Below are 72,089 nucleotides of genomic sequence, written 5' to 3'. Positions count from 1 at the left end.
TCACCAGACAGTGGGTCCATGGAGCTTCTCATGCTGCCATGTCAATAATACTCTGTTAATACTTGTTTTTACATCCCTTATTTTATCCTGATATTGGTTATTTTGGTCTTCTCTTTGTAGCTTTGTCAATCTTGTTAGAGGTTTACCAATTTTATTGATTATTTTCAAGAAATAATCTTTTTGTTTCATTGTTTTTTGTCTTTCATTCATTCTCTGTCTTCATTTTCATGATTTCTCTTACTTTCTTTAGTATTTTTTTCTCTTTTCTGCTTGTTTTATTTTTCTTTTTTCCTACTTTCTTTGAGTAGAAAATTAGATGATTAATTTTAACTCTCAACTATCATAATGTAAGCATTCAGTGCTATAAATTTTTCACTGAGACTTTTTTAACTAGACCACACAAATTTTGATATGTTGTGTTTTCATTTTCACTTTTTTCTGTGTATTTTTTGGAGGTTTTCTCTTTGTCAAATGGTTTAGACATGAATTTTTAAATAGTCCAGTGTTTGCATAGTTTCCTGTGGTGTTTATATTACTGAGTTGTTGTTAGATTCTATTATTATCATAGAACATACTCTTTAAAATTTCAGTTCTTTTAAATTTGATAAGTTTTTTTTTATGACTGTGATTATGGTCTATCTTGGAGAATGATACATGAGTTCTTAAGAAGAAGGTGTGTTCTGCTTTTGTAGGAAAGAGTGTTCTGTAAATTTAAATCACATTCTTTTGGTTGATGGTGCTGTTCAGTTCTTCTATATCCTTGCTGATTTTCTGTCTAGTAGTTCTATGAATTGCTAAGAGTGGGGTGTGGAGGTCTCCAGCTATAATTTTGGATTCATGTATTTCTTTCAGATGTTCTCTTTGATGTGTTTTGAAGCTCTGTTATCTGGACCATTCACATTTAGGAATGCTATATCTCCTTGGTGAGTTCATCCTTTTATGATTATGTAATGTCACTTATATCCTGGTATTTTTTTCTAAAATATAATTTTTTCAATCTTAATATAACAACACCTGCTATTTTTTAATTTAAAAAGCTGGCTATTTTAAATTACTGTTTACATTATGTATTTTCCATATCTTCACTTTAAACTTATTTGTGTTATTATAAAGTGAGTTCCAATTAAATGGCATGATATTAGTTTGGTCATGATGTTTATCCATTCTGTCAAACTGTCCTTTAATTTATAGGCTTTTATATTGATACTTACAGTTAAAATAATTATTGAAAAGTTAGGGCTTAAGCTTGTCTTTTATTTTGTGTTTACTCCTTGTTCCCTCTGTTTCTCATTTATGTTTTCTTGTATCCATGTGAGTTTTTATCCATTTTTAAGATTCAGTTTTAATTTATTTGTAATGTATTTTACTGATTGATTTACTGTTCTGGATCATTTTCTTAGTGGTTGCATTAGGTATTATCTTATACATATGTAATTTATCACAGCCTAGATGATGATCTTATATGACTTCAAGAGATGTGTAGATATCTTACTTACATTTTGGTTCCATTATTCCCCCACTTTAAAAATATAATCCCTTTAAGGATTTCTTCTTTTTACATTGGGCCCTATATTAAATAGGGTTATAACTTTTGCTTCAACTATCAAATATGATTAAAGAAACTCATGAGGTGAAGAATTTTTTTTGTTTGTTTACTCTATTTTTTCCCATTCAGCTGTGCTTTTTTTCCCCTTTCTAAGCCCTCCCCACCCCCAATCTTCTGTTAACCTTTTCTTTATGTTTAGAGTTTTCTTTAAAAATCTTTAAGTCTAGGTCAGCTAACAACAAAATTCTCTTAGTGTTTCTTCATCTGGGAAGGTTTTTATTTCCTTTTCAATCCTGAATGATAGGGTTATTTCATATAAAATTTAGGTTTGGCATAGTTTTTTTCCACATAACTTGTGTTCTGTCATTTTCTTCCTTCAGGTATTCAAATGGGAATCTGCTGTCATTCAAATTGGTGTTCAATTATAGATAATGTATTGTTTTTCTATGACTGTTTTTAAGATTTTAACTATCTTTAGTTTTCATATATGTAATTATGACAGAGATTGTTGCCAGTTTTGGGGAAGGTTTATCCTATTTGTGGATCATTTAGTGGCTTTTATATACAAATTATTTCTGTTGTCAAATATGGAAAATTTTCAGTAATTTTTGTTAAAACATTTTCAGTCCCGCACCCCTTCTCCTCTATTTATGAGGAGAAGAGGTGATATGAATGTTAGATGATTTTCTATTTTAAGGATAGCATTTTCACCCTATTTTCACTCTTTTGATAAGATTGAGTAAATGCTATTGATCTAACTACAAATTCATTGATTACATTTTCCATCATTTCCAATCTACTCTTCAGTTCATCCAGTGGATTTTTATTATTTTGGTTATTGTATTTTTCAGTTTTCTATTTGCACTTGCCTCTTTCATATAATTGCATTATCTGAGATTTTCCATCAGCGAATGAACTCTATAACTTATTCAATGTTATATCTTCAGCAATGAGGATAGTAAGGTAGGTTTAATTATGTACAACATAAAAAATACATATTCTTAATAAAATTTTTATACCTATTAAGCTATTCCTTTACAATGAAGTTAAAATCTGTTGAGAATGTGCATATTACAGGTCAATCCAAAGAAACCTTTAACTGGAACCTCAAACACAGTCTAAACTTGCTATAAATGTAGCATTATATTCCCAGTGCTGCCATCATTATCCTTTGGACATTGATAGGGATGACTCCGGATTAACTATAATGTACCCTGTGTTTTAGGAATAAGTGACTTCACACACCAATGTTCATAGCAGCATAATTCATTACTGCCAAAAGTTAGAATCATCCCAAATTCCCACTAACTGATGAATGGATAAACAAAATGTGGTCCATACATATGAAGGACTATTACTCAGTTGTAAGAAGGAATACAGTACTAACACACAGGATAACATGGATGAACTCTGAGGACCTTATGTGGAATGAAGCAAGCCAGGCATTGAAGGACAAATATTGCATGGCCTCATTGATATAAATTAAGCAAACTGAGCAGACTCACAGAGCTAGAGTCCAGAAGATATGTTTATAGGAAATACTTTTAAAAGGAAGAAGTTTGTGAGCCAACACCCATATGAGCAAAATCCATGACAACGTGGAAGTGTGTAATTGTGCAATATTGTGACAATATTGGGTTGGGTGGTACAGGTTTGACAGAGGGTAGGATGGGAAGGGTGGGGTGGATGGTCCATGGAATGGGGGCAGGGTTGGGGGAGCAGGTGGACGCTGGGGATTGGCAGGTACATGGTTGCAATTACAATATTGGGAATGCTTATTTAGCAATATGACAAGAAAGGGTTACTGCTTTAGGGTGCTGGATGGAGAGCATTCGGGACCAGGGTGAACCTTGGGCAGGCTTCTAGAGAGCATGTCAGTGATCATTTTGGTATAGTGTGTTTCATCAATGGGTAGAGACCCACATAATGAGCAGGAAGTTATTGAACTCCCATTCTAGTGCGAATGCTATGTTCTCGAAAAGTGGGATGGGAGTCATTTGAGAGCATCAGTGGTGCTGAATAGAAGAGGAAAGACCAGTGTTTCAAGCTCTCAGTGAAGATGCAAGTAACTATGAATCTTGTCCTTCAAGGAATGAAGCCTGGCGGTCACTGTGAACCTGGAGGGAAGGGGGAAGGAAAAACAAAACAGATGGAACAGAGGGCATTTTGGGGATGATGGAAGTGTTCTGTATGATCTTGCAATGATGGATGCAGGCCATGTTAAATTTTACCAAATTTCATAAAAGTATATGGACGAAAATGTAAACCATATCGTGAAACATTGACGATGGTTAGTAGCTATGTTTCAATATTTGTGCATCAGTTGTAACAAAAATACCATCCACACATAAAATGTTACTGATAGGCAAAAGGGGAAAAGAGGGAGGATGTTGGGTAAATCGGAATCCCCTGTATTCTGTACATGACTCAGTGTGATCTAAAACTTCTTTGAAGAAAAAAAAGAAGGAAAAAAAGACACTGGGGGAATAAATGGGAGAAAATGTCATCATACATATAGGACAACAGTCTTACAGGATGAAAGGCAAAATGACAAAAAAAAATTATTTCTTTAAATATTATTTCATTATTTTTAATATCTTAATTTTTTAAAAAGATTTTATTTATTTATTTATTGCTTTCCCTCCCCCCCCCCACCCCGATTGTCTGTTCTCGTGTCTATTTGCTGCGTTTTCTTTGTCCACTTCTGTTGTTGTCAGCGGCATGGGAGTTTCTTTTTGTTGCATCATCTTGTTGTGTCAGGTCTCCGTGTGTGTGGCGCCATTCCTGCGCAGGCTGCACTTTCGTGCTGGGTGGCTCTCCTTACTGGATGCACTCCTTGCACGTGGGGCTCCCCTATACGGGGGACACCCCTGCGTGGCACAGTGCTCCTTGCATGCAAGCACATCAGCGCTGAGCATGGGCCAGCTCCACATGGATCAAGGAGGCCCAGGGTTTGAACCGCGGACCTCCCATGTGGTAGATGGATGCCCTAACCACTGGGTCAAGTCTGCCGCCTCTTAATTTTTTTTTAATTATTTTATTTTTACTTTTTAGTAATTTTTTCTGTATTTTACTTCTTATGTATAAAACTATCATTATTCTATTACTTACTTACTAATTGTATGTGACTATTTTATTGACTTCATTTTTTTAAAAATTAAGATTTAGTTCACAGAAAATGTGACTGTTTTACCCCAAATAAATACACTTTATAAAAGAAATACCCTTTATAAAAGAAAAAAAAAAAACCCTAAAAAGCAAAAAACAAAAACAAACAAGCAAATAAACAAAAAAAAGGAATAAGTGACTTTGATGATGTAGCTATAGACTATACCCAGGATGAATGGGCCCTGATTAGAAGAAACAAGAGAAAGCTGTTCAGAGATGTGATGCTGGAAAACATCAGTTATCTGGTTTCTGTGAGTGACTCTGTCAATATTGACTTTTTTTTAAACAACCAAAAAAAGTAATTTTTATTCACCTTACAGAATTATTATAACATTCACAAGTAGTTGGAAGAAACCTATATTTTGTAAATGATATTTGATTAGCTAGTATTAATTTTTCTGTAAGCATTTACAGGAGAAGTGGGAAAGTAGCTGCAAGTCACCAAAAGTATAATAAGAGACCTAACATTGGTGATTTAAAAAAAAAATTTTTCAGACACATTTACTCTAAATTTTTGGAAATAATGGGAAAATCAGATCTGGTTCTTTCTAATGAAAATCAGACAGACAACCCATATTACATTTATGGGTCATGGAATTGGAACATTTTTTGGGTCATGGAATCCTTCAAGAATCCAATGAAAACTATGGCTTGTCATACGTTAAAGCCCCAAATGAATTAAATCTATTTCTAATTGCTTTATTCTGTTCAATCTGTTTATCTATTTCTATACCAATACCACACTGTCTTTATTAAATGATTTCATACTAAGTTTTAATATGTAGTAAACAAGACTACCTTCACCATTTTTCAAAATCTTAATTCAGTGGTTGAAATATTTAACACACATTGCAGGCAGACCTGGGTAATCAAGTCAGAAAAAAAACAAAAATAGATCCCTACCCTCATGTCATACACAAACTATGGATTGAATTTCTAAATTTTAATAATAAGTTGATAGACTTATCAGTCTGTTTTTAAATTTAAGAAGTCTTAAGCAAGGCAGGAAACTCAGAAGGCGAAAGGAAAAGATAGGCACTTTCAACTATATAAAATCCTAAATATTTGTTTTGCAATATCTATTTTAAAGAAAGTGAAAAGACAATGATAGACTAGGAAAATACTTGCCACACATGACATGTGATACATAATATGAGTAATATAGAAATTGCCAAGAAAGATGCAACTTGGTAGAAAAATAGGTAAAGGAAACATGCACAGAAAACATGGAAAAGACCAATAATTATATGATATTTTAAAATCTCAATGGCAATAAGGATAATACCAATTCAAATAGTGAGATACAATTTTTCACCCATCAGACTAGCAAAATTTAAAACGCATAATGTTGTTAACAGTGATAAATAGATCATATTTTAAGTGATTAGCATATGGATTAGCTCATTTAATATTCACAAAAATCCTAGGTACTTTTTTTCTATTTTCCCCCAACCCTCCCTATTATTATTATCTTTATATCATTTATATATGGCAAAAGTTGTGAACTTACAAAGCATACATGCATAATATCATGCAGGAGTATATCCCATACATCAACCCTCCATCAACACCTTGCATTGTCATGAGATGTTTGTTAAAAATTATGAAAGAATATTGTCAAAATCTTACTACTAATCAGTCCTTATCTTACATTTGTGTTTTTCCCCCAACTCACCCTATTATTACTTTTTAACTATATTTTTTTATGACAGAAGTTGTAAACTTATAAAACAATCATGCACATGTGCAGAATTCCCAAACAACACACTTCTATCAACACCACACTGTGGTGGAACATTTGTTACAGATAAGATAATATCAACTGATTGCCACCATGTCCATAGTATACATTTGGCTCATATTTTCCATACTGCCCCATTATATCAACACAATACATGTTTGCTATAGATGCAAGAATATTATATTATTATTGCTAAACACATTCCATAGGTCATTACAGTTTATTTCTCCCATGCATTCCCAACACCCTGCTTTTGCTCTAGCTCACAAAAGACACACTTGCATCTGTACCATCAACCACAATTCTCATCCACCTCTTGGTTTACTGTGCTATTCATTTCCTAGCTAATTCACTAGCATTCTGTCAATTGGCACTTACATACCTAGACTACCGTTTTCAGCTACATCCCCATTTATGAACTAGCTATTACTCACTATTTGTTACCATCCATTCTATACATTTCCACATTTTTACAGTAAAGCTAATTATCTATATACTTTAATCATTAGTCCATCTCAGCCCTTCTCTTATTTCCATTAATAATCCACCACCTACCACCAGGTCTTAAAGATATTTTCCTACAATTTCTTCTAGAAGTTTTATAGCTTTTGCTTTTATTTTCAAGTCTTTAATCCATTTTGAGTTAATTTTTGGATAAGGTGTGAGATAGAGGTCCTCTTTCTTTCTTTTGGCTATGGATATCCTGATTGTTCGGCACCATTTTCCTGAATGGAGTGTTCTACCCAAGCTGTACGGGTTTGACAGACTAGTCAAAAATCACTTGACCGTACATGCAAGGGTCTGTTTCTGAGCCATCAATTTGGTTCTATTTGTCTATGTGTTTGTCTTTATGCCAGTACCATGCTGTTTTTACCACTATAGCTTGGTAGTATAATGTAAAGTCCAGAGATGAGGATTTGCTTTTCCTTTTATGATGTCTCTGGTTATTCAGGACCCATTACCCTTCCAAATAAATTTGATAATTGTGTTTTCAATTTTTTTAAATGCTGGTGGAACTTTTATCAGGGTTGCATTGAATCTATCAATTTGAGTAGAATTGACATCTTAATAATATTTAGTCTTCCAATCCATGAGCATGGAATGTTTTTCCAGTTATTTAGGACTTTTTAAACTTCTTTTAACATTGGGTTGCATGTTTCTGAATACGAGTGCTTTACATTGTTGGTTAAGTTTATTCCTGTTTGAGTTTTATATGTCATATTTTAATTTTGCCACTCATTTGACACTTTTAGTTACTTATTATTGATATAATCTTCATTTCTAGACTTTCTTCCAGGCCTCTCTCTCCAGCCTTTTCTTTTCAGGCTCTAGCACACCCTTTAGTATTTCCTGAAAATCTGCTCTCTTGCTTAGAAATTCTTTCTGTTTCTGTTTATCTGTAAATAATCTAATCTTGCCCTCATTTTTGAAAGACAGTCTCGCTGGATAAAAAATTCTTGACTGGAAGTTTTTCTCTCATAGTATCATAAATAAATCAGACCACTGTCTTCTCACCTCCATGGTTTCTGGTGAGAAATCAGCACTTAATCTTATTGGGTATCCCTTATATGCTATGCATTGCTTTTCTCTTGCTGTTCTCAGAATTCTCTTCTTGTCTTTCGCATTTGACGTTCTGTTTAGTATGTGTCTCAGAGTTGGTCTATTCAGATTTTTTCAGATGGTAGTTTGTTGTGCTTCTTGGACATGCATACTTTCTAACACTATTTCTTTAAATATTCCTTCCGCCCCTTTTCCCTTTTCTTCTCCTTCTGGGGCATCCATGACACATATGTTTGCACATCTATGGTTGTTGTTTAGTTCCCTGAGACCACGTTAATTTTTTTTCCATTCTTTTCTTCATCTGTTCTTTTGTATGTTTACTTTCAGAGGCCATTTCTTCAAGCTCACCAATCCTTTCTTCTGCCTCCTCAAATCTGCTATTATAAGATTCCAATGTTTTTTTAATTTCATTTATTGCATCTTTCATTTCCATAAGATCTGCTATTCTTCTATGCATGCGTTCAAATTCTTCTTTGTGCTCATCCAGTGTCTTCTTAATATGCTTAATCTCTTTAGCCATCTCATTGAATTTATTAAGGAGATTTGTTTGAACATCTAATTAGTTGTCTCAAGTCCTTTATATCATCTGGAGGCTTATATTGTTCCTTTAGCTGGGCCATAGCTTCCTGTTTCTTGGTGTGGATTATAATTTTTGGTTGGTGTCTTGGCATCTGGATTACTAGAGTATTTACTCTGGGTGCAGTTTTTCTCTTTTGTTTAGGGCATCCTGTCCTTTCTCCCTTGCTGATTGTGCAGTAGGAGCCAAGGATGTAACTGGTGCTATAAACTATGGAGGCTCAAACTGTCCTCATTGCCCCAGGGACCAATGAAGCTTCTCCCAACTTTCTCCTTTCCCAGAGGTAGGGACAGAGTCACAGTTGTGTGGAATAATCCAACTTGTGCAGGCCTAGACTGTGGTTGCCCAGAGAGAATGATGAAGCTTCATGCCCCTCTCTCCCTTGCCTGGAGCAGAGATGGAGCTGCAGGTGTAGACAGCAATCTATGCAGTGCAGGTCCAAGATGACCATAGTTGCCCATGTAGACTTCAGATTATTCATTTTGTGGCAGCCAAAGGTACCCAATGTTACCTGGATAGGCTGTTGCAGAGGTAGCCAGCCTCCTCCCTGCCAGAGGTGGGGCAGAAGCCTAGGCTAGGGCTGATTTGGGTGAATGAACCAGTTCCTACTGTCACTGTGATATTTAGTCAGTCAGTCTTCCCTTCAGACTGGGGATGCAGTGAAATTGCGTCCACTGGCCTCTTTCCTTTCCAACTTGGACAGATTCACACTCCAGCTGTTCCTTGGGTTACTCCTTAGCCATCTGAGTCTACCAATCAGTAGCTGAAATTGGCAGCCAACTGTCTCCTCCTCCCCTGTTTTTGGGAAATGGAGCTTCTAATTCCAATCACAGAACAGCTCCTGGGGTGGCTTGTGCCACCAGAGAAGGACAATCACCAGCCTCTGCGGCTTGGATGACAATTTCCTGGAGAAGTTGGTGCCCAACCATCTCTTCCTTCCCCATTTTAGGGAAGTGGCACTTTCAATTCCAGCTGTGGAACAGCTCCCGGGGTGACTTGTGCCTCCAGTGAAGGATGGGCACCAGCCTCCATGGCGTGGAGCACTCTACTTATGAGTCTTCTCTGCAAACGGGCAGTCTTCTTGGACATGGATATCCATTCCTTCAAGGATGTTGCAGGATGCCTTTCTGGTCTCCTGAAGCCCCCAAACATATGCCACAGCTAGCTCAGATAACTCTGGATGTTTACTAAGAGCCCTGTAGCAGGAGCTGACTCTAGGAGCTCCTTACTCTGCCACCATCTTGCTGATTGTCTTCTCAATATTGACATTATATATATGAATTAACATCCAGAATAGATTCCCACTATTCCACTTCAGATTTTGCTGTGATTCTATCATGGCATTTATATCTACATGAGGGAAATTTCTTTCTTATTTATTTAAAAGCATGTAGTTTATCACCTCACTTGAATGTAGTAATCCTGACCACAGTATCAAGGCTTTCTTTCTACTCAGTCTTCAGTAACCAGAGCTGTGCTGGGAAGACAATGAATATTTTTAAGTGAATAAATGAATGCCTTAGACTAAGTTACTCTTGCTAAGGTTTGAGAACACAATGGTAGAAATAACAGACATACCTTTGTCCACATATCATCTTACTTGTCCTGGTTGAGTTTTTGTTTATTGGACTCCTTAGAAAAAAATAAATTTCTGTATGGTCAAAAACTGAAAATTCTTCATAATGTCTTTGAACTTTGACATGAACATCATTAATCAGAGGACCTTATTTTCTTTGGCATAGTGACTGGTACTATTCCTTCATTGGTGAATTGCCATCAATGTTTTCTAAGTTCAAGGTACTTCTCCCTAGATTGATTTTCTTTGTTCACCTTTTCCTTTTTTTAATTTGAGAAGTTGTGAGTTTAGAAAACAACCATGCATAGTATATAGGATTCCCATCACTTTCTTAATCCATGACTTTGGGTGTGAACCCTTTGTATATAGGAACTTTTCAAATGCCATATTTAATTACAGTGTGGTCTACTGAATAAAATGGTTTGGGATCTCTCCTAACCTCAAAACCATCAGTTTCCCATTATGTAAGCCAACCCAGCCAGGAAACCAGGACAGGCAGTCTCTTGCCAGTAAGAAATTGGTTATTTCACCACATTAAATAGAATTAATCCTTATTGACTAGGGACATTTTCTCCCTCTTAGTGGAGTATTAATATTGCTTTTAATGGGTTTGATTTCATTTTGAGACTTAATGTCTGCCAATGGAAACACATTTTTAAAATTTTATTGGAAATAAATGAGAAAGTCTATTTTTAAATGCAAGTATAATATTCTGTATGTATATCACTTTGAGGAAAATGAAATAAATGGCTGAGTTATAACTCTTTGCTATGAAATTAAGGATACTTTCCCTGAAATTAATAGCACCTGAATGTAATTCACACTTTTGAATGATGAGCAGCAATTTTAGTTAAAATAAAATTCCTTCCCAAGATTCTGGGAAACAATATCAGTATAAGAGAGTTGTGGTTCCATTCACCCTCAGAATCTTTGAACAGCTATCAAAACTGGGAAAGCCATCTTTCTCAGAATACCAGAAAACAGTTAAAGGATTACCATCACTGGGCAAGTGTAAATCAGAAAACTTAGCTTTAAAAAGTGGGAGAAACTTCTGTGAGACTTTCTGGGCCCTCACCTCCTGCCATGCATGTTCCTAAAGTGGGTCATTGACCCTGTTCCAGAAAGAGCAAAGTACTAATATGTGCACACTATAATATAGTGCCAGTCTATCAAATTGAAGCCTAAAAGTCTGAACCAGAAAATACACCTTGGGCTCATACTTCCAGAACTTATCCTGCAGTTTGAGGAATCTTGCAAACACCTAAAGCAGTGTAAGAAACTTTAATTTAAAGTGTCCTGAAGCAGAGAATTAACTGCTTAAAGTCATAAAATAGAGCACCCTGAGGTGGGGAGGGAGGAGGGAGGAGAAAGTCTATTTAATAGGGAGTAAAGGGGGCATTTGAATTCCTATGAACAGTGGAATTCCTAAGGCCACAAGGAAGAACAAACCTATGACAAGACACAGGCTCAAGAATAATGGAGAGGGCCCTGTATTTCACATTTCTCTCTGGCTGATTTTCTTGACTGGAGGGCTAAATTCTGAAGGAGAATGCAAGCCAAAGCAGAGCAAATTTGCAAAGACTAGAAAAGTTTATTTATTTATTTATTTATTTATTTATTTATTTATTTATTTATTTCATTGGGTTGTTTGTAGTTGTAAGCTCCTGGCAATATTGGAAATCTCTGTCATTACTTTCTGGATAAAAGGTTAAGGAAGAGAAAGTCCAGGAAGTAAATCTCATAGATAAAACCTTAAAATGCTAAAATTTACAATGTTCAACAACAGATTTCAAGACAAAGAAACAGTAAATGATGGTCCATCCAAAAGAACAAGATGAAAATATAGAAACCATCAAAGAAGAAAGCAGAACATGCACATATAAAAATAAGAATTAAAAAAAAAAATGATACTCAACATGTTCAAGGTGAGATTGAATTTTTAAAAAGAAACCAAACAAATAGTGGCATATAAACTACAATAATATAAATGACTAATTCCTTAGAGGGTATCAACAGCAGATTGGGGTTGGCAGAAGAAAGAATTAGTGAACTCAAAGAAAAGATAAATGGAATGAGGCAGGATGAAGAAGAGGAAGAAAAAAGAATACAAAAATAAATGCAGTCTAAGACATGTTGGATACCATCAAAAGGACCAATATATGCATACAGAAGAATTAGAAATAAAAGAAATGAAGAAAGTGCCAGGAGGAATACTCAAAGAAAGAATGCCAAAAAACTTCTAAAATTTAATGAAGGACATGTGTTTGCACATTCACTACCCAACAAATGAGAAAAAAGGTAACCTTGAAGAAAACTATGCCCAGAGATAATAGTCCAACTATTAAATGTCAAAGACTAGGAAAGAGTTCTGAAAGCTGCAGGAGAAAAGCAGCATGTTATGTACAATGAACTCCCAAAAGAATATGTATATGTGCAGATTTCTCAGCAGAAACCATGGAGGCAAGAAGGCAGTGGGATGACATATATATAAAAGTCTGAAAGAAAACAATTATCAATAAAGAATTTTATATCAGGCAAAACTCTTTGAAAAATGAGGGAGAGGTGAAGACATTCCCAGACAAACAAAAGCTGAAGGAATTCATTAACACTAGACCAGCCCTACAAGAATTACTGAATGAAATTATTTAGACACTAGAGAGTGGATTCAAATGGCATAAAGAAATAAAAAATTCCAATAAACATCACTGTATGTGTGATCATAAATGCCAAAACTCTAGTGTTCATCAGTACGTAACTCCACCTTTTTATTTTTACATGTTTAAGTGTTGTATTAGTCAGCCAAAGGGGTGCTGATGCAAATTACCAGAAATTGGTTGGTCTTTATAAAGGGTATTTATTTGGGGTAGGAGCTTACAGATACCAGGCTGTAAAGCATAAGTTACTTCCCTCACCAAAGTCTATTTGGAGCAAGATGGCTGTCAATGTCTGCAAGGGTTCAGGCTTCCTGGGTTCCTACATTCCTGGGCTTGCTATTCTCAGGGTTCAAGTTTCCTTTCTTCCTGGGGCTGACTTCTCTTTCCTCTGTGAGCTTAATTCCCAGGGCTCCAGCTTAAGGCTTCAGCATCAAACTCCGACCTCAGAAACCCTCAACTCTGTTCTTTGCAGTGCCTTTTATCTGAGAGTCCCCATCCTATGAAGAGTAGGACTCAATGCCCTAATCATAACTCAATCAGGACCAGGTACAGATCAGATTACAAACATAATCCAATATCTACTTTTGGAATTCATAACCATATCAAACTGCTACAAACATAAATGCATAAAAATAATGATGAATGCATGGTTTTAGAAATATAAGGAATAAAGATATAATTTGCCACAATGACAATGAAAAGGTGGAGAGTATGGAGGGATACAGGAATTGTTTATACTATTTAAGTTAATTTGGTATCAAGTCAAATGTAATTGTTATACATCTAAAGTTAACTTTAAGCCTCATAGTAACCAAATGGAAAATATATTGAAAATATACAAAGAAGAAAGAGTGAGTTTACTTAAAAGAGTACAACAGAAAATATGAAATAACTCTGAAAGTAAACACTATTGGAAAACTGTAGGGACAGAAGGGTAGAACTTACAAGCACCAAATAGTGAAAGAGTAGAAGAAAGTCCTGTATTATCAATGGTTACTTTGAATGTAATGAATTAAACCACCCAGTGAAAAGGTAGAGATTGTCAGAATGGATTTTTTTAAAATGACCAAACTATATGTTGTCTCTGAGGGAGTCACCTTAAATTCAAAGATGAAAGTAGGTTAAAAGTGAAAGATGGAAAAAATATATCATGCAAATTTTAAGTAAAAGAGATCTGTGCTAGCTGTACTAATATCTGATAAAATAGGCTCTAAGTAAAAAACTGTTGCAAGGAATAAAGAAGGCCCTTGATAAAGGGGTCAATTAAATAAGAAGACATAACAATTATAAATATGTATGTGCCTAACATCAGAACCCCAATACATATGAAGCAAAAATTGACAGAGTTGAAGGGATAAATTGATGATTTTACATTAAACGTAGATTTCAATAAACCACTTTTAATAATGGATAGAAAAACTAGAAAGATATCAATAAGGAAATACAAGACTTGAACAATACTATAATCTAATTAATCTAACAGACATACATAGAACATTTTACTTAAGAACAGCAGAATACGCATTCTTCTCTAGAGAACATAGATCATTCTGAAGGATAGACCATATTTTAGGTTAAAAAACAAGTTTATCATTAAACTATAAAATATTAAAATCATACAATGTATCTTCTCAGAATAACATGGAATAAAGCTAGAAATCTATAACAAAGGAAGAAATGGAAAATTCACAAATATATGGAAATTAAGCAATGACTCTTAAAAAACCAATTGGACAAAGAAGAAATCACACAGAGAATTAGGAAATGTCTTGAGGGAAAGGAAAACAAAAACTCAACATAATAAAACTTATGGATGAAGTAAAGGCATTGGTGAGAGGGAAATTTATAACTCTAAATGTTAATATTTTAAAAAGGAGAAAGAGCTCAAATCAGAGACATAATGTCAACTGGAGGATTTAGAAAACAAAGCGCAAACTAAACTCAAAACAAGAAGGAAGGATAAAAAAAAAGATCATGGTATAGATAAATAAAGCACAGAATAAAATAACAATAGAGAGAATTAAACAAAACCAAAAGTTGTTTATTTGAAAAGAGCAGTAAAAGACAAAATTTAAGCTAGCCTGATAAAGAATAAAAAAAAAAAAGAACACAAATATTATTAACAAAAATCAGATATAAAAAGGTAGATATTACTACTGATTCCACAGGTATAAAAAGAATTCTAAAAAGATACTATGAACACCTTTACATCCATAAATTAAATAGCAAAGATGAAGTGGACAGATTTCTAGAAACACAAGCTAGCTGCACTGTATCAAGAAGAAATAGATCTCAACAAAACAATAACAAGTAAGGGGATTGTATTAGTAATCAAAAATCTCTCAATAAAACAAAACCCAGGACCAGATGAATTCACTGGTTCATTTTACAGAACAACTCAAGATGAATTAACACTATATTTCTCAAACTCTTTCAAAAACTTGAAGAGAAGGAAACACTCCCTAACTCATTCTATAAGGACAACATCACCCTAATACAGAAACCTGTTAAAGGTATCACTGAAAAAGAATGGTCCATACCAATATCCTTGTAGCAGTTTGATATGGTGATGAATTCCAAAAACTGATACTGGATTATATTTCTAATCTGGTCTGATTAAGTTATGATTAAGGCTTTGAATGGGCCATGTCATTAGGATATTGAGTTCCCACCCTTGGATGGTGGAGACTGACAGATAAAAGGTATGGCAAAGGAGAGACTTGAGGTTTCTTAAGATTGGAGATTTGATGTTGGAGTTTGATGCTGAAGTCTTAAACTGGAGCCCTGGGAAGTAAGCACACAGAAGAAAAAGAAGCGAGCTCTAGGAGGAAAGGAACCTTGAACCCAGAGAGAACAAGACCCTGGACGGGAGGAACCCAGGAAGCCTGAACCCTCACAATAATTGGCAACCTTCTTGTTCCAACACGTGAAAATAAACTTTGATGAAGGAAGTAATTTATACTTTATGGCCTTGTAACTGTAAGCTGCTACCCCAAATAAACATCCTTTATAAAAGCCAGCAGGCTTCTGGTATTTTGCATCAGCACCCCTTTGGCTGATGAATACAGAATTTGGTACAGGAGTGGAGTAGTGCTTTTGCAATTACTGAAATGCCGGAATGGTTTTATAAATGGGTAAGGGGTATTTTTTGGAGGAATTGTGAGATGCTTGATGGAAAATGCCTAGATCACTTTGAAGAGACTGTTGATAGCAATATGGATGCTAAAGAGACTTTTTATGATGCCTCAGAAGTAAACAATGTAACTATTATTGGAAACTGGAGGAAAGGCGATCCATGTTATAAAGCTGCAGAGAACTTTGCAAGATTAACTCCTGGTGTTTTATGGAAGGCAGAATTTGAAAATGGCAAGCTTGGGCATTTAGCTGAAGAAATTTTCAAAATAAAGCTGGAAAATGTGGCTTGACTTCTGCTTGCAGTTTATAACAAAATGCTAGATGAGCAAGATATAAGGAGGACTAAACTGTCAGGCACAAAAAAACCCCAGAAACTAATTCTGGAAATTCCAGGCCTCCGGAAATCAAACTCCCAGATGAAAGTGCCCCCTTGGAGGACTTAACTAAACTTGGAACTTGTAAATCAGTATTGAAGATGCAGTTATCCCAGAAAGACTTGCAGAAAGTCTTACTGTCTGATGCCTTGGACCCCTCTTTCTTGCATGCTAAACCAACAAGGTTTCTGAAAGAACTGTATGAACAAAACCACTGTCAGCTCGGGCTAAAAGGGACATGGAAAGGAGAGATTGAGGAGAAACCACTTTATGAAGAAAACCATGGAAGCTGTGATCTGGAATTAAGACATCACCTTGGGCCAAGAGAGGAACCCCACCCATGTGTAGAGAGAGGATGAGTTTGCACCAGCAGTTGAAGAGGGTGAATGTTCCCACTTGATGTTTTGGGAGAGTTTTGCCATCCCAGGGTGCAGAGAGGGTGGGGCACATTCCCCAGTGATTATGGTGGTTAAGGTCAGCACCCCACAGGTCCGAGAGGGGTGAACCTGTCCAGCATAGGTTAGGGAAAGCCAAGTGGTCAACTCATTGCTCTGAAAGATTTGAGCCTGTATTCCAAAGGTTAGTGAAGGCCTGGTGGTCAACTCATTGCTCTAGGAGGGTTAAGCCTGTATGCCAAATTTTAAGGAGAATGTTGTCTTTACATGACTGTACTAGGGGGGTTAAGACTCTAACCCCAAAATTGGGTAAGTTGTGGCAATCACCCCAATGCTCTCAGAGAGTGAGGTCTAGAGCGTGGATGACACCGAAATGCTTGATGGGTGTGGAACCAAGAAAATGGCCATTGTGCAAGCAGGTGGAAAGGATGGGTCCCCATATGGCCCCAAGGAAAAGAAACCATCTCCTTAAGAATGGCTCTCAGACTGAAATAAAAAGAAGATGCCCTGCAGGTTTACTGAACTGTAGAGGACCCATAACTCACGTTTCCCTCCCAATTTCTCCTTATTGTAACAAAAATGTTTATCCTTTGTCTGTCCACTTGTGTATTGGAAACAGATAAATTGTTTTGAAAGTTTCAGAGGTCTATAGCAGTCATGACTTTGCCCAAGACAAACCGTATTTCTTTAAATTAATTGTGATATTATTTAGTACTTGCATTGTTACTGATTTAAGGTTTTTTCAAATATTGTGATGTCTTTTTAGAATTCAGAGGGTGAAGTGTAGCAGTTTGATATAGTTATGACTTCCAAAAATAGATATTGGATTATGTTTGTAATCTGGTCTGTACCTGGGCATGAATAAGTTATGATTAAGGTTTTGATTGGGCCACATCATTAGGCATGGCAAAGGACAGAGTTGAGGTTTTTTGATGTTGGAGTTTGATGCTGAAGTCTTAAGCTAGAGCCTTGGGAAGTAAGTTCACAGAGGAAAAAGAAGCAAGTCCCAGGAAAAAAAAGGAATCTTGAACCCAGAGAGAAACAAGACCCTGGAAGGGAGGAACCCAGGAAGCCTGAACCCTCACAGCTGTTGGCAGCCTTCTTGCTCCAACATGTGAAAACAGACTTTGGTGAGGGAAGTATCTTGTGCTTTATGGCCTGGTAGCTGTAAATTGCTACCCCAGATAAATACCCTTTATAAAAGTCAGCAGGCTTCTGGTGTTTTGCACCAGCACCTCTTTGGCTGACTAATACAATCCCTAATGGAAAAAATGCAAAAATCTTCATCAAAATACTAGCGAAATGAATCCAATAGCTCATTAAAATAATTATAAAAGATGTTTAAGTGGGATCTCCAATACATGAAAGGTTGTTTCAACAGAAGAAAATCAATTAATGTAATGCACCACATTAGCAAAATAAAAGGCAAAAACATATAATCATCTCAATTGATGCAGAAATGTCATTTGACAAAATGCAACATTCCTTTTTGATAAAACACTTCAAACACTAGGAATAGAAGGAAATTTCCTCAACATGATCAAGGGCATATATTGAAAGTCCATAGTTAACTCCCTGCTTAATGGGGAAAGACTGAACATTTTCCATCTAAAATCAGGAACAAGAGAAATATGCCACTAACCACTGTTATTCAACATTATACTAGAAGTTTTAGCCAGAGCAATTAGGCAAGAAAAGGAAATAAAATGTGTCCAAATTGGACAGGAAGAAATAAAACTGTCTCCATTGGCAAATGGCATGATCTTATATACAGAAAAATCTAAAACAAGCAACAAAGCTACTGAAGCTAATAAGTAAAGTCAGCAAAGTAATGGAGCATAAGAAGAAGACAACAGTAAAAAATATCAGTAGCATTTCCAAACTATCAGAGGAATTCAAGCAAAAATTCTAATTACGGTAGTAGCTAAAAGAATCAAATATCTACAAATAAATTTAACGAAGGATATAAAGGCCTTGTACCCAGGACACTGCAAAATATTGCTAAAACAAGTCAATGAAGACCTAAATAAATTGAAGGTTATTTTTTGTCATGGATTGGAAGACTAAATTTTGATATGATATCTCTTCTACCCAAAATGATTTACAGAGTCAACAAAGTCCCAATCAAAATCTGAACAGCCTTTTTTGTAGAAATGGAAAAACCAATGATCAGATTTATATGAGAGGGGAAGGAACCCCAAAGAGCCATAGCCATCTTGTAAAAAAATGAAGTTGGAGAATACTCTTCCTGCCTTTAAAGTTTATTGCAAAGCTACAGTAGTCAAAACTGTAGCATGGAACTTGTACAAATACAGATATGTAGAACAATGGAACTGAGTTCAGAAATAACCCTTACATCTATGGCCAACTGATTTTCAATAAGAGTGCCAATTCCACTAAATTGGGAAAGAACAGTCTCTTCAGCAAATGGTTCTGGAAAAACTGGACATCCATATTGTATTAGTCAGCCAAAGGGGTGGTGATACAAAGTCTCAGAAATCTGTTGGCTTTTAAAAAGGGTATTTATTTGGGGTAGAAGCTTACAGTCACAAGGTCATAAAGAGCAAGTTACCTCCCTCCCCATTGTCTGTTGTCACACCTTTGAGCTCTGTGGCACAGAGCTACTGGTCTCTGTGAGGGTTTAGCCATCCTCTTCCTCTTAAAGCTCCATGGTCCCAATTTCTTTTCACCTCAGCTGTAGGCTGGCATAAGATTCATCTCTCTTTCCAGGGGCTTGCGTTTTTCCAGGCTCAACTGCTCTGCTCACTCCACAAGGCCAGCTGTAAACTATCAGGTGAATGGCTCATCTTTCTCCCTGTGGATCCAGTGTCAAAACTCAGCTCTCTTCTCTGCAATGTCATTTTCTGTGTGAGTGCCTGCCCACCAAGTGGGTGGAGACTCAGCATCCTACTGATGTAACCAGATCAAAGCCCTAATCTTAATTTAATAAAGTAAAAGTGAAACCTCTGAATTTAATGCAATCAAAGGGTATTATGCCCACAGGAACACACCAGTTTACAAACATAATCAAATATATATATTTTTGGTATTCATAAATAATATCAAATTGCTACACATATCAAAAAACTGAAGGTAGAACCTTATGCCAAACATAAATTTACTCAAAATGGATCAAAGACATAAATATAATAACCTAGCCTATAAACTCCTAAAAGAAAACACAAGGAAGTATCTTCAGGAAATTGTGTTAAGCAATGGTATCTTAGACTTTAAACCACAAGCACAAATAACAAAAGAAAATATAGCTAAATGGGACCTCACCAAAATTTAAACAACAACAAAAAATCCTTTTCTTCCTCAAAGAACTTAATCATAAAAATAAAATGAAAACATACAAATTTGAGAAAATATTTAGGTATCACATATTGGATAAGAGTTTAATATGTAGTATGTATAAAGAAAACTTATAATTCAGCAACAAGAAAAACAACACAATTTAAAAATGGGCAAAGTTTTTAATAGACATTTCTTTAAAGAAGATATACAAATGGACTCAAAGCACAGGAAAAGATGCTCCACATTATTGACCATTGACCACTAAGGACGTTTAAATCAAAATCAAGAATCTAGCAGAATTTCACGCTCACTAGAATGGCTACTATTTTTTAAAAAATGGAAAATAACAAATGTTGGAGATGATGTGGAAAAATGCAAATGTTTGTTCATTGTTGGTGGGTATGTAAAATGGTGCAGCAGCTGTAGAAGGCAGTTTTGTGGTTCCCCAGTAAAGAATTATCATAAGACCTAGCAATCCCACTCCTAATATACCAAAAGAATTGAAAGCAAGGGCTTTAAGAGATACTTTCACACCAATATTCATTGAGGCATTATTCACAATTGCCAAAAGATGGAAGCAACCCAAGTGTTGAACAACCAATAAATGGATAAACAAAATATGGTATATAAATGAGATGTAATATTATTCAGCTCCAAAAAGGAATGAATTCCTGATACAAGCAGCAATATGGATGAATCTTGAAGGCATCATGTTGAGTGAAATAAACCAGACACAAAATGACACAAAAGGACAAAATGACTAGTTGTGTTTTCTAACTGATATGAAGTAAATAGAATAAACAAAACCATAGGGTCATAAACTAGAAAACATATTAGCAGGGCTAGGATTAGGGTAGGAAATGAGTTAATGCTTAATTGGTACAGAGTTTCTGTTTTGGTGATTGAAAAATTTTGTTAATGGTTTATGATGATCATAGCATACCATTGTGAATATGTTACCAGATTTTGTCTAGGTTCTTGGTTCTGCTGCAGAAATGAATTTCAAGAGCACATCAGGTGAGTTAGGCCAGTAATTTATTCAGGTAGAGAGGGAAGAGAAATGGGAGAAAATAACAGATCATGGGTCCCAGGTGGAGAGGATGGGGCTGAAAAGTGATAAAATGGGCTGATTTACAGACTACAATTCTCCATTATAGATGATAAATTCCCAGGTTTTACTTGAATGGCCATCATGGCAGAGGAAATATGGTGAAAGCAGGGCGCAGAGGGCAGGAACAGGGGTCCTGAGGTGAGAGCACGAATTCAAGCCTTGCCTACTTTTAGAACTGTTAATTATCCCACCCCTTTCCTAATGGCAGGGGAGGAGTTACAGCTGTTTGCTGTTTTGATTGATTATCCTTCATCAATCCCCTGTGAGGATCCAATGATAAAGTCCTTGGAGAATATCCAGGGCTTCTCCTGGCTTCTGGAAGAAGTCTTGTTCCCAATGGCAGAATCTTGGAGAGGGTCTTCTAGCAGCCATCTTGTAGTTATTGACGTCCATGTGGACTTCTTGCCAGGTTCCAGATCAGTCTATTGACTATCTTACTAGCCTGTTTCAAATGTAATTAACACCATTGAATTATATATTTCAATTTTGTAATATATTGAAAGGTGAAGTTTTAGGCTGTATACATGAAATGAGAATAAAAAATTGTTTGAAAACCCTCCATATACTGTACAACACAAAGAGTGAATCCTAATGTAATCTAGAGGCTATAACTAAAAGTATAATTATAATGATAATGTTTCATCGATTTTGACAAAGTTACCACACCAATGAAAAGTGTTAATAAAAAGAAAAACTGTGTTTGTGAACGACTATAGATAGGAACCCTACATTTTCTGCATGATAGTTTTGTAAACTATACAACTTCCCTAATAAAAATATTAAAAATAAAATGAAATAAATTTCAATATTTTCCCCAGTAAATCGGCTCTATGTTCCATGTATATTGCAACTGGAAAATCTGATTCTAAATCAAGGATAATGGGGAATGTATGAAACCTTAGCATTTTAGAAGTTTCTTTGCATAATCAAAACTTGAGGCAGTGAAGCTAATCTGAAATCCTATTGATGGATCTGCTGTCCAACAACTTACTCTTTTGCCTAAAGGAGCAGAGGAATCATAGGTATTTAGCATACGCTGCAAGGATGATAAACACCTAAGTATTGAATAAAACCCCCAGAGAGCCATCAGTTTATTTAAAGAGTACTTGTAAATGCAAGAAAGATCTTTCTCCCTGAGGAAGTTCTTAATATATGACCCCTGTAAAACCACTGGATTTGTTAACAAGCTTCTGTATCAATTTACAAGGCTACAAGCTTTTCTTAGGACACTGCTTGACTAAAATGTTTATTCAGTAACCACTAATTTTGAGTCTCCTCTAATACTTTTTATCACATATATACATGTGATCATCTTTTTTAAAACAGTTTAAATAAAAGTTTGCATTACTCTCACAGAATGATTTTTCTTATTCTAAAATTTTTAGGATTTGGGGGATGTCACGAACGCAGAATTTCATTACAAAGCCTATAATTCTGTCTGTGTTTGTATGAGTGACAAATTTATTCATTTGGCTGAGCAAGGGAGAGGCTTTGAATGAGATTGTGTTAGCACTTTTAGACTTCAAGCTTTATAATTATGATTGCTAGCACCTAGATTATTTCTAAGGATCTCCTAAAGCTTCATTAATGAATACTCCTCTTACAGTATTAACTAGAGCAGTTAAGGTAATATATCAGAATTCTCTGTTGAGTTTCCTAAAAATGAGTGGTTCCAATCCCATTCCAGTGAATCAGATTTAATTGGAGCAAAAGTTGGTTCTTTTTCTACTGATACATTTTAGGACCATTTCCTGAGACACCCAGGTTTCAAAGAGAGACAGAGTTTGTTTGTACAACAAAGGAGAACATTTGCCCAAAACTGCCCGGCTTGAATTGTGGTAATCCTGATAATTAATAATATCCAGATTTAGTAGTTTATGCTAATAAGTCATTGGAGTGGGAATGACTCAGGTTCTTTCATTAATAAACATTAAGGCTGAACAGGATAGTGGGAGTCTATAGAACAAGGTGAGTCTTAAGTTTACACTCATTATCAGAGATAGGGCATCTGAGATAGGGTCAGTTACAAGGTTTTTCATATGGAAATTAAACAGAAGGATAGAGCAATAGGATGCTTACAATAGTAAGCATGAACAAGGATAAGCCTAGTTTTAAGTAACAGGAACAAGGGTAAAATCAGTCTACAATTACCATCACAATAGTAAGCATACATAAGGGTGAGGCCAAGTCTAGAGTAAAGATAAACAGGAATGAGATCAGTTTCTGCAATTTCAAATATTAACCTTTGGCTATATTATAATATAAAGGCATCTATATAATGATTTAGTAATAATAATTATTTATTCATTCTTAATCCTGGGTTACAGAATCTCTAGAATGGTAAGGAAAAATATGATTCTAACCACATTCCAAGTTTGGGAGTTCCTGAATTAAGCCCCCTTTCAAATCTGTTAGGAAATATGAGGTTGCATTATTTAGAATTCTTTAACAGTAAACTTAATTGGCTTTAAATTAAACAAATGTAATAACTGAAATAACTGAATATATCAGATATAGAAGAGGATTAATTTATGGAGAACTATCCACTAATCACCATGATTTTCCATATTTCTTTTCACTCTGCTTTTGCCTGCAAGAGTTCTTAGCTTTTAATACTGAAGCACATTATCCAACATTTGTGCTTATTTTGACTAAGGGAATGGATGGCCCAATTTTACTCTTTCTAGCTTCATCCTTTGCGCTACACCTCGTAGTTCTTGTCATTAAGACTATTTCTGCAAATTTTGAGTATGGGTTAGGCCATGTGACTTGCTTGGACCAATAAGATCTTAGCAGTGTTGACAGAAAGAGAAGTTTGAAAAAGCACCTTTGTCTTTCATTTCCTTTTGGCCTTCTCAGTGATTGCTCAAAGAACAGCCTAGTCTTAGAATTTGGCTGGGGGGGGGGGAGGGGGACGGGACGGGGCGGGGGCGGGGGGGGGGGGGGGGGGGGGGGGGGGGGACGGACTGGGGGTAATATGTGAAAGAAGCTGAGGTGAGCCCAGTGATTTCAACTAAGATTATTCTGAACTAGCAAACAACTAGGTGGCCCTCAAACATGCAAAAGAGCACAGCCAAGAGCAGGTCACCCTTCCATGTTCTATAGTTAGGATAGATGCACGGGAAACTCAGCTGAGACCAGATGACCTAGCCAGCTGACTCATAACCTGGGGAGTTTTGATAAATGATTATTGTTTTGAGCCAATGAGGTTTAAAGTAGCTTATAAAGCATTATTGTGTCAACACTATTATAGGAAGGTCAGCAACATTAAACTGAGACCTGCACAATCTTTATTGGAACTCTGTATCTGTGCCTGGGGCAAGGTCATGTGCTAATTGACAAAGGCCAGTAACTTTAAATAAACACTATGATAATGAGGAAATGATTATCCTGATTGGCTGGAGCCAGCCAGAGACTCTCCTTGGCACTGGGGTACTACACAATGGGAGAGGGTGGAATGGGTGTTGAAAAGGCTCTGTGGGCTCAAAGGCAGAAAACTTAAAATCTAGTTGCAATCCTCTTGAACATATATGAAAAGAAATAATAGAATAATAGCATTAGAAACTTGATTGTGATAAAATTGCTTTATGTAGACTCTAAATATAATAGAAGTTCAAAAGTAAAGACAGCAAACAAGGATTGGAGAAGTTAAGACAGGATCACAGGGCAGGTATGGAACTTTAAATGATGGACCTGCCTTGATAAAGATAGATTCCCGGTGAGCTTCGTAGAATAAACAGTGAACACTCATTAAGCACAATTAAGGTGATATTGTTGCTGCATTTGAGATTGATATGCACTGAAAAAGAAAACCCTGAAAAATGTAGAGTTTGCTAAATGCTTTTTTATTAATAGTCACTATATTAAAGTTACAAATTCAGAGGTTTAGTTTTGTTTTTTACAAAGCATTAGATTTAATTTACAAACTTGTAATCCTATTTATAAATCTAGTAAATTTTAACTATGACTTTTACAGGGCATTTAACAGCTTAGTTAATTAAATCCCCTTAAATATTTTAACTAGCACTTACGCATGTAAAATATTTGATTTTCTTCTATATGCAATTCAATGATCTGAATAACAAACAAAGCTCCCCAAGAACAGGGCCAGTTCTTATAAAACTAATAAATGAGAGCTATGAATACAGTAAGTCTTAAATTTTCTCAAACATTACAGTAATATTTCCAAAGCCTGGTAGAATTATCTTATTTCTTTTAGCATAAAATTATAAGCTTAAATCAGTTTTTCAATTATGCATTTTAAACCAGAATCAAAAGGCTTGTTTGGTAGATCAGTGATTATCAAAACACTGGGAGCATTGAAAGGTGTGAGCAGGTGTTTTGGTTGTCACAATATGTGGGGCTATTACAGGCATCTAGTGGGTGGAAACCAGGGATGCTAAACCTCTTACAATATATGGAAATTAAAAGCTTGCCCATTGAGTATGTCAGAAAATTTAGTAATTTGGTTTCTTCCAGAAGCAGACTCTGACAGAGGATTCCCAGTGAAATCCTCTGGGATTTGGGATTATTTGGGAGTGAAGAAAGCACTTGGTAGGTAGGAAGCAAGAAAGGGGAGGAAATAGAGCAATTAAGTGTGTTTTATCCAGACAACTACCACACAGGTAAACAAGAGCATAAAGCAAATGAGGAAAGTCTGGGAGCCAATGGGTGACAGAAGCCACTGAGTTATCTGACCATCAGGACAAGAAATCTGGGGTATTGACACACCAACTTCTAAAAGTCATTAACTGAGGGATGCTCCAGGGAGTGTCAAGTTCCCCGAAATTCAGGGAAAACCTGAGAAAGCTCCTCAAACCAAAAACAAAAAAGGATTTGCTTTATGCTTGTTTCTCTTTGTTTATTTGCCTCTATAGATTGCTTTCACTGAACAGAAATAAAATAATGCCAAATTTGGGGATATGATTAATTGGATTTTTAACATCCCTTTGATTAGAGGCAGAGCAATCCAAAGAAGACTGTTAATCCCAGCTTTCAGGAAAAAGAAAAAAAAGCACAATTTACTCTGGACCAATGAGCCCCAGAAAATTAACAAGGGAGAAGAAAAACGAGGTTGGTCTCAGCCGCCAAGCAGTCATTTCAGACCCATGGCACCAACCATTTAGTGGGCACATTGGTTGTGATAGATGGCACGCTCCACACTTTCCAACAGCCCTTGAAAAAAATCTGTGGGATTTAAATCCCATAGGAGACTATGTAAGAGGAAAAATGGAGCTGAGGAGAAAATTAAAATATAAAGCAATGTTTCTTATGGACTGGAAGTATTTCATGGGGGTCTATCAGGTGTCTCAAATTATGTGACAGCTTTTGTGCATATATGCATTTTCTTGGAGAAAGAGTCCACGTTTTCATTGGCTTCTTAAGGAGACCATGCCCATCACAAAAGAATAAGAAACATTTATTTAAATAGGAGGGAAAAAAAGTAACAGAAGAGTAAACAACAAGAAGGGAAAGGAAAGTAGCTACCATCCACAAATATCAGGTATTAATCTTGTTATTAATTCTCTTATTATGTTGAAGAACTAAGACGTTGAGAGATTAAGGGATTTACTTGCCCAAGGACTCAGCGGGCCAATGGTGCATGCAGTTGACATTCTAACTCCAGTGCTTTATACATTCCATCCCCACCATGGCCTCTTGTTTCCAGAGGGTATTGGAATGAGGCCTTTAAATGATTTCCAAGGCCTCTTAACAGTCAAGAGAGAGAAGAAACTGAATGTTTTTGGAACTGAATGGATCCAAAAAAAAAAAAAAAAAAATGGACAAAGTGCAGAGTATTACAACAGGACCATTCCCTTTAAGATCCCACAGACATCAGCCTTTTTTCTTGCACCTGGAATGGTGGATACTGACATTAAATCTCATTAATATGGTAAGGGCTGCATCTTTCCCCTGGCCTATAAAATGAAACTCATTGATAACAATTGTTCATTAGAATAACCCCAAATCATCAGCATATTGTAACTTCAAAATGTAAATTGAAGTTCATATCCGTTGTAAAAAGTTTAATATTTCCAAATTGTTAGGTGTTAAGTTTGGAATCCTTACCTCCATGCAATCCTCACTATTCCCCTAAAACTTTCCAGGAGGGATACTAGCATCATCCATGTTGCCAAAATCATACTCTAAATAATTTAACTATATTTCCTGTATAAAAGGATTACAATTTCATTGTGGGCATTTTAGAAAATGCAGACAAAATGAAAAATACACAAATAATACAAAATCCCTGCTCATTAAATATTAACTGTGAACTGTTTGATAGCTAGCTTATTTTACTGATAAATGACAGATATACATATTTTAAATACCTACAATAGAATTACAGCTCCCCCCTCCCGCAACCTGGGCTTTCACCTTGTTATGTCATTGAGAAAATGTGGAAAGAGACAGAATTGGGGAAGTCAGAGGTAAGACTGACCTCCACTGGAAAGGACAGGAAGCAAGTGATGGAAAGAAAGAATGGTCCTTGGATCTCAGGAAGTGGAAATTGGCATGGAATGAGTAATGGGCTGTCCCTTTTTAGATTGGTTTGAAAGTGATACTAGAGATTCATAAGGGTTTGTTCGTATTTTCTCTTCTACTTTGCTAGCTTGCCAAAAGCAATATATCAGAAATGGGTTTTCTTTTTAACAGGAATTTATTAACTAACAAGCTTACGGTTTTGAGGCTGAGAAAAAATCCAGATCAAGGCGTCATCAGATGATCCTTTCTCCCTGAAGACAAGCTGCCGGTGATCCTGAATTCCTCTCTTTATGGCAAAGCACAAGGTGGCATCTGTTGTTCTCTCCCTTCTACTCTGGGTTTTGTTGTCTTCAGTTTCTTGCTTCCATGACTTTCTTTTTCTCTCCATATTCATATCATTTATAAAGACTTCCAGTAGGGGATTAAGATCCAGGTATTGGTTCCTTTGAGGGCTAAAGAGACCCATGGGAGTTATGGTCATGGCAGATGGGGTTAACTACCAGGTCAGATGGCCCCTCTTTGGAACTGGTGTTTATGTGTGACGAATCTGGACTCAGATGGGATCTCTCTTCATAAGACTTTCATGCTAATGTGCTGGAGGTGCAGTTAGTGTTGGGGTTTAAGATATATTTAGGGGATTGAATCTCTGGACTGACAATGCGATAGCCAGGTCCTGAGCCTCAACAGACTCCAGCACCTACAATCTGATTTATTGGACTCACCACACTCAGCTAAGATGGAGTTGAAGAAGGACAACCACCACACCATGGAGCCTAGAGTGATTACAACTGAAAGTGGGAGGATTGCATCCAGCATCCATGTGGAATCTGAGCCTCCTCTGGACATAGAGGTGCAATGGACACAACCAATCCAATGTCCACATAGAAAAGGTGGCATTGGATTGGGAAAAGTGGACATGGTGGCTGATGGGTATGGGGAAAGGTAGGAAGAGAGGTGGAGGCGTCTTTGGGACACGGAGCTGCCCTGGATGGTGCTTCAGGGGCAATCACCAGACATTGTAAATCCTCACAGGGCCCACCGGATGGAATGGGGGAGAGTATGGGCCATGATGTGGACCATTGACCATGAGGTGCAGAGGTGCCCAAAGATGTGCTTACCAAATGCAATGGATGTGTCATGATGATGGGAATGAGTGTTGCTGGGGGGGGAGAGGTGGGGTGGGGGTGGTGGGGTTGAATGGGACCTCATATATATATTTTTTTAATGTAATATTATTACAAAGTCAATAAAAATAAAATAAAATAAAACAAAATATATTTTTCTTTGCCTAAAAAAAAAAAAAAAGATCCACTCTGGGCCATTCATTAATGGAAACAACCTAATCAGAAGGGCCTGTGTATACCCACAGAAATAAATTTGCTTTAAGAACATACTTTTCTGGGGTCCATTCACCTTCAACCCATTAAACTTTCTTTCACTCATGGAAACAGATAGCAAAGCCCCAAACCCAGTTTTTTTGGATGATTATAAACTAATGGGAAGCTACAGACAAATAAAGAAGCAATTTCAAAGTAGTATGATATGTGCCCTGGTAAGGGTAAACATGGGAGATATGAGAAGAGAAGCATCTAACCGGGTCAGGGAAGCAGTTCAGCTCAAAGCTGACTTTCTTTAGGTGCCAACAGATAGCCAGGAAGACAAGCAGATGTTAACTTGACTAGGGAATGGTGTAAGGATCTTCTTGGCAAAGAAAGGTTTCTCTCAATAACCATAATAGTACTACAAAAATGGCAAGCCACTTGGTTCATGTGTACCCTAAAGAAGACAGGGTGGTTGGTAAAATTTTCTTGCCCATTCACATTCTTGGGCATAATTGTAGGCTACCCACACTCACATACATATGTATGTGTATGTTATCTGTGGATATGTCTAAGTAGTTATCCTCAATAGCATATATTTGTTCTATCAACAAAAATATCCAAACATAATTAGGACAAAAAAGAACTAAAGATTAGGAATTAGGAGATAGATTTCAGGATCCAAATAAGGAAAGACTGTTCTATTATGATAGCAACTTTCAAAAGAAAAGGAAAAAGAGAAAGGTGGGGGAGGGAGGAAGAGAGGAATGACTGAAAGTAAAGAAGGGAAAAGAGGAAGTAAGGAAGGAAAGAAAGAAGGAAGGGAGTGTATTAGGGAAAGAGGAAGGAAAAAAGAGTATACAGTGCTTGGAAAGGCAGTGAGTTCTCCATCACTGGAGGTAGGTATCTCAGCAAAGGTGTTTGTTGAACAAGATTTAGAGTATGCGATTGTGAGCATATCTTACTTTCCCACCATTCTATGATTCTATGATTTTAGGTTAAAAAAAGGGAGATTTTTCCCTGGGCTATCAAACTAAGTATACTTTCTCTTTCTGTGTGAGATCATATGCATGGAAAAGAAAAAAAGACTGAAAGTTACCATATTAGTCGGCCAAAAGGTACTGATGGAATTGTGTTGGCTTTTATAAAGGGTATTTATTTTGGGTAGAAGCTTACAGTCACAAGGTCCTAAAGAATCAACTCAAGGTACCATAAGAGGCACTTTCTCACCCAAAGCTGGCCATGTGTTTAATGAAGATGGCAGGTGACAACCGCGAGGGTTCAGGCTTCCTTCTTCCTCTTAAGGCTCTGTGGTCCCTGCTTCTTCCAGTCTCAGCTATAGACTGGCATAGGGCTCATCTCTCTCTATGGGGCTCAGATGCTCTCTATGGGGCTCAGATGCTGTGTTCTCTTCACAAGGTCAGTTGTAGACTATCGGGATCCTCTGTCTTCTCGGGACCTCTGCCATGCCTAATGAGCTGTCTCTCTTCCTCTGTGATCTTCTTCTCTGTCTATCTACTTCATTGCGAGAGTCTGTTTTATCAGCCCACCAAAATTCAGTTTTGGGACTCAAAACTGAATTGCACTCCAGATCAAAGTCCTAATCTTAACCTAATGTAATGAAATGTCTTAGCTAAATCTAATACAATTTGCCCAGAGGAACAGACTGGTTTACAAATATAATCAATATCTCTTTTTGGAATTCATAAATAATATCAACTGCCAAAGATTCACACTGAGACATTTATTGTGCCTATTTCTGGGTGATGAGATTATAGGTGATTTTTATTCTATTTATTTTAGTGCCTATGTTGACCCATTTTTTTAAAAAATAAGCAATTTCTATATATAACTATTTCAGTGCTTTCTTGACTCTTAATCAAAGGTTTCAGAGAATGTAAGTACAGAAGTGTATATTAAAACTTGGCAGGGAGCAGACGTGGCTCAAGGGCTAAGTTCTTGCCTCCCACATAGAAGGTCCTGGGTTTGGTCCCTGGTGCCTCCTGAAAAAAAAAAAAAAAAAAAAAAAAAAAAAAACCAAGCAAAAGACCTAACTCAGGGGAGCCAATGTGGCTCAGTGCTTGAGTGCCCGCTTCCCACATACGAGGTCTTAGGTCCAATCCCCAGCACCCGGTACCTAAAAAAAATAAAATAAAATAAAAACTTGACATACTAAGAAACTCAGAAGAAAATGCTTTTCACAGAAATTACTATCATTCCTTTATTCTCTATGATATAGTGCCCTTGCACAGAGTAGGTCCTTTATAAATCTTTCGACTTGATTTCTGCAAAATAGATGATCATTCTTACATAATAAAGTATTCACATGTTATTTTAGCAATTAAATCAAGGTGAAATACTCATTTAACATAGCAAACACAAAACAAAAAACTCCATAAACAAATGTATAGGGCAAGTGACAAATTGAAAACAATAGCCATCTACATATATACAAAAGAAATAGGATTTTTACCTAGAATATATTAAAACCCAATAGATTAATATTTAAATCATAGAAAGTTGTGCCAAGAATATAACCAGAAATATAAAAAGCCAATATTCATATGAGAAGAAGCTCACCTTCACTGTAATCATGGGAATGCAAATGAAAACAATGAAATTCCACATTTCTGCCCATTAAATCAGCAACATTATTATAGACATAAATTAACAAAAAGAATTAGGTAATATATAGTGCAGTGTTTTTGGAGGCATTCTTTAAAATAGCCTTTAAATTGTTTAAATGTGTATCCCCTCCAACCCAGAAATTTCACCTGTTAGTGTTTCTCCTCTAGAATTAATTGCATATGTGTGCAGAGGACTTTCATCATTATTAGTTTTAAAATAGGAAATAATATGAATATGCTTCATTAGGATAATGGTTAAATATATAATGGTACATTCATGAAGGAAATGTTATGCCAACATTTAAAAATATAGTTTTATAGTTTTAAAAAGTTTGCATTCACATATATAATTCATGGAAAAGGGTCTGGGTATATATTAACATGATGATTTTTTTTTTCTGGGACTAGAACAGGAATAGGGAAGGAAAAAGTAGCTAAAAAGAGACTTGCTTAATCATATTGTTTATTTTATTTTATATTGAGACTATATATATGTATTGTTCATAAAGTTAAACAATGTTTTAAGGAAAAGGAAGAACATTTTTGGATAGAAAAGAAAAGAAAGACATCACTTAGTTCAACTCCTACATTTAAATATAAAGAATCTGATGCCAAAAGATTTGAATTTGATGCCAAAAGATTTGAAATCACTTAAAGGGCATAATTATTGTGCCCCCAGGTAAAATTCAAATCTCCTGACTCAAATTCGGTGTTTTTCCATGCCCCTCAGGTGCACTGTGAGAATTCTTTAATTTTGTGCGCAATATCAGTGATTTCTGTGATTTAGATGACTGTGATATGGAGGGTAGTGAGCTTTCACTAAGTGTAAACAGATGTGAGCGTCCTCCTTCCCCCCCCCAAATATTATAAGAAACAGAATTGAGCAGAAATTAATTATAACCACATTGCTTCTCCAGATTAAGTGAAATGAGCTGGAAGTAATGCTTCTACATGTACTGCATGATAATAGTAGATTGAAGAATTTATGGTTTTCATTATTTAGTACTAAAGGCCTCATTTTGAGGTACACAGCAACATCCAATTAGAAATAAAATTGAGTAAATGAATTCGTTTAAATAGGAATTGACAAAGCATTATTGTCACAGGTACAACAAACACTCAGGAGATCTCCACAAGAATTGTAATTTAATGATAAGAAACTTGTCAAATTGATAGTACTGCAAAGTTGAAAATGCAGATGTGCCCTGCAGTTTCTGAACGGTTCAATTAAAAAAACAAAACAAAACAAAACCCTGTGGGTGGATAATTAAAAATTGCAGCTGCCTACTTTTACTGAAAGAGACCTGAACCTTTGGTGTTTAACACCAGGATCAAGTAAAAACCAGGGATCATTTTGGGGGCTGGGAGGGCAGAGTAGGAGGGGGTGGCATTTAGCCCTATGTCCAAATTCCTCTCCATTGTGCTTTTACCAAACCTAAAATTAAAATAAAAACAAGAATATGGACTTTATTTAAGCCTATGAAATAACTCTGGAAAACTATACATCCAAAAAATAATAATCATCAAAAACTTGAATATCAGCTATAAAACTTTCTAGAAATGCAACAATAGCATAATAAAGAACAGAGATAGAATTTGGCTCTGAATTGAGTTGCCCACCTGCAAGTTATTTTTAGGCATCCCCAAGATGGAAGGGAAAAAATTAAAAACAAACAAACAAAAAAACAAAAACTTTCCACCAGTCCCCATAAAAAGTGTTCTGTTTCCATCTTGACTCTGATTCTAAACCAAGCCTTAGTGCAGCTTTGTACAGGCTTTGGATAAACCAAAAATAAAGGAAAATAAACAAAACAAGATAAAAGGAAAGTGTTTTTTTTAAATTCCCTGTATGGAAAGGAGGAAATAAAACTATTTCAGCTGTATTAGTCAGCCAAAGGGATGTTGATGCAAAATACCAGAAATTGGATGGTTTTTACAAAGGGTATTTATTTGAGGTAGGATCTTACAGTTACCAGACCATAAAGCGTAAGTTACTTCCCTCACCAAAGTCTATTTTCCCATGTTGGAGCAAGATGGCTACGGACACCTGCCAGGATTCAGGCTTTTCGGGGTTCCTCCCTTCCCGGGGCTCCAGCTTAAGTCTTCAGCATCAAACTCCAACATCAAAATTCCAACATCAAAAACCCTTAACTCTGTCCTTTACCATGACTTTTATCTCTGAGTCCCCACCCTCTAAAGGATGAGGACTTAATGCCCTACTGGCACAAGTGGTTTAAATAATTACTTAATCAAGTAAACCTATGAATCCAATATAATCTAATATGCCCAGAGGAAAAGATCAGTTTATAAACATAAGCCAATATCTCTTTTTTGGAATTCATCAGTAATATCAAACTGCTATATCAGCTAACTACTTTAAACTTTTGGTGTGTTTTTTTCCTTCTCATTCATGCTCCAGGATATTATGCTCATAGCACAGACCATGAGACAGGTTACAAGAGAAGTTTTAAAATCTACTTTCCCTCTCTTGTTGCCTTAAAGAAAGTACCAACAGTGGACAATAGAAAATTATTCTTTCAGATTGTGTAGAAGAAAATTAGGGAACAGAACTGTAATGAGAGATGTCCTTTGTCTCTCCAAATGTATTTTCTTCACACTCTAATAAGCTGTTATTAATGAAATGACAACGAGATCACAAAGTGAGTGCCAACTTTTAGTCATTCGTCTATTCAGAGGATGACGTATCATAAAAGTATACAACATCAATAAAATTATCTTGGGGACTAGTATCATTGAGCCTGCTTTTTTTTATTCAGTAAATTTTTAAAAATTGCATTTCAGGTTGTGAGGAGCCCAAAATTCAATATAATACCACTTAAGTGACAAGATTTGTTGGCTAAACGAAATAAGTATGTTCAGAGATGTGCAGGCCAGGTTTAAGTATGATGTAGAGGTTTCAAGTTAATATAAGGAAACTGGTTGCCTGGGAGTTTTCTCTTCATCCCCCTCCAGCCTGGCTTCCGTCACCACCACTCCCAAGGAACCATTCTTGGAAGGTCACCAACAGCATCCATCTGCCAAATATCATGGACATTTCCCCAGTTTGTCTCACTCAGTCTCCGAGCAGCATTCTTCACAGCAGGTTATTGCCTCCTCTGCAGATTCACACTCTGCTCATTTTCTTCCCCCACTTCTGGCTGCTGCTTTTCTGTCTCTGTGTTGGATCTCTGCCTCTGTGTCTCTACTCTCTGCATATAGGCATGTGCCAACATTAAGTACTACATCTATTTTTTCTTCGTCTTTAGTCTTTTTATTTAAACACATCCAGTCTCATGGCTTAATATCGCCTCTAGCCTATGTCCAACTTGGAATGCTGCCTTTAGCTTCATTCTCCTATATCTATTCCATTATCTCCTTGATGGCTCTACCAAAATATCTATCTAAAAGTAATTAAAACTTGATATTGTCCCAAAAAGACCCTCCCTACTTTTCTCTCCTAATCTATTCTTTTTTCTTATCTTCCCTACTGTCTTAGTTAGCCTAACTGCTATGACAAATGACACACACTGTATTGACCTTACAACAGGGATTTCTTGCCTCAGGGTTTCTAGAAGTCCAAAATCAAGGCATCACCAAACCATGCTTTCTCCCCAAAGTGGGTAGCATTCTGGTACTGGCTCATGTGATCCTTGGTGTCTCCTGGCTTGCATATCCACCTCCTGTAAAATGGTGATTTCTCTCTCCTTGAGTTCTCTTCTAGTTTCCACTGACTTCTGACTTCTCACTGTGACCTTCTCTGACTGACTGCATCCAAGTTTCTTCTGCTTATAAACTATCCCAGTAATATGGGTTAAGGCTCACCTTGATTCATTTGGGTCACACTTTAATTAAAAATAACATCTTCAAAAGGTCCTATTTATGAATGAGTTCATATACTTAGGAATGAGGTTTAGGATTAAAAACATTTCTTTGGTGGAGTGTATAATTCAATCTACCACACCTTTGTTAAAAAGTTCTATAATCTATCGAGTTGTTTAAAGATGATAAACTTGGAAGTAGTCATCAAATCCTCCCTTTTACCCATCTCTCACATCCAAATAAGTAGTTTTTATCTCCAAAAACATATCTCAAATATGTTGTCTACTTTTCCATCTGCACAGCTACAATCTTGGCCTAAATCTTTCTTCCCTTTTACCTGGAATTTAACATGTAAACATAAATTTTTTCCTCTGATTAATATCCTTTGATGGATTTCCACTGTAGCAAATGCAGAGTTACTGACATGATCTACAAGCTGCAATCTTATTTTCCCTCTCCAACTTAAGAATTTCGTACCAGCCATACATACTTCCTTCTTATCCCCATATAAATCCAAGGTCTTTTCTTCCTCTGGGCCTTTACACTTTCTATCCTTTTTACCTAGATCCCTCCTTCTGCCTCCTTTCCTCAATTACCTTCACATTACTGGGTTCTTCTCATCTTCAGGATTTAGCTTTCCCCATCACTGCCCCTAATATCTCCCTATCATATCAGAGAGTTTATGTCTTTCCACCTCTTAGCAGTGAAATTGCAGTGATCATTTCTTTATATTCTTGTTTATTGTCTGCCTACCTTCCCTATAATGCCCAAGCACCTTGTTGAGAATAAACATCTTGCAGTTCTCCCCCACTGCTGCATTGCTGTACAGTCACTGCCTGGAAGGGTATCTGGTATAGCAAAGGCATTAAATAAAGATTTGTTTGTTGAATGGACAAGTGAATGAATTAATGAATCATGAATGCGTGCCAGGTGAGAAAATGAAGAAATGAAATATCATCTGCACAATGAAACCCATAGTCCAATGGGTAAGGCAGACTATTACAATGAATTGGTTATACTGGCAGAAAAAATAAACACAAGTTGAGATAGCAAGACAGACAAATTACAATTTACCACCTGAGCAGGAAACAGCTAAAAGAGAAAGTTTATGAACTATTCTTTTCATAGCTTCTAATGACATCAGGATTTGCCTTTGTCATTGTTTTCTACCCAAAACTGTGTTATTTTCACATTAACTTCCAATCAGAAATGGTAAAAGGGGCTTTAAAATCCCATTCCCTAAGACACACTTCCACAAAAACCAATAGTTCGACTGAGAAAACAGAGAAATCATGCAACCAGGTTAGAGAAATGGAGCTTTGTATGAAGGCCTAGAGTGTTGGGGGAAGTGGCAACATCCATGGTAATCATCTGATAATATTCAAGGAATGTGCTGAAAAAGCCTAGAAAACTAACGTTCTGTGGCAAAAAGCAAACATTCTGACAAATACCAGGCACTATTCAGAATTGCACCACTACCTACTATCACTGTCTAGTAAATCCCTACCAAATTCTTTAAGGAAGAATTCAAAGGTCTTCTCCTTTTTGATGCTTTTGCCTTTGAACAATCACATCCCTTCATGAGCCCTATAGACCTCTATCCTGGTACTCCCTACACTGGATAGTGATATTCAGTTGAAGCATCTATCTCGTTAGGGCCAAATTTCTGTTAGAAGGCAATACGATATTCTGGTCATATTTGAATGCCAGAAATCACCTACACTGATTAAATTCTTGAAAGATAAAGTTTCAATGAATATGCATGAGTGAATGATTGGAAAAAGGACTTCTGGATGAGGAGATTATTATTTTTGAATTTCAATTCAATTTTTATTTCAATATAGTTCTTTCACTTGATTATAATCACCCATGAGAATCAGTAGATTTTAAAGGAGAATGCTGATATGTAAAGTCCAAAGAACCAACATAATCAGGCTGGAATTTGTGAAATCCAACTAAACAATCTGTTACTTTAGCGCTCATATTAAAGACGTGTTATTATATCTCATTATTCTGAGTAATTTGAATTTTATATGTTGTATTATTGCATGCATTTTCTTTTTTTTTTTTTTTTTGGTATTCTTTTCTGTAAAGCAATTTTATTGAGGTATATTTACATATCATGCAATCTGTGTACAATCAGTAACTTTAAGTATAACATGCATTTTCTAGTAAGGAAAAATCTTAGAGAAAAGTCTGAACATTAGAACAATGGCTGTTCTCTTATTTCTCACTGTGTACTTTATTTGCCTAGGCCATGCCAAAGCATTTGATTCTGAAGGGATGAAGTGGATTTGAGGTTCCTGAACTTTGTACTCTTAACTTGATGTCCATGATAGCTATTATTTCCTTACTTTGGGATTTCCTCTTGAGAAACACTCTGATATTTTAAAGAGATGGAAAGAATGCCTAGGTTCATAGTGTTTCTCCATGAATTACCATAGAAAATTCATAAACACTTGTAAATCTGTAAATCTTGTGAATTTCCATTAGTTAAATAAAAGGAAAAAATATGAAAAATATACAAATATCATTGTCCTCAAAATATACATTGCAAAAAAAAAAAGGCATCCAACAAACATACCTGGTGAAAATATAATTTAGAAAAATTTATTTCAAATACCTGAAGACAGCACCATGGTAAATTCATTATTCAAATTACAAATAACTTAATCAGGCTCACCCTCTGTATTAGTCAGCCACAGAGGTGCTGATGCAAAACACCAGAAACTGGTTGCTTTTCATAAAAGGTATTTATTTGGGATCGGAGCTTACAGATACCAGGCCATAAACATAATTCCCTCACCAAAGTCTATTTTTATGTGTTAGAGCAAGATGTCTGCTGACATCTGCAAGGGTTCAGGCTTCCTGGGTTCCTCTCTTCCAGGGTCTTGCTTCCCTCTGGGTTTAGGGTTCTTCTCTTCCCAGTCTTCCTTCTTCCTGGACTCAGGGTCCTCTCTACCTGGGGTTTGCTTCTGTTACCTCTGTGAACTTACTGGGCTCTAGCTTAAGGCTTCAGCATCAAACTCCAACACTAAAACTCCAACATCAAAAAACCCTCAACTCTGTCCTTTGCCAAGCCTTTTATCTGTGAGTCCCCACCCACCAAGGGGTGAGGACTCAATGCCCTAATGATACGATACGGCCCAGTCAAAGCCCTAGTGATAGCTCAATCATGCCCAGGTACAGACCAGATCACAAGCATAATCAAATATCTATTTTTGGAATTCATAACCATATCAAACTGCTACACCCTCTATCTTGGAAAAGGTTTTCACAAAGAATCAGGTATATGGACAGAACATAGATTTAAAATAGATATCTCTACATCTACTACCTATTAATTTACCTATACTTGCCTGCTAAATGTTAAAGCTATACCCATGTTTTTTCCTGTAACACTCCCTCACACCTTGGCACTCTTACTTAATCCCTCACATTGTGCTTTGCTTCCTCTTTTTATGGCTCCTAGAATTTACAATTTCTCATACACTATGACTTCTTTATTATATTTTTGTTTATTGTATGATTTGTTTAAGAATTTTTGCTTCACAAGGGCAAAGATGTTTGTTTTGCTCACTGATATTTCCAAACTCCTAGACCAATGACTGGCATACAACAGGCACTAAACAAATATTCATTGAATTAATAGTATAATTGAGGTAGTAAGAACCTTGACTCACTTTTACATTATTCTGGTTACCCAGGTTATATTTACTTCAAAAAGAATGCCTCCCCTTTTATTGCATTGAGCCCTATGTTTTTTACTTTTTTGTCTGAATTTCTCTATTAGCTTCATTCATTTTTCTCAAATCAACCTGTTGATTTCTTAATTGCAAGGTTTTCCACAGAACACTGGAAAAATGCCATTTGATCAGATAGAATCAGAGTCCAGCAAAAGAAAAATGTGAAATCTGTGAATGTGTTCCATGAGATTACTTTACTACCTGCCACCTTTCAGCAATTGTAGTGTGAGCTCCCCCTCCAATCTCACCACATTCCATCATAGGGCTCTGGCCAGCTCCCATTTCTATGAACCTGCTCAAGACAGTTCATGCTGTCATGCACTGCAGTCTTACATTATGATATTTCTTATGGCTAAGGTTATTCTAAAAGGAGGTTCTAGATTACTCACAGGATTTCCAAAAAACTCAATGTTTTACATGTCTCCTGGAACGAGATCATTAGCTGGATGTATACTTCAGCCAGAGAACCTCACATTCCCCCATAACTCATGGATAAAATGTGGGTGCAATTTGCAAGGGGGAAATCTGGGGGTAAGTCCTGTTTTCATCACTTACCAGATTTTGGCTTGGGTAAGTAGCTCTTCAAATAATAATGATAACCATGTCCAGTCCACAAGTTTGTTGGTACTATGTGAGAGAGTTATGTAAACTATAAGCTGTTTTCACTGAATTTCCAAAATTTTATTCCAGATTACATTACAATTCCTCAAAGTGCTAATAAATTATTCCATAAAACCAGGGCTAAACAAACCAAAATGAGTTTATGAACCTTTAATATGTTAATATGCTTTGAGACTCTCCAAGAGGGAATGTAGTATGCTTTACTTCACCCCCTTTTTTTCCTCAAATGGAAAACATTTTTCAAATTTGACCAATTCTACTGTCCTGAAGAAAATATTTAAGTGCTGGGCTGTAGAAATTTTCATTCCTTCTGTACTATGTAAGTAACTAATTGTCTATTCAACCTACTTAAAATATTTCCTTACAGAAAAAAATGGGGTTATTTATTACATGTAATGTGCTTTATTTGGTTAAACAGAACTTGGAATTTTGAAAAAAATTGATTATCATTGTATCAAATGTATAAGCATTCTAAAAATCCTTTCACAACAGCAACAAAAAGAATAAAATATTTAGAAATTTTTTAAAAAATAAGTAGAGCAAGATGTTTACAGTGGAAATTACAAATATTGATGAGGGAACTACAAAAAATCTGAATAGAGAGATATAGCATGTTCATAAATCAGAAGACTCAGTATTGCTAACATATCAATAATTCTCAATTGATCTATATAGTCCATGCAAATCCCATCAATATTGCATCAGGCATTTTTTTTCATAAATTTAAAGGATGTTCCTAAAATATATATGCAATTGCAAAAGACCTAGAATAGCCAAACTACTTTTGAAAAAAATAGAAAAATTTTAAAGATTTTCACTTTCCAATTTCAAAGTTTACCAAAAAGCTACAATTTTCAAGACATGAATTATCAACACAAAGATAGACATATAGACAAATGTGACAGAATTGGGAGTCCAGAAAATAAATCCTTACATATATGGTTAATCAATTTTCAACATAGGGCCAGGGCAATTTAGTGGGCAAAAGGATAACTTTTTAAACAGATGATTGCAGCAGTTCAATATTATTGATGAATTCCAAAAAGAAATATTGGATTATGTTTATAAACTGATCTTTTCCTCTAAGCATATTAGATTATATTGGATTCATAGGTTTACTTGATCAAGTAATTATTTAAACCTCTTGTGCCAGTAGGGCTTTGAGTCCCCACCCTTTGGTAGGTGAGGACTCAGAGATAAAAGGCATGGCAAAGGACAGAGTTAAGGGTTTTTGATGTTGGAGTTTTGATGTTGGAGTTTGATGCTGGAAGCCTTAAGCTGGAGCCCCAGGAAGTAAGCTCACAGAGAAAACAGAAGCAAGACCCTAGAAGAGAGGAACAGAGGAAGTCTGGACCCTCCAGACATCGGCAACCATCTTGTTTCAACATGGGAAAATAGACTTTGGTGAGGGAAGTAACTTACGCTCTATGGCCTCATATCTGGAAGCTCCTACCTCAAATACATACCCTTTATAAAAACCAAACAATTTCTGGTATTTTGCAGCAGAACCACTTTGGCTGACTAATATGATGATGCTGCAACAGTTGTTCACATCCAATTAGATGAACTTAGACCCTTACCTAATACCAAATATTTTTTAAAAAGACATGACTCAAAATTGACTATAAATGAAGAAGCTCCAGAGGGAAGATGGCAGAGTAGGGAAGTCCAGGACATGGTCCTTCTTCCAAGACAACTATTAAACAGAAAGAACTGTCTGAAACAATTATTATGGGACTCCAGAGACCAAAAGAACACTGAACAGCTTCCAGGGAAGAACAGGAGGAAGATGGTGATAAACTATGGTAAAGAACAGCGAGTAACTCTCCATATGACAGCTTTCAGTGACTATCTCCCACTCTCGCAGTAGGCTGCATTGGGTTCCAGTCTCTGGCTAACTGTTACTGGACACAAAGTTATATGATAATCGTCTTTACCAACAAGGGTGCATATAGTCAAGCACTGATAATTGCATGTGATCAGTGAATTCTGACTGCTAGGTCTTAGCTCTGAGCCCAAATGGGGCAAATGCAATGGTAGCTATTGTTTCAACCCCACCCCAGACAGGGGTAGAGACATTGGAGATTTAAAGATGCAGGGTCTCCTCAGAGCTGTGGGAAGCGACTTGCTGAAGTGTGGATCTGTTGGGTAAGGCAAGAAAGCACAGCCTCAGAAAGCTATCGAAATTGTTTTTGGTCTTTCCTAATCTCCTTCACAGGGCAATTTGAAGCTAGTCTATGACTCATTTGTGGTTCCCTGGTCCTACTTGGGATATAAATAGGCAAATACTGGCTTAGGAAAGCCTTCTCTGGGGTGATTCTGCTCCTAGAATTTGCCCTTCAGGGGCAACAGGAGTGAAAATACAGGTAAAACAACAATGAAAACAAAACAAAACAAAAAAAGAACAGATCAAGATTCCCAGAAAAGGAACAGAGGAAAGGAAGATTTCTCCTAGAGATGAAACAACTACATGAAAAAGGACAATCTTAAAAAATTTTACTACATATCCAGGGCAAGAATCAGCTGAAGAAGACCAAAAAAAAATCTGATCAGTTACACATGGGTTATTCTAAAGGTTTAAAATAAGTTGAACCAAGCATCAAAGAAAAGCCTTAACATAAACTAATCAATAATAAAACCCTAGACAAGAAAGAGAAATTGATATTCAGAGTAAACTCTTGAAGATAATCAGATGCCTAAACATCACCAAAGAATTGCAAGCCTTACTAAGAAACAGGAAGGTGTGGTCCTGTCAGAGAAACAAATTAAAACTTCAGAGGAGACACAGAAATATGGAAATAATCAAAGATGTCCAAACAGATCACCTAAATAAATTAAAGGAGATGAAGGAAAATATTCATAAAGAGATAAAAATATTAAGAAGATACTGTGTGAGCACAAAGAAGAATCTGAACGTATAAAAGAAACATAAACAAATTATGGGAATGAAAGGCATGTTACAGGAGATTAAAAATACACTACAGGCATCCAACAGCAGATTTGAATAGACAGAATAAAGAATCAGCAAGCCACAAGACAGGACAATTTTATACTACAGAGAGAAAAAAATAAAGAAAAAATGGAAAAAAATGAGTAGGTTTCATGGATTTGAATGGCAGCATGAAGTACACATAGAGATGTGTCATGTATTTCCTAGAAGAAGAAAAGGGAAAAGGGGCAGAAAGAATATTTGAGAAATAATGACCACAAATTTCCCAATTTTTATGAATGACGTAAATATACATATCCAAGAAGTGTATCCAAACAGAATGAATCCTAGTAGACCTACTCTGAGAAACCTACTAATCAGAATGTAGAATAGAACCAAGTGCCTATTTCTCATCAGACATCATGGAGGCAAGAAGGTACTGAAAGAGAAAAATTGCCAGCCAAAAATTCTTTATCCAGTAAAACTGTCCCTCAAAATGGAGGGAAAGTTTAAAATATTCACATACAAAAAGAAACTTAGAGAGTCTGTCAACAAGAGACTTTCCCTACAAGAAATATTAAAGGGAGTTCTTCAAGCTGATCCAACTATATGCTGTTCACAAGAGACTCACGTTAGAACAAAGACACAAATAAGTTGAAAGTAAATGTTTGCAAAAAGGTATTCCATGCAAACTGTACCCAAAAAGAGCTGGGGTAAATATATACTAATATTGGAAAAAATTGGGGCTTTAAATGAAAAACTGGTATAAGAGACAAAGAAGGACCTTATATATTTACAAATGGGAGAACTTGTCAAGAAGGAAAAAACATCATAAATATTGATGCACCTAACCACGGTGCCCCAAAATACATAAGGCAAACATGGGCAAACTGAAGGGAGAAATAAACAACTCTAGAGTAACAGCTGGGTACTTCAATACACCACACTCATCAATAGATAGAACATCCAGACAGAGGAGCAATAAGCAAACAGGGAACTTGAATAATATGATAAATGAACTAGATCTAATAGACATGTTCAGAACACTGCACCCTAAAACAGCAGGATATATATTCTTCTCAAGTGAATATTGATTATTCTCCAGGATAGACACATGTTGGGTCACAAAGCAAGTACTAATAAATTTTAAAAGATTGAAATCATTCAAAGTACTTTCTCCAACCATAATGGAATGAAGCTGGAAATCAATAACAGATGGAGAACTGGAAAATTAACAAATATGTGGAAGTTAAACAACACACTATTAAACAATCAATGTGTCAAAGATGAAATTGTAAGAGAAAAAAATAAATATCTTGAGACAAATGAAAATGAGAACACGACATGGAATGCAGAGAAGGCAGTGCTGAGAGAGAAATCTATAGTCCTAAATGTTTACATTAAAAGAAGAACTGGGGGTGGGGGATGGGCAGTATACGGGAACCTCTTATATTTTTTAATGTAACATTTTTTATGTGATGTGTATATCTTCAAAAAATACAATTTACAAAAATGATGTGGTGGGGAGCTGGAGAGTGGGTATTGAGGGGAAAAAAATAAAATAAATAAATAAATAAATTGAAATTAATACCCAGTTAAAAAAAATTTTTGAATCCTGACTGTACCTCTTATAGGATGATGTCAGATAAGTCACTTAACCTCACAAAGCTCTATGTCCTAATCTGTAGAATGAAATGATGGTAGCATATTTACATTATGAGAATTAAATGGGATGCGGCCTGTTTAGCACAACACATTGCACATAGGAAGCACTCAACAAACAAATACTAACCCCATTTGAAAAAAAATCACTTGACCAGGGTGGAGTGATGTATAGGAGCCCTATAAGATGATATGTATATTTGTTTTGTAACTTCACAACATTTACTATCCACTTATTATTTATGTATGTGCATGTATGTATTATGATATACTTAAATAAAATCTTATTTTTATAAATAGAAAAAAAGAAGAAAGCTAAAATCAAAGGTCTTACTAGACACTTGAAGGAAGTAGAAAAAGACCAGCAAACTAATCCCAAAGCAAGCAGAAGGAAAGAAATAAACATCAGCACTAAAATAAATGAAATTGAAAATAAAATAGAGCATTAACAAAACCAAAAGTTGATTATTTGAAAAGATCAATAAAATTGACAAGCCCTTAGCTACACTGACAAAGAAAAAAAGAGATAAGATACAAATAAAATCAGAAATGAGAAGGGGCATTACTACCGAAGCCCACAAAAATAAAAAAGATCGTTGGAGGATACTATGAACAACTATATGCCAACGAATTAGACAACTTAGATGATGCATTAGTCAGGGTTCTTTAGGGAAACAGAAACAACAGGAGATATCTGTAAATAGTATGAGACTTTATAAAATTGTCTTGTGTGACTCTGAGGATGTACGAGTCCAAATTCCCCAGGACAGCCTGCAAACAAGGGACTCCAATGAAGGTCCTTGATGAGTTTCCAGGGGATTTTGGCTGTCTGAAGTGGAGCTGGGAATTCTCTCTCTGAATGCATTGATATTGTTTCCCCTTTTAAGCCTTCAATTGATTGGATAAGACATTAGTTGTTGCTGACATCTCATTGATTGATTGTAGATATGATCAGCCATCTATGCAATCAACTCACTGATTGTTAAAATCCATGAAATTAGCCCAGTGCTTGCTAGACCAGACAACAGGCCACCATCACCTGGCTGAGTTGACACATTAGCCCAACCATCACAGATGAAATGGACAAATTCTTAGAAACAATTTACACCGACTATAGAAGAAATAGAAGACTTCAGATCAATTACAAGTATAGAAATTAATCAGTCATAAAAAATCTCTCAACAAAGAAAAGCCCAGTACTAGATGGCTTCATAGGTGAATTCTATCAATCATTCCAAAAATAACTACTACCAGTCCTGCTCAAACTCTTCCAAACAATGAAAAGGAGGGAATACTACCTAACTCAGTCAATGAAGTCAATCAAGATAAACAAGGAAAGAAAACTATAAATAAATTTCTTTTATGAATATAGGTGAAAGTATCCTCAACACAATATTGCATAACGAACCCAACAGCACATTAAAAGAGCTGTATAGTATGTTCAGTTGGGTTTTATCCCAGGTATGAGAGGGTGGTTCTACAAAAAAAAAACAAAAAACATTTAATGTAATACACCACATTGGCAAAACAAAGGGGGAAGAATACATGATCATCTCAATTGATGCAGAAAAGAAATTTGACAAAATTCAGCATTCATCATTCCTTGATAAAAATACATAAAAAAGAAGAATAGAAGGAAACATTCTCAACATGATAAAGGGCGTATATTAAAAATGTACAGCTATCGTCTTACTAAATGGTGATAGACTAAAGTGGCAGGATACAAGAATAACATGCAAAAATCAACAGTGTTTCTCTCTGGACTGGGAGAATTTACATGATACATAAAACATGCCTCAATAAAGCAATATATAAAAATGTATTTGTTCTGAATCAAAGGTTCATTCTAAAAAGTTTCCTGATTCTAATCTGTGTTTTTTTTTCCCATTTCATCATTTAACATATTTCTCCAAAGAATAGCCAAAAGTCAATGGAAAACAGCATTTAATAATGCAAAATCCAATTGAGAAGAAGATATTGAGAAACACTTCTACTTTGGAAAGTGAGATACAACTGTGAAGTTATTCTTTTTAAATTTCATTTATATGATTTACTAACTTATATTGATAACTCCCAACTTAAACCTTTTCAGTGGCTTTTGAATGAATTTTTATGAATAAGCTGTTTTATAATAAATAGAGCTAAATATTAAATGACACAAAGAGCTTATTGGAGAAAATAAAATAGTAAGTTTGAAACTTGATCGCATGTCTAGCTTATCATTCATTGTGAGGTACTTTATTAGCAGCAAGGAATTTTGAAAATGCAGTTTTAAAATATAAATTTGGCAAAGTAATTTTTGAAAGGACCTCATTTAAGTTTTATTGGATTATCACTAGTCACTTCAGTATTTTTTTTTTCACTAAGGCCTCTGCAATTAGAATTTACTACAAACTTGTAGGCATATAATTCACTAACATTTCATGCAGTGAACCATTAAACAGGGACATGTTTGCAAAATCAAAATCTGGGTGTATTTGTATTATTATTTTCAAAGAAAGTACTCTTGGCATACATCCCAGACTCCACATTCAGAACAGAAATTAAAGTAATTAAAGCCTCATTGATAATACTATACCATAAACAGTGTGTCTCACATTCTGCTGTCTAGATAAGCTACCATGTTAGAAGAGACTACAGAAAGTAGATATTTCCACATCTCTTATTCTTATGTTACTATTAGCAGCATTTTGCAAGAATGGAAAAGAAGCAAAGAAGCAAAGAATCAAGGATCCAAGATTTTAGGTCTTCTTCCTTCAGATGATTTTGAAATATCATTTTATCAGTTAGTTGATTTAATCCCTCCAAGAATATATTTTATTACATGAAAAGTCAGTTCTAAGCTGCGAACTACATGCCTGTTTCCTTTTGACAGTGCCAGTCTATCTCAAAAGGGAGGACAAACCAAGAACCTTCATGTTTTCTCAATACAAGCCTCTCCCATACAGAAGGGAACTGAACTCTCTATGGTCATCTACTATCAGGATTGAATGGAATGTGTTATTTGGAAAACAATGCATGCAAAACAAAACTGTTTTATACAGAACATAATATACACAGAAAACAAAATAAATGACATTAACACTAATGGAAAGAATCGATACAAAAATCTAGTAAGATGATTTCAGAAAGGCACCATCAGTTTATATTTTGAAATAGCCATAAAGAGTATGATAAAGTAAATAATTACCTAGGTGAATATCTGTAAAAAAATGAGTAAATTAAAGTTATACAGTATCTCTGTCATTATTCATCAATTTTGAAAATAAAGTAAAATTAGTATTCTGTTGTACATTTTTCAAAACCTCAAGTGATTAATAGCAACTTCTCTAATGAAAATGTTTAGTATTTCAGATGTTGGGTATTGCAAAATATAGACTGAATTTTAGATTTGCTATTAACATTATTTTCCATAGCACATTTTTAGAAGTTAATGATTTAAATTTTCAAAAATTTTTTATTGTTTCAAAGTTCATGAAAAAATGCATCCATACGAGGATGGGTCCAATATTAAAGGACCAATGTTATAAAAATAAAAACAAGATAAGTCAAAATTTGTTATAAACAGGTGTAGCAGTTTGATATGGTTTATGAATTCCAAAAATAGACATTGGATTATGTTTGCAAAATGGTCTGTACCTGGGCATGATTAAATTATGACTAGGACTTTGATTGGGCCACATCAGTAGGATGTTGAGTCCCTGGGTTGGGGATAAAACAGATAAAACTACACGGCAGAGCAGAAGAGTTAGTTGGAGTTTTTTATCCCTTGCTGTTTTTGCTGTCTGTGTCCATTCATTGTATAATCTTCTGTATCCATTTCTCTCCTTGTCCTCGCCTCTCATTTTTCTCCGCTAGGATTCACCAAAATTGATCCTGGGAACCTCTGAAGTGGAGCAAGTTTCCCTCTCACTTGTGCCACCCCAGCTCCTGATTAATGCTGCACTTCACCTTGACTCTCTCCTTAGTCTCTCTCTTGCTGTGTCATCATCTTGCTGCATGACTCACTTGTGCAGGCAACAGCTCACTATGTGGGCACTCATGTGGGCACTCAGCTCACCACACAGGCACGCTTTCTCCTTTTCATTTTTACCAGGAGGCCGCAGGGATCAAATCCAGGTCCTGCCATGTGGTAGGCAGAAGCCCCATCACTTGAGCCACATCAGCTTCCCTCTTTGGAGTTTCAATGCTGGAATTTTGGTGCTGGAGTTTTTGAGCTGGAACCCCAGGAACACAAAGGAGTTTGGGCTTTAGGAAAGAGAAAAGGCCCTGGGAAAGGAAACATCCCATTTGCCTGATAGTCTGCTGCTGGCCTTGTGGAAATAACAGAGGAGCTGAGCCCAGAATGAAGCAAGTCTTGGGGAGAGAGGAACCCAGGAAGCCTGAACCCTGGTAGATGTTGGCAGCCATCTTGCCCCAACATGTGGCAAAAGACTTTGGTGAGGGAAGTCGCTTACATTTTATGACCTGGTAACTGTAAGCTTCTACCCCAAATAAATACCCTTTATAAAAAACAACTGATTTCTGGTATTTTGCCTCACCACCCCTTTGACTGACTAATACAACAGGTATCTAAAATGGAATCATATTACACATGCTAGTTAAATATCCAAGGAAAGCACTTTATTTAATCCAGTAAGTAAATATATGTGAAATATATACTAAAGTAAGGTGCTCAATGATTCCTCTTGCCTATTTGAGAATTCATAAGTAAAAATATTCCCTATTAAATATGTATGCTTCTCCAGAAATGACTAGGTTTTTATGAAAATATTATTTATGATCAAAGAAATATATGATAAATTGCAACCATCCCAGCCCCAATTTAAAAAAGAACCTCTACCAGTTATACCTTCTTAACTTAACCAACTTTCCCATTCCCATTCAAGACATATAATCAACGTTCTGCTTATTCTAAAACATGGCTGTTTGACCTCTACTGATTTGACCTGACACCTAATTTTACCTTTTGAAGATATGTTACTTTTTGCCCACTGCTCCATCATTTTAGATGGCCACTAACCAGCTGAATAGAAGCTAAAACCAAGAGTACAGAAAGCATCCTGTATGGACAGGCACGCTAAGTATAATAATCACTACTATTAATAATCTAAGTCCTTCATGTACTTTATCTCACTGAATCTTCACACCCAAGTAAAGATTTGGAATCATTAATCCCATTTACAGATAAGAAACTTAGGTACAGGGGGGATTTCTATGTAGAAAGAGCAACTTTTCTCATGTTTTCCCCAAGGCTACATTTTCCCGCTGATGCTTTCTGCTTCCCCATAGCTGTTATTTGGTTTTAAAGTTGACAAGCTAAAGCAGAGAAAGATTCCCAAGGACAGAAGGAAAATACTTTGCTCACTTTTTCCTCCAACCAGTTAAACCTCCTAAATACCTCTCCTTCATCTGCCATACTGTTGTTTCCTTTCATTTGTCACTGGACTATGAACTACCTGATTATCTCCAAGTTTTACCTAGACCCTGTCTAAGGCAGCATCCTCTGCCAATCCTTCCTCCCTGCATCCCACAGAAAGCTCCTGCTCTTGACTGTCTTCCCACTCCCATCACCAAATTTTGCATCCCAACCTTTCCCATTCCCCACCCTTCCCACTGTTGACTGTGTTCTTCAAGGTATTCAAAAGAAGCTGGCCCTCAGAAAGAGTTTGAGAAATCCTGCCCTGAACAATTTGAGGAATTTTTAAGGTCAAATGTCATTGTCTCCTCATTATAAATAAATCCCTTCTATGTATGGAGCATATACATGTTTAATTAATGTGAAAGCTCCTGCATTAAATATGTGTTTTCAAATATTTAATAAGATTTTAAACCATGGTGTTTTAGTTTCCTTGGCTGCTTAGGCAAATACACTGAAATGGGTTGGCGTAAACAATGGGAATTTATTAGCTTACAGTTTTGAAGCTAAAAGAAAGTCCACATCAAGGCATCATGAAGATGATGTTTTCTTCCTGAAGTCCAGTGTTCTGGGGCGGCTGCTGGTGGTTCTTGGCTCCTGTGTTCAGCCAAAGGGGTGCTGATGCAAAATACCAGAAATTGGTTGGTTTTTATAAAGAGTATTTATTTGGGGTAGGAGCTTACCAATACCAGGCCAGAAAGCATAAGTTACTTCCCTCACCAAAGTCTATTTGGAGCAAGATGGCTGCCAACATCTGCAACTGTTCAGGCTTCCTGGGTTCCTACGTTCTTGGGGCTTACTTTACTCTGGCTTCAAGGTTCTTTCCTTCCTGGGGCTGGCTTCTCTTTCCTCTGTGTGCTGACTTCCCAGGACTCCAGTTTAAGTCTTCAGCATCAAACTCTAAAATCAAAACTCCAGCATTAAAAGCCCTTAACTCTGTTCTTCACCATGCCTTTTATCTGTGAGTCCCCACCCCTGTCCTGGGGTACAATTCCTCTCTGACTGTGGACCTGTGAAACCTAAAGAACAAGTTTTCTCCTTCAGATATACAATGGATAGGCAGGCATGGGCTAATCATTCCCATTCCAATAGGCAGAAATTGGCAGAAAACAGGAGTTGTGGGTCCCAATCAATTCTGAAAACCAGAGGGTGTATTTCATAGATTTCATTAGATTGCAGCACCCCTACTTTCCTGACACCAAAATCTGTTTTATTTTCTTTGGCTGCTCAAGGAAATATGAAAAGGTTGCCTTAAACAATGGGGATTTATTAACTCATGGCTTTGAGTCTAAAAAAATAAAAAGTCCAAATCATGGCATCCTCAAGGCAATGCTTTATCCCCAAAGACTGGCATTCTGGGCCTGGCTGCCTGTGATTTTCAGTTCCACATGTCATTGTGGTGTCTCTTGGTCTTTTCCTTCTCTTGAGTTTCATTGCGGTTTCTTGCTTCCTGTGAATTTCTCTCTCACTGTCTGAATTTAATTCTGCTTATAAAGTACTGCAGTAATAGAATTAAGACCCATCCTGATTGAGGTGGGCTACATCATAACCAAAGTAACCTCATCAAAAGTTCCTATTTACAATGGGTTCACTGTAATGGATTAAATTTAAGACCATGTTTTTCTGGGGTACATTCAACTTCAAGCTACCACATATGGCTAATAGGATTAATAAAGGGTAATCCTTGACTCCTCCATATTTCTCTACTCTTATCCACAATGTCAAATCACAATCACTTAATCAGCATATCAACTGTTGTCTAAAGAACCACCTATTCCCCACTCCTTTCTATTTTCTTGAGGTGGGATCCCCACTAGGAAAACAAACTTAGACTTTTGGACACATTTTACTTCTCTGAAAGGAAGAGTGAATTATTTATTTGGTGATTGGCTGCCACCGGAACACATTGCTTGATTACCGCAAGCCATCTGCTTAATACCTTAAAGTACCTTAAATCATCTCCGCTTTACTGCCATCTTTGCTTTGGGGTCAGAGAGGTACAAAAATCACTGGGAGGGCCTGGGCACATTAGTGAGTCAATTAGGCTGAGACCTATACTCCATCCTCCAATATATTTTGTCAAGAATAAAGAGGATATTTTAATTTTTATTTGTTTGACTCCTGTCTTTCTCCAAATTTGGGGAGGAAACAAGTTGTCAGTCTCTAAATCAACAATAACCCTCAATATATTTTGCTTGGCACTGAGAATACTTCTGTAACTAAAAAAGTTTAAGTTGCCTGCTGGCAATTCTACCACGTAAATGTCTGCTTATTGTAGTTGTTTGTCCAGAACTTTACCGTAGGTTGCTAACTTGCATCTATCATCCAATATATTAATGCCAAAATGATATTTGAAATATAATGGTGACATATTGCGAATAGATTTCAGTCAATTTGAGTGCTGAAAAACTTTTCCCTTCACACTACCAAAATTACTCTTATATAAACAACCCTATTTATCAATCCCTATCCATTTCTAGGGCTTACAAATATCCTAAAACATTAGAAAGAGAAGTTTTCAGGTGACCCAGCTCATATGAGAGTCAGGAAAGACATGAGTTGAAGAGTCTTGTAAAGGGCAACACCCAAACAACACTCAGAGATGCTACTGATGGAGGCACTCCAATGTGATTGGTGAGAAGTTTGATTAGATGACTTCTCAGCATAGAAAACACTCAGTTCTCAGTGCCAGAGCAAAGAAACTCATAAATATTGACTTATCTCACATGAGGCTCCCAGGCACTGGTGAGTTCTGCTGTTACTGTATCATTTTACTCCTACTCATACTTAGCAGACTTCTCAGGTAAGGTCACCTGTCCCAGCAGGTACACCTATCCAACTGTCCTCTACCTTCTTACATCTCTTGTGAGGTTCAACTAGTCTCTAGGATATATAAGGAATAGTGCCTTTATCATCTTGCCAATCTTTGTTAAAGAAGTATGCTTTATATTTTCTTTTGTTCAGAGTCTTTTTCTGCATATTATCTAGTATCTTTCCTCTCATAAAAAAACACTGATATTATAAACAGAAAATGATATTTTCTAAATCAATGTTTTTTATGTGGGCTTTAAGAGATTATTTTAAAACCAAAAATTCTCCTTGTCTGTATTTGTGCTATAACAAGTCTAAATACTTTGTCCAGAAGAAATGTGATGATAATGGCTGACTAGGGCAAGAATCTCACAGAGCAAAGTGCCAAATAGAAAAGAGCAATGCTACATTTTATGATATAGATAATTCTGTTTTTTCACTACAGTGGCTAATATCTATTGGGTACTAGCTATGTGCCAACAGTTACACTAAGAAGGCTCACTTGCTTTATCATATTTCAATATTAAAATAACTCTGTTTCTATGAACTCTTATTCTTCTCATTTTAAACTAACAAACTGCAGCCATATAACATTCCCAAATTTATAAGGTCCAAATACATACATATTACATTCCTATTTAGAGGCATCTAATAGCCCCTTGTTTCTAATGGGCAAAAAGCAAAACTGTGATGACTAGACTAATGTGTCAACTCTGCCAGGTAATAGTGCCCAGCTGTCTGGTCAAGCAAGCCCTGAGCTAATTGTAATACAAGGGCATTTCATGGACTTTAATCATTGTGATTTGATTGCATAGATGGTTGGTTTTATCTACAATCAACTAAGGAGATTGCTGTTAGCAAAGAGTGACTCTCATCCAGTCAATTGAAGACCTTCAAAAGGGAAATGAGCTCAGCATTTAGAAAGAGAATTTCCATCTCTACTTCAGACAGCCAGTGTCTCTTGGGAACTCATCAAGGACCTTCATTGGAACTCCTTGTTTGCAACTTGCCATGCAGAATTTGGACTTGTGCATCCCTATGTTCACATGAATCAATTTCATAAAATTCCAGACTATTTACAGATATCCCCAATCAGTTCTGTTTTCCTGGAGAACCCTGACTAATTTTCTCTAATTTTTATGTAAAAAAGGAATCATAAAAGACTAAGTAGTAAAAGATACAGACCCATTTCTGGCTTCAGAGCACATCCCTTTTTTTATATTCCATTTTTTTCATTTTGGCACCTTCAACCCACCTTCAAACCAAAAGAAGAGATGCACTGAGCAGAGGTCTCAAATGCTCAATGTATCTTTGATTTTTTTTTTCTTAACTGTATGCTTTTACTATAATAAAACTACAAGTATCAGCATAGTGCTTGAGTTAAGTTGTCCTAGAGAGGTATTAAATCCAAAGGAGTGGTCCAACCTCCAACTTCATAGTCATTGGTCAGAAGTGCAGGTGGCCTGAGCCACCAATTTTGTTACTGGTGCCTGAAGGGTCACACAGAGGATCATCCTGAACTTGTGGAGTCTAGCCAAACTCCAGGTAGCTAGTCACAATTAAATTGAATTACTACAGTATTTGTAGTTGATGTCAAAGAGCCAGAAGTTACAGTAGTTTTGCAACCTATAAATCCTGTCTCAGTTTCTCTGCTTCTAAAACAAATACTATACAATGGGGTGGCTTAACAACAGGACTTTATTTGCTCAGTTTCCGAGCTTAAAAGGCTTGCTATCCTCTAGGGGTCAGTATCTTCTTGCTAGCCAGCAATCCTTGGGATTCCTTGGCTTTACTGTCTTGTGGCAATGTCCTCTCCTTTCTCGTCTGGGTTTCTGTTGACTTCCAGCGTCGTCTCTTCTACGTGGCTTTCTCTTACTATTATTGAATTTCTTCTGCTTATAAAAAACTCTAGTAATCTTGATGAAGAACCACTCTGATTCAATTGGACACACCTTAACTAAAATAACATCTTGAAAAAGTAATATTTATTTTGGGTTCAAACCATAGGGACAGATTTAAGATTAAGAACATGTTTTTCTGGGATAACTCAATCTACCACAAATCCTGTGGGTATTTTTAAAACTTTTAAGTCCCATGACCCCAAAATAGGTAAGATCACAGAACTATCTTACTCCTATATTCATTCTATATTCCTGTATCCACTCTAATATTATGCAATTATGAACAAATAAGATATTCAAATACAAATTGTATTTACACAAAAGCCCTACAACTTTATGAAACAATAATGGACAGGGAAATTCAGGATACTGGAAAAAATTTGATAGTTTCAGTTCCACATCCCAGAATTTTCTGTCTTTCTTAAGGTAGCCTGATATTTGATTGAACGGAGCTTTTATTGGTTTCTCTGTTTTGGAAAGGAATGTAGGCGGGAGGGGGGTGTATTGTTTTACTTCAATTTCCAAAATTCTACCTTTTTAGCTCTTCATGAAATTCATGAAAAATATAACTTCAAGCAAAACATCTCTTTCTCTCATAATTTTCAAGTCAATTTGAAGTGCTTACATTCTAAATATTAATAAGTGATTCCAGGCTTCGGAACTGTGGAGGGCCTAGTAATATGAATGTATATAGAAACCATGCACTGTGAAGAAAACATCATTTTGATAATGATCTTGTGTCTAAATAGATGTATGTCAAAACCAGTATTTGCTTAAATATTTGAGTCATTGTATATTAGATATATATCAAAATGACAAAATTTGTTTTGTTTTGTTTTTACGATTAACTTTAAACTTTTATGTCAATAAAAGATAAAAACCATTTATCCATGAAACTAGGTACTGCTAAATTTTGATATTCTGTTTATATGGTGATTAAACTTTAAAATGACTGCAACTTTTATTTCACATTTCTTGAGCATTCTCTTTCCCTTCATTAAAGCAAATTTCTCTTATACATTGAGTCTAAAATCCCAAATGAAACTAGAAGATGAAGTAAAGCTACTAAAACATTTGAAATATAAGAAAATTGAGAAATATGGATTTTTAAAGAATAAAATGGTAGTTTCCTTCCAGAAAAATAAATATGTCATTGAGTTAGCCTAGTTACTTTCGGTTGGAAGAATATTCCTCCAAAGATGAACGCAGAGAAAATAAAATATTGGGCATTAAGCCTCGCCTTCTAATAGGTATTATAAGTCAGTTTCAGACAACTCCAGTAAAGTAGGATACACAAATAAATAAATAATTCAAGAAAAAATTTTGCAGTTTGTCTTAGTGATTTTCAAGACTATATGAATTCCAAATCAGGCTCAGCTAGAGATTCTCTTTATTCCTGAGGGAAATGTACCCTGTAAGACAGAAAATAAAATGAGAATTTTTCTTTTCTTTTTTTTTCACCAAAAACCTGAACCCAAATCTTGCTTCTAAAAGCTTAGAAGTCTCCCATTCCCAGAGTGACTTCAGATAGCTGCACAGAAACAAAAGTATGTGAAGAAACAGGGAAGTTGCCAGAGTTAGCTATATTCCCCCTTGAAGTAGAAGGAAAAGGGACCCTTCTACTTCATCTTGATTTCTGGAGGAGCAAAATTTGAACATTTACCTCCATTCTCTACAAGCAAAAATATCCATTCTGAAGTTTTTATTATTGTTTACAAAAAGAACCTATTTCAATCTACAGAGTGAGACACAAACATCACTTTGCCAGTGGAATTCACTTTGATGATGTTGAATGATTTTCCTTTTAGCTTTGAAAATTTGTCAATACTAAATAACTTTTATTTGCAAATCTGAAATGCATTTGTAAATGTATTCTAATCAATACAGACAAGGATTTGCTAGCAATTTCCAAAGGAATTCTGGGCAGAGTCATGCTTATGGGTCATCAGAACAGGGTCGCAATCACGTTACGGTCTGGTATTCAAAGAGCACTGCTAGGCATGTGGCATCAAGTTAGAATGGACTTTCAGAAGTCTGAAGGGAGAGCAAAGACACAAAAGCCACAGCTTTCAAACTTAGGGCCTTGACTAGGTGGATCAGGAGAAGAGATTGGTATGGTTGGGATGGAGGAAGGTAGGCAACTTCTGTGAAGGACAAGTATTAATTGTGTGTTTATGAGTTTCAATTCAGTTTTAACTGCTGCTAAAGAAAGATGCTCAGCTTTTCCTTTACTCATTCTTTCCACCAGTTCAGGTCACTTCATAGAGTGCAGAACTCTTGTCAGTGCCTTGTCCATATTCCTAGAAACTTGTCATTCTAGTTTTTGCTCCCTGATTTCCAAATGCCAGATCTGCATCTCTGTACTGAAGGATTTCCCCAAAACCTCAGAGAACTACTCAGCCCATACGCAATGCGGGAGAAACCTGTTGTGGAATTATGCTCCTCAGAGTCCAATGGGCAGAAGTTGGTGTATAAATATCCCAGCTGTCTCACTCCTCAACTAGGATAATTCTAAGATATGTACTTTCTACCATTTTTCCAGAATTTCCCTTTTAATCAGTAGTCATGGTACCTTGTTGGCTGCCTTAAAGCACTCATCGTTTCTATGCACTATATATATTACATAATAAGTGTACATGTAATATATTATTAATTATATGTGAAATGTAATTATGTTATTATTAATTGCATGTATTAAAATCCTGGATATGAGTACGATTTTTTGATGATCAGCCTTCTGCTGATTCTTCAATTTATGGACAATTAGTCAGTATATAGTAGAGTAGGAAAAGGAAAACTAATAAGTAATAATGTGCTTTAAAACAAACAATTGCAGGATAAAGGCCACCATCTGAAATTGTTTGAGACTTTAGCTGGTATTTATAATTTTCCTTCTCTACCATACATGTGTGTTTCAATAGCTTTAAGCCATTCTTGGCTTCCTTATGTCTTTGCCTACAAGAACATTCCAAACTTTTATTTTTAAGATAGTGCTTTAAAAGTATAATTTCAAATCCATCTTCCTTTGGACATCTCTCTTATTTTTCAAGGACTTTCTTTGTTCATGCAATTACCCTTTCTCATTCCATCAATAATTCACCGTCTCACCCTCACCATATCCCACCTCCACCACACCTTTAGTGAATCATTTTAATCAGCATGATAAATTTCTTTAAAATAACTCACCCTGTAAATATGTCTGCTTGATCCCTCATACCTTCCAAGCCACAGAACCACTGCACATGTCCTTTATACCAAAACTCCTCAGAAAAATTGTCTACCACCATTGGCCCATTCTCTCTTAAGCCTCATGTAACAAGACTTGTCCAATGTTACACAGATGGTTACTGGTGGCACTAAACAGGAATGCAGGTCTCTGAACCTCATGGTCCAGCACTCCTCCTGTACTGGGTTAGGATCAAATTTAATTTCTACCCTCTGATATTTGCTTCTCATTCTTTAATAACTAATATATTGTTTTCTTAGACTTCAGGAGTGAGATGCACAGGGGGATTTGAAATAGTAATAGCTTACTGACTCTGAAGTAAAGCATTTGCATTGATCCACCCATTTTGAAGCTCCCCCTAATTATCCTGTATAGTTTGTAGACTTTAGGCATTCAAGCAAACCTAAGAAGTATGAGACTTGGTGAGAGCCTGTGGTTAGAACAAGGGGAGAGCAAGAGAGGAATATTTCTCACTAAGGAGAAGCTCAGAGAAATTTTATTTGTAACAAAAATAGACAAATTTTTCATAAAAGAGATCATGTTTATCAAATATCAGTTTTCCATAGGCCTTCATTATTTTTTATAGGTATAGCTGAGTTTTGTTTTGTTTTTAGTATGGATATCAGCTCTTTGTTTGTTTGTTTGTTTAATAAATGCACAATTTGGTAATGCTCATCCTTATGAAAATTTAACCAGCATCAGATCCTTTGGAATATATGTTAAAAATAAGTATGACGTTTTCAGGGATTTAGGTTATATGTGTTTTTCTTTCTCTGTGAAAGTATTCTATCATCATACCCAAAATCTGATATGTAAGATAATTATTCAGCTTTCACATAAGAAGTAAAAAGATCCTGGTATAAACTTACACTGAAAAACAAAACTTTCTTCAGACATAATTTGGACTGAAAACACTTTATGAACAATGACCGACAAATGCAAATTATTTGGCAAATTATCATAACAACTGACTTTCTGGTTCACACCCTATTTGACAGGTGGTGGAATCTGTATTCAGAGAGGTTAAAGGACTTGTTCGAAGCCAGCCTGCCACTTCGTGGCTTGAATCCCAGTTCTCTGATCCTTCAATAAAATAAACATTAAGTACTTTTTAAACATTTGGTTAAAAAAGCAAATGGAGGCAGCGTCCTAGAAAAGAGGAGCTGGACTTTAGAACAAATAAAGGATTTTGATAGATTTTTCTTGTTAACAAACAAGAGAGACACTCAGAAGTCATTGTTAATGACTTGAAAATCACAGGATAGAGACACAGAGTCTTCTACTAACTGGGCAGTACAAAAGGCACTGAGGTTATGGCAATATATTTAAAATATTAAAGATAATTACCCCCTCACTTTATAGAATTTACAACTTGAAAAACAATAGAAATAATACAGTATTCAAATCCAGGCCTTTTTTCTCACCTATGGGATATAAATAGTATCACTCTTCATGCTGTTTTCTTTTATGAATAAAGAAATGATTTCATTAAAAGTGAATCATGTTTGTTTTAAAAACACCGATCAATCAATATAGGAAGGTAAAAAGAAGAAAGTAAAAAAGAAATGCTGAAAATACCAACACCTAGAAATAACCAGATAATAGTTGATAAATATCATTTCTTCCAGACATGTAGATAAAAATTATCTTATAAAAATTGATATATATAATTGATATTTTGATTATTTTCTTTTTAAAATTTTAAGTAAATTTTTCCTTGAAATATAGCAAACACAAAAAGTGTAAAAATTCTAAAAGTATATCTTGATGAATTTTTATAAAGTAGACATACAAAAGCACCACCTATTTCAGGAAACAGAATATTATTAGCAACCCCAGAATCTCTGTGCCCTTCATATGACTTCTCCCATATGAAATATTTCTTGTCAATTTTAAAACTTTAGATAAATGGAACCACACAGTATGCATCTCTCCATGCCTTGCTTATTTCATTCAACATTATGCTTGTGAGATTCTTCTCTGTTGTTACATGTAATAAGATTTTGTTCATTATCACTGCATAGTATTCTATTGAATGTGTATACTACAATTTATTTGGATTGTTTCCAGTTTTGTGCTATTATAGATACAGCTGCCAGAAACAATCTTGTTCAATGTCATTCTGTAAACCTACATTTCTGTTGCAAGTATCTATGTATATCTATCTATATATGCCTACTTACACATATAAGCACATATATGTACAGATTTGCTGCACCATAAGGGATGATTATATTTAGTTACAAAAAATAATGCCACACAGCTTATAATTGAGTTGTAAAATGTATATTCTCACCAGCAATGTATTATATGGGTTCCTGTTGGTCCATATGCTGGAAAAACTTTGGTATTGTTAGTCTTTTCAAATTTTAGCCATTTCTGTGATTTTTTAATGGTATCTCATTGAGTTTTAAATTTTCTAATGAACAATGAGGTTGAATACTTTTCAGTAAATTTAGATATCTTCTGTAGTAAAGTGCTCATTCAAACCCCTGCTCGTTTTTTTCTATCTGATCACTGTCTTTTTCCCAGGGTTTTTACTAGTTCTTTGTATATCCTGAATACAATTTTCTTGTTAGATTGGTGTACTGCATTTACCACCAAGTGTCTGGCTTTCCTTTCCACTCTGTTAATTATGTCTGTTCATTTTAAAGTAATCACATTTTCAATGTTGTCCTTGATGATTAGTTCCTCTTTGCTGCCTATTTAAGATGTCTTTGCCTACCACTGAGGTTATAAACATATTATATTTTGTTATCTTTGGAAAGCATTATTTTTATATCTTTCACATTTAGATCTACTATTCATGTTGAATTTACTTTTGTGCTGCTTAAATTAGGGTTCAATTTTTTCCACGTGGATATCTGACTACGCAATACCACTTACTGAAAAGACTATCTTTTTCCACATTGCGTGGCAATATTGCCATGGTCACAAATCAAGTAACTATTCATTCTGTTCCATTGATCTATATGTCTATACTTGTTCAAATACCACAATACCTTATTACTCTGGCTTTATAATAAGCCTTGGTATCTGATAATATAAATGTTCTACATTTATTCTCCTCTTCATGGTTGTCTTGGCTGATATTTGACCTTTTGCAGTTATGCACATAAATTTTAGAATCTGCTTTCCAACTGCCACAAAAAAATCCTGTCAAAATTTTGATTGAGATTTCATTAAATTTATGGATCAGTTTGGAGAGAACTGACAGATATTCATTATTAAGCCTTTCAGTCTATGAATATGATATATTCTAGCATTGAATTATCTTTTATTTTTATAGACTTAATGGGTAGAAATTGTGCACATCTTTCCCTAGGTATATTCCATTGATTTACTGTAAATTGTATCATTTTCAAAATATTGTTTTGAGATGATCTGTCAGTAGTGTTTTAAACTGTGATTCATTTTATATATTAATATTGTATCCTCTTGGGGACTGAGTCTTGTCCCTGACAAAAGACATGATCAAGTCTTAATCAGTGTTCCTTGGGTATGAACCCATTTATAAATAGCACTTTTGGAAGATGTCATTATTGGTTAAGGTATGGCCAAATTGAAGCAGATTGGTCTTAATCCATTTGCCAGAGGCCTTATAAAGCGAAGAAACTTGGACACAGGGAAATCAGAAATCAAAGTCTCAAGAGAAGACTAAGGAAATCATTGTGTGACAGAAGGCTTCGATTAGCAGAATACAGCTGACCCCTGGAGAAAGCATTGCTTTTCTGACCTCTTGATTTTGAACTAGTCTCATATCTATGAAGCAACAAGTTCTTGTTTAAGTCAGCCCATTGTACAATATTTGTAATGGTAGGTCTGGTGAACTAATACAGGTTTTGGTACTGGAATGTGGGTGCTGCTAAAATAAATACCTAAAAATGTGGGAGTAGCTTTCAAATTGGGTAATGATTATGGAGTGGAAGAATTTCGAGGTGCTTGTCAATAAAAAAAAATACCCTAGATTTCCTTGAAAGGAAAACTGGTAGAGATATGAATATTAAGGGAGATTCTGGTGAGGGATCAGAAAAAATGAGAACTGTAGATAAAATTTCTATTGTCTTAGAGAATTCAAAATTGTCACCAGCAGAATGTTGGTAGACATATGGATGTTAAGGGTACATTTGGTGAGGCCTTAGAAGCACACAATGATGTGTTATTGAAAAATGAAGGAAAGGTAATCTTTGTTGTAAGATGGCAGAAAACATGGAGAGATTGTGTTCTGATGTTACATGGGAGGGAGAACATGTAAGTGATGAACCTAGATATTTAGCTGAGGAGATTTCCAAGCTAAGTGTGGAAGCTGAAGCCTGCTTTCTCCTTGCTGATTAAAGCAATATGAGAGTAGAAACAGATAAAAGGAGAAGTGAAATGTTAAGAACAAAGTAATCATCAATTGAGATTTGGGAAATTCTCAGCCTATCCAAATAGTGTTCTGAGAATAGTGCTCTTTTTGCACAAGTGGCTTTATCACTTCTATCTTCTTTGAGCTTCTAAAAAGTGAATTTCCTGAGAACAAGCTCCAAGTAAATGGTTTGGCTGAATAACTGTTTGCTAAGGAGGTTAGGCAAATGATTCATGGATCCAGTCAGTCATCTCAGAGGAAACCAGAAGATGGAGAATCCAGAAGTCAGCAGACACTGGCACACAGGCACAAGGAGAGAGAGAGTGTTATGTGACAGGAGGTCATTAAGCAAGCCAAGGATTGCAGTAGGCTAGTACCACAAGACTACAGATTTGGGGGAGAAAACATGGCCTTTATGATATCTTTGCTTTGGACTTCTAGCCTCCAAAACCATGAGATAATAAATTCGTGTTAAGTCAACTATTCTGTGGTATTTGTTATAGCAGCTCTAACAGATTACTATCTAACCATCAACTTTACTATATTGACCTTTCTAATAAGTAGATAGAGATTATTTTGAATTTTTATGCAATTACATTGCCTGTGAACAATTTTTCTTCTTTTTCAATCTCTGTATCTTTTAAAAATTTCCTCCCTTATTGTGTAGTTTTCCAAAATACTGTTGAGTAGAAATTAGAATAGTTGTCATCCTTATCTTGCTTCTGATCTCAGAGGAAAGATTTTCAATATTTAATTATGAAGAAAGATGTGTACTCTAATTTGTTTTCTTATATTGTTTATGTTTGTTTTTTAAGAGACACAGAGGAAAGACAATAAGAGACACAGCAGATCAGGGAGATGAGGTGGTACAAGAGACTGAGCACCTCTCTCCTACTCTGGAATTTCACAGGATCAGTTCCTGGTGCCACCTAAAGAGAAGACAAGCAGACACAGAAGAACACACAGCAAATGGACACAGAGAACGGACAACAAGCACAAAAAACAATGACGGGGTGGGGAATAGATAGATAGATAGATAGATAGATAGATAGATAGATAGATAGATAGATAGATAAGTAAATAAATAAATCTTTAAAAAAATATTAGCGCAATATATCACTCTTGAATCTTGGGTAGAAGAGAAAATCTCTGACACATTGACCTTTTGCTTTCAGAGCATAGGAGTCTGCTACACCAGAATATTTTATGTACTGATCATGGCAATGGCAGAAATTGGATTCTTGTCATTCAGTCTGAAGGATACAAAGATCATCTCTTCCTAGAAGATCCATGTTAAGGCCCTTGTAAGGTCTAGGCAATGCAGATAGAAAGTAAAACCACCCCAGTTGTGCCAGAAGAGTAGCAATTCTCTTTTCCCCAATGCTCACTTTTTCCACATTATCCAGCCTAGCCATGTGCATGACTGATGTATCACAACTCAATATTATACCTGTCCAGCAGAAGGTAAGGGAAATGGAGTTCTTCCTTACTTATCTCTGGTGAGTCATAGCTCAGCTCTTTGGGAAAAGGATAAACTATTGGGAGCAAGAGAACTGATCCAAATAAATTTTATTGGTAATCACAGAGTCCATTGCTTTATGCAGCCATACATAAACACACACTGAGAAGAAAAGAAATCAGAAAATTATTCTACATGAAACAGATCTGCCTAGAAAAACCCATTGCTTTCACATAAACAATCATATAAGTCTGTATTTGTTATTTTGTTTATTTTAGTTTGATTTGTTTCATTTTTGGTAATGTTTCTAGAAAATTCATCCAACATTTCTTGATCCTGGACTGTATGGCCGTGGGATATGGAGATGAATAAAATGAAGCACTCATGTTTCTTGATAAGCACACTTTGACTGAGAAGTATAGATTCGTTGTCAACTGGGGATGAGAATAGCAACTGGGTAATGGGAGAGGTTAGAAAAGTTAGAAGTTCCTGCTCTACTAATGCATTTTTGGTAGTCACCCTTATTGGAAAAGGATTTGTTACAGGTTTTTACCATCTACAAGTTTTCACATGCCTCTTGGGTCACATTTCTTTTATATTTTTCCATAGCTTTGAGAAGGTCAAGGAGAGAAGAATGAGTCTATACATGTTGCATCTTGCAGCATTACAGACATGAGCTGCACTAAGCCAGCATTCCACAGAGCTATGTTTAAGTGCTTTACCACCTGACTCCTCTATTGTACCATCTTATAGAGATGTATAAGAATTTATCCATAATGACTGAGCTCACAGTAAATGAAGAAAAATAAGATTTTTTTCTACATGGTTATTTGCAAAGAACTGCAAAAGAAAAGCATTGTAAGTGACTCGATTTATTTTAATCATATAGTTCCTTATTTTCTCAGTTCTTCCTAGGAATGGCTACCTTATGCTGCCACCATAACTTAATTGCCAAACATCTGTATTTTCTTCTCTCAAAAGAATTAGGGACATCTACACTGGTTGCTGGCAGTAAGTTCATATATCTGAACATTCTTCCATATTTAAGAATGGCTCTTATCCATTCCCTAGCAATCCTAACAGGACACCATGCACGATAAACCCCAACTGCCCATGAAGCATGCCCTCTCCTATGCTCTCTCTCTCTAGTGCATCTCCCCTAAGAATATTTTGGCACAGATTTTTTTCATTTTACCACTAAAAGAAATCTGCTATAGTCATAAAGTTTAAGAAAGCATTGAACTGTAATAGAAGGTTTGGTTGTAAATGTCTTCCAAAACCAGCTCCATTTTGTACATTGCTCAATTTATCTTGCCAACGAACTCCAGTAATCTCACCTAGGCACTGTTATTCAGGTAAATTTAACATTATTAAACTATTAAATATTATACAGACAATTATTTTTCTTTAACATACTAATCTAAATACAAAATCCAGTTGACAGTATTGGTATCTATATGTTAACTATTTTCAAATGCAGTTTGCATCACTGAATATAAACTACACCTTCCAAAACCAGTTCCAGAATAGCTTGTGATCTATAAATTGTTGTTAGAAGTAGAGTAGGCAGAGAGGGCAGTGATTCCCTGGATTTGAAAATAAGAGCCATCATTAATTTTTTCCTGACTGGGACAACTAACTTTTTGCATACTCTTTCTGTTTGTACTTTATCCATTCATTCATTCAACATATTTATGGAAATCCTACCCTGTTCTAAGTTTTATGTTAAATACTTAAGAATCACAAGCATGAATATGACATGAATTCTTCTCTCAATGAGTTCACATTTAAGGAGGGCAGAAACAGATTTTTTTAAAAAATTCATACAGTATAGTAAATAATAGAGATACGTGTTGGATAACCAAGGGCTACAAACAATTGAGATTAACTCTATTTGAGTTGAGAAAAGCCTTGACATAATAAGGAGTTTTTAGGTTGGTCTTCAAGAATGAGCAGACATTGATTAGGTAAACAAAGTAAGTAAGGAAACAGCCAGCAGGAGGAAAAATACATTCAAAGACACTGGGATATGCAACAGGATGACACATTCTAGAAATGTAAGTAACTCAATTTAGCTAGAATTAAGGCTACCTGTAGAAAAGGACAGAAAAATTAAGCTTGACAGTTAAGAGTCAAATAATCAATTTCTTTGTATACCAGGCTAAAGAATTTCAACCTCACCTGAAATTATTGATTATTTCAATCTGAAAAATGCCAGGAACATTATATGCCCATGGTAATAGGCCTCCATAATTTCTTTAAAATTATCATCCTTTTCTCTGGAACTTCTCTGGAACTCATAATAAAGTTGAGACATGGCCAAAAAAAACTCATGTTAGCTGAAGAAATAACAAGGATGTGGTGAGTAAATAGCCTTCCCTACCCTGCACATTAGTGCAGATGGAGTCATTAACTTGTGTCCAGCTCTAAGTTTTTCTACCTTGGAATTCTAGACCCAGCTCTGAAGATGCCTGCTCTTCATTCATGAAATAAAGGAGTGGACAACTTGCACTCTAATGGTCATTGCTGCTCTATACAACTTTATCCTTCTTAGAAGGTTTGATGGGGAATGGATGAGAAATAGCAACAGGTGATAGGTTCTCAAGGGCCAGTTTGAAAGGCCAGATGGCAGACCAAGGATTGACTCCTTAAGGTAGTTACGTGGAAGTGGGAATGCAAAATGTTAAAGAAAAGTGTCACCTTCTGCAAAATTTATCGAGGATAACTTACATTAAGTTTGGCAATTTTAAATTTTATGCTAGAATATCACATATTTTTTTAACTGGGAACTTTAGAATCAACTTTCAAGCTGAAAGGAACCTCAGTGACTGGGAAGCACAAGCTTCTCAAGGTACAGGCAGGGAAGTCAAGAGAAGTTAAAAGACTTGCCTGACATGATAGAGTTGACAGGGCAGATCCAGACTAGAACCCAGACCTCCAGACTTCCAATCTAGAATATTTCGATGCCTTTTGATTTCTGCTCATGAATAGCTGAGAATAAATATCAAAGACATTAAGATGCCTTTTGGAAATTCACACCCAAATTCTGGCAGCTGGCAAACAGGATATTAGAAGACAATGCAGTAATAGCTACAAGGAACCTGAGAAGATTAGAGAGAATTAACTTATGCCAAGACATGCAATGTTATACTAAGGGCTTTATGTGAATAACCTAAACCTCATAACAAGAAACTAGAAAGACGATTGAGGAAGCATATGCATATCACATCTCCTCTCCACACCCTCATAATAATAAAAAAGTTAATAATCCTGGAGCAATTGCTACTTGCCAGACGATGACATTACATTCATATTCTCTAATCCTCAGCAAAGAACCTGAGACAGTTGGAAGTTAAGCAATTTTCCCAGGAATATAAAGCTACCAAATATGAGACCGAGAATTTGGAATGCTCATGATTATTAGCAGGCTACACTGGGGTGCTGGAAGGGAGGGATGGACTGATTGTGGTCAATAGTTCTACTCAGATTCCCTTGATCCAATGACTTTCTGTTCCCTTCTCCTTCTTCATAATGTTAACACAAATATAAAGTGCTATCTCATCCATGTTTATGCCTATGAATGGTGTCCTGGGGTCTTTGAAGAGGACGCATACTCTAAGTCTCATACATAGATAAAAATATAAATTCAGAAAGGATATGCCCACTCCAAGCTCAACTTGAACTGACGAGTGATGAGTGCTCATAGTGAAACATGGTCCATGGAATTCTAGGGAAGTGGTATAGCATGGTGGTTAAAATTAGATTTTGGGGTGGGCTTGCTTGGATTTATATCCCTACCAAGTCACTTAATGTATATTTAAGTTGAGGCTATTTAATTAATCAATGGGCTTCCATTTTTTTCTTCTGATAAATACTGGCAGTAATAGTACTCAATTTAGAGGACTGCTGTAAAGAGGTATGCTTATGATTTTTGTCTCTCATCTCCTTTCTAGCTATCCCCTTCCTTAAATTCACAAACCAGCTGACCTTATTAGTGAGATCTTTCTGTTCTAGCATCTCCAGCTACAAATACATGCGTAATTCAGACTGGAGTGAGCAATTCAACTATCCTAGAGAAATGGAAGTAGGAAGTAAGAAAACACCAGGGGTCTCCTGGCTTAACCCAAGTTCTCCATAAAAATTTTGACCAGAAAAGGCAGTACTAGGCCAAGGGGTAAATGCCTAGTTTTTAAACTACTGGTACTTTTATTTCCTTTGTAACTAATGTTCCTTGATCCTGTCACTGAGACTTTCTTACTATTCCATGAAGAATTTGAATATGATCCAGCCTCAGGAACTTTGCTTCTGTCCAGTGCCCTGATCGGACTGCTCTTCCCACAGGTAATGTCATGACTAACTTTTCCCTTCTTTAGGATTCTGATCAAATGCCCTACCTCAGAGAGAAGCTTTCCCTGGCAATCCATTTAAAAAGAGCCCAGCCATACTCTATCTCCTTACTTGCTTTATTTTTATTTTTTTCACAGCACTATTTGTTACTTATTCTACATTTATTTCTGGCCAAATATCTGTATTCCTGTACCAAGGACTTCTAGTTGCCAACTGTAGCAGTTTGGTATTGTTTATAAGTTCCAAAAATAGAGATTAGATTGTGTTTGTAAACTGGTCTTTTCCTCTGGGTGTATTAGATTTTATTAAATTCAGAGGTTTCCCTTTTCCTTGATTACATTATGTTTAGGGATTTGATTGGGCCACATGAATAGGACATTGAGTCCCTGCCCCCTTGGTGAGTGGGATTCACAGAGAAAACCACATGGCAGAGGAAGGAGCTTGGAGTTTTGTATGCTGGAGCCCTGGGAAGTAAACACACAGAAGAAGAACACAGAGGAATAGAGATGGCTCTATAGAAACAGCAGAGGCCCCAGGAAGAGAGACCCTGATATTTACAGCTGACCTTGTGGAGAGAACAGAGCAGCTGAGCCCCAGAGAAGAACAAGCCCCTGAAGAGAGATGAGACTTATCCCAGCTTATAGCTGATATTGGAAGGAGCTGGGACCAGAGGCCTTAAGAGAAAGAGGGAGGCTGAACCCTTGCAGATGTTGGCAGCAATTTTGCTCCAACATATGGCAACAGACTTTGGTGAGGGAAGTAACTTACGCTTTATAGCCTGATAAGTGTAAGCTTCTATCCCAAATAAATGCCCTTTATAAAAGCTAACAGATTTCTGGTATTTTGCATCAGCACCCCTTTAGCTGAGTAATACGCCAACAAATACCCATCTCCCTTTCCTTCTTAGGTATAACATCACTATTTAATCAGAACAAAAGTAAAGGATGACATTTCCTGGTATCTTCTGCAGCTAACTGTGACATAGCCAAGTCTTGGCTAAAGGGATATAAACAAAAGTCTTGTGCAGGACTTTGGGGAAAGCTGTTTAAAAAGTGAACAGACTTCCCAGGGAATTGATTCTTTAGGATAGGGACATCATAACTGGGACTCCAATGGCAATCAGGGTTTATGAGGTGACTTTGGGGATGGAAGCCACAAGCTGAAGTAGAGAAGCAGATGATATATGGGCATTATTCAAGTGAGCTCAATCTATCTAAATCCAATTGCTTTTATATAAAATACCAAAGTTCTGAGAGTTTGGACACAATCTTGTTAATAGCACCTAAACATAAATTCCTTAATAATAAATTCCTCCATTGAATTTAGAGTCTATTAAGGAAGTGAATTGTCTTTTCCAATGTTATGTCTAATGCCATAATCACAAACATTCTTTCAGATAAATAAATAAAAACCCCAGAATATCTACTATGTGTCTAAGAAAAAGAAGGTAAGTTGCATAAGGCATAACTATATTTGATTTGAATGTCTGCCATGATTGAATAATGTTTCTCTACTCCTGTCATTAGTTTTATTATATTTATTGAATACTATGCTCTAGATATATGTTAAACATTTTGACTAAATAATTTTTGTTTTAATGTCAGCATTTTGTCGCCTGGATTAAAATAATAAGCATTTTTCAACACCATCTAAAAACCTGACATTGGACTAAGTGAGTATGTTTGTACAGGATATAAACCTTAGTTTACAAACTAAGGTAAACCAGAAATATCCAATTTCTTAATTTCCTTTTATTCAATTTAAATACAAATTTGAGCTTATTATACAAAACTAATAAAAGTCTCAATAATGGTTCTACTTGGTGTTGAGGATTGAATCATGCCCCCCACAAAAGACAGGTTCAGGCCTCAACTCCTCTTCTTGTGGGTGTGAACCCATTTGTTAATAGGACCTCTGTAGATGTTACTAGTGAAGTGTGCCAAAATTGAATGAGGATGGCCCTTAATCCAATATGTCTGAAGTGCTCATAAGCAAAGGAAATTGGGCACAGAAAGAAAAGCCACTGGAACAGCCAGAAGCTGGAATTCAAAAGAACCTGGAAAAGAGAGGAAAAGATGCTAGCAAATGCCTTTCCATGTGTCAGAAAAGCCAAGGAACTCCAAAGATTGCCAGACAGCCAGAAGCTACTAACCCCAGGAGGAAGCAAGACTTCAAGCCTCTGAAACCATGAGTCAATACATCCCTGTTTTTAGGCCAACCCATTTGTGGTATTTGTTTTAGCAGCTAAAAAACTAAAACAGTTTTTGGTACCAGCAATGGAATGCTGCTATGACAAACACCTAAAAATGTGGAAATGGCTTTGGAATTTGGTACTTGGTGGAGGCTGAAAAAATTTGAGATACATAGTAGAAAAAGCTTAGATTGCTTTGCAGAGAATGTTGGATGTTAAAGGTACTTCCAGTGAGGCCTTAAAAGAAAATGATGAATGTGTCACTGGAAATTGGAAGCAAGGCAATCTATGTTTTAAAGTAGCAGAACACTTGGCAAACTTATCTTCTGATATCAGATTGAAAGTGGAACTTATGAACAATGAAATTGGATATTTAGTTGAGGAGATTTCTCAGCCAAGTGTGAGAGTTACAGCCTGCCTTCTCCTTGTATATTATAATAAAAGGCAAGAGGAAAGGGACCTGCTGAGAATTAAAGTCTTAAGTACAAAGGAAACAGCAAGTGATGATTTTGAAAGTTCTTAGCCAATCCACATAATGTGCTCTGTGACTTGTGCCAGAAGCAGCTCTATCAGGGACCTCCCTGAGCTTTTAGGAAGTAAGTCCTTAGAAGATAAGGCCCACTTGCAGATTTAATTATACAACCCTTTGCTAAAAAAGGTGTTGCTGAATTATACAACCCTTTGCTAAAAAAGGTGTTGCTGAACATGGATCCAGTAAGCCATTTATATGGGCCTCAGAACTGCAAATGAAGTAACCAAGAAAGTATCAGTGGAAAGTTCTGTTGTCTGATGGTTTGGATCCCTTGGAATTACATGCAAATCCAATAAAGTTTTGCAAAATTTGTATGAACAGAAGCAATGATTGAAAAGGACAGAGAAGGGACAGATTGAAAGAAGAATGACTTCAAGGGCAGAACCATAGAAAAAGAGGTCTGGACCGAAAACATCTCCTTGGACCAGAAGAACAGAACCACACATGTGTGTAAGGGGCAGTGCACCCTTGTGCTTGGTGGGGACAGGCCATCTGCTTCTGCATTTTGGGGGTATTGGCATTGTATCCTAATATTCAAGGAGAATGCTGCAATCCCAATGCTCAGAGGGGCCTAAACTCCAGGGTTCTAGGAGAGCATTGTCACTACATAAGTGCTTAGAAGGAGTGAGGCTACTATTTCTTCAGTGCATAAAACAGAGGAATTTTGACCTAGGATGGACCACAGTCATTATTGATTTTGATGTGACTTTGTACCTAGCATTGTTACCGAAATGATATAAGGCTTTTGCGATGTTGTGATGGAATGAATATATTTTGCATGTGGAAAGAACATGTCTTTTTGAGGTCTATGTCCCCTACAAAAGACATGTTCAGAGCCCAAGCCCTGGTACTATAGACATGAACCCATTTGTAAATAGGACTTTCGAAGATGTTATCAGTTAAGGTAGTCCCAAACTGTATGATGGTGGTCCTTAATCCAATATGGTCGAAGTCCTTATAAGCAAAGAAAAGCAAATTGGACTTAGAAAGAGAAGGCACAGGGAGAACCAGAAGCTAGAAACTAATGGAACCTGGAAGAAGAAGTAGAATATGCTGCTATGTTCATTGCCATGTGACAGAAAAATCAAGAAACCTGGTTAGAGAAGAACGGCGCTTACTGGGACACAGAGACTGATATGACCACAGGCAAAGAAAGAGCTTATTGGGAAGCTCTCCCAACAGAGGGGGTCTGAAGAATTGACTTCAGCCCCACCCCCACCAGCATGCTGGGGGACTGAAGAGAGACTTCAGCCCACTCATGGAGGGAGGGGATCTGATTTATACGGAACTTTCCTAGGCAGGGAAATGACATTTAGTGGAAGGGGATCAAGTGTCCGAGTGAGGTGCAGGGACCAATAGGAAGTCCTAGAGGTGAAAATTTTTCCTGATAGTGACTAGAAGATTGTGGGTTAGGGAATTATGGTTTCTTGGAATGCTGCAGGAGCAGATGTTTCTTTGATCTGTAGGGATTTTATCTCCCTCTGATATGCAGGTAGGGAAGGTTTCCATTTC

Source organism: Dasypus novemcinctus, chromosome 1, assembly GCF_030445035.2.
Source record: "Dasypus novemcinctus isolate mDasNov1 chromosome 1, mDasNov1.1.hap2, whole genome shotgun sequence".
Taxonomy (NCBI): Eukaryota; Metazoa; Chordata; class Mammalia; order Cingulata; family Dasypodidae; genus Dasypus; species Dasypus novemcinctus.
This window is presented reverse-complemented; position numbering follows the sequence as displayed.